The sequence below is a fragment of the Ranitomeya variabilis genome, chromosome 2, assembly GCF_051348905.1.
Source record: "Ranitomeya variabilis isolate aRanVar5 chromosome 2, aRanVar5.hap1, whole genome shotgun sequence".
Lineage (NCBI taxonomy): Eukaryota > Metazoa > Chordata > Amphibia > Anura > Dendrobatidae > Ranitomeya > Ranitomeya variabilis.
In genome coordinates, this window is record NC_135233.1 from 361,016,798 (window position 1) to 361,088,886 (window position 72,089).

Sequence of the window (72,089 nt, forward strand, 5' to 3'; positions counted from 1 at the left end):
ACTACTGGAACCTGCAGAGCTGAATCCTGACATCGCAGCTTCTGAATTCTCACAACTAATTGACTGCACACTTTTAGGATTCTCCCTTGCCTGTGGACAGTCATGTCAGCACAAGCATGTGATTTGTATACTTCTGACCACATTCCGACTAGACATGCCCGGCCTCGCTCAGTTCATTTTCATTGACTGAGGTCACACATATCTAGTCAGCATGTGACCACATTAATGTAAATCGCCAGGGCGAGAGAATCCTGACAGTGTGCAGGGCGCACTGTGAGAAGTCAGAAGTCTGGAGCCACAAAGAATGACTGCAGACTCATCACAACCTGGACATCCCCTTTAATGCTCCTAACATAAATAAAAACATGAAAATTAGTTAGTATCACAAATAACATTTACATCCAGGTACCTTATAGATGACGTCGTCTCTGGAGTCATTCTCCACATGATGCCCTTAAAGATACAAGTGTCATTATAATGCTCCTGAATAAAAAATTGCCCCTCACTATATTGTCTGCACAAAATATGACCCCCACACTGTCCCTCTTATGGTACATGCTCTTCACACTGACCTCTTCTTTCCATACCGGCCCCCTCTTCACACTGTCCTCTCACACTGTATCCCCCTATAGGGCCCAGTACACCTCGTACACACGCGGCTCCGCTCCGTACACCTCGTACACACGCTGCTCCACTCCGTACACTTCGTAGACACGCGGCTCCACTCCGTACACCTCATAGACACACACGACTCTGCTCCATACACCTTGCACACACGGCTCCACTCCGTACACCTCGTACAAACACGGCTCCGCTCTGTACACCTCGCACACACACACAACTCCGCTCCATGCACCTTGCACACACCCAGCTCTGCTCCATACACCTCACACACACATGACTCCACTCCATACACCTCGTACACACCCAGCTCTGCTCCGTACACCTCATACACACACGGCTCCGCTCTGTACACACACGGCTCTGCTCTGTACACACACGGCTCTGCTCCATACACCTTGCACACACCCAGTTCCGCTCCGTACACCTCGTACACACACGGCTCCGCTCCATGCACCTTTCACACACCCAGCTTTGCTCCATACACCTCATAGACACACATGACTCCGCTCCGTACACCTCGCACACACCCAGCTCTGCTCCGTACACCTCATACACACGGCTCCGCTCTGTACACACACTGCTCCGCTCCATACACCTTGCACACACGGCTTCCGCTCTGTACACCTCGTACACACATGGCTCTGCTACATCCACACAAACCACTCCTGACCCAACACAAAAGCTTACCCTCGTCCAGCATCATGAGAACCAGCAGAGTCCTGCACTACACGGAGGCCCTTGATCATGTGACTCCTGACTCCTCTCCTCCTGTGACCTCATCACAGGTCCTGTGCGCACAAAGCTGCGGCAGCAACAGCTGTGGTGTGCGGTTCTCTGCGGTGGAGGGGCTCTGCTGTGGGGTAGTTACGCCACTGGGATTCGATGCGCAGCACTTTCTCTGAGCCGGCTGTCAATTTGACAGCCGGCTCAGAGAACGGGACTACCTCAGTGTGGGGGCAGCAGAATGCCGCCGACGAGGAGCCTCCTTGGACCGCCGCATCATCAGGCGGCCCGCTGGCGCCCCCCTGTCGGCTGCGCCCGGGGCACATGCCCCGGCCGCCGCCCCCGGATACGCCACTGAGTAGAGGGGGAGGTGGCAGTGTTTTTCTTGGAAGCAGACAGCAGTTGTCTGCAGAGCACTCCCTGTGTGAAGCAACACAGGGGCAAGAGGAACCAAAGAGACTGACACCCTGTGTCTTGGGCTGTCTTATGTTTACTCGGCTGCAATCCAGAGGAAAAAGAGTGCTGTGCACTGAGTGAGTACAGAGACTTGGTCCCGGCGTGCGGTCGCCCAGGGAAACTGGACAAAGGGAAGTCCGGCCTGTGTATTGACTGCAAACTAAAGCTGTGTATTATGTATTTCTAAATGGACTGTGTGAAGTAACACATTAAAGGAACGTTTTGTTTGAACTTGCTTGGGTCACTGCCATTTCACTGCATACGGTGCTACCGCTGCATCACAAAACATATAGATATAGAAGAAAAAAATCTTATCCCTAAAATTCCTTTCTTAATATCGTTCTTTTTTATTCTTTATTGTCTTATATAATAATAATGATAATTAAAGTGTGTTGTGTCTTTGAGACGCTGTGCACCAGATGGGCAAAGTGTAGTGACTGAGACTACAGTATGTAAGATACTACTACAGCATGATTCATCAAAGCTTTTATGTAAAAAACTTTGAAAAGTTGCATATATCTGATGCAATTGACAATTGCACTAATAATTATGCGCCTCTTGGTGTTCTCACACCATTTTTGCATTTGTCTGGGAAAGTGGATGGAACTGGAGTTAGCATGTAGGCGTGACAACCGCCGCTCATCAAATTCATGACAAGTGGTAGTGTTTACTACGCCCCATCAATTCAGTTCAAATTTTAAAATACATTACTTGCTTCTTGCACGACGTAATAGGGTCAACAACTCCTTTATTTTTTAAACCTCCCTCACTAATGAGTGGCATTCTATGGACAACTTACACTCAACGAAGTGTCAGTAGTGCAGCTGGCTTGCTGTGACATTAAGCCAACGGCCTGAGTCTTCATCTTGGCAAGCTCCTCTTGCTGATGGAACGCCCGCCAGGGCAGTGGGGATACTCGGTACTCACAGGAGGATGTCACGGTAGCAGCGATCCAGTCCGTGACAATGGGCACCCATTTTAAAGGGACGGTCTTTAGAGGGGTTTCGAGAATAAAGTTTCTTTGTGACGCCACCTGTGGTATTCAGGCAGTAGGAACTGACGCTGCTTAAAGGGGTCCTATGGGGTGATGTTATGGCAGCTAGATGGTATAACTTCCCATAGGTGAAGTAGGTCCCGAGGGCTCTTGGTTTATAGGTGAAAATGGTGAGTAGTGCGGTAAGAAACGGAGGACACAAATTTGCAGTCTCTTTACCTGGTTTACTGTAGACTTCAGGCAACTGCAGTCCAGGGCACCAGATAACAGGTACAGCAGGATCTGGGTGGCTTGGACGTGAATCCAGAGTCCCCTTTACCAGGTGGAGATGAAATCCTTCCTCAAAGCGTGGTGGTGTTGTAGTCCCTTACTGCCTATGGCTTCTAATAAGGTCCTCACAGTTCCATTCTGTCCCCCATAAAGGTTAGGACACAAACCCGTATGACAGGTAGCTCAAGCCTTTTTATAGGGTCTCTATCATGACCTGGGCTCTATATGCCACTGTGCCTCCTGGGTATTAGGGCGGACAGGTTACTTAAAGTCCAGCTGTCCTGCCGGTTTCTGCTATGTCCCTTAGAGTCCAACACCCTCGGTCTTCTGGCTACCGGTGTCTGCGCTCAGCCAAGGGAGGTAGCCCAAATCACTGCTCTGCTCCCCTGGTGTCACTCTCCTGTGCTCCATACTCCTACACGTCCACTAACAGTGTTCTTTCCTTCAGTATATCTCAATCTTGGAGCTGCAGCAACTCTGGCTGCATGGCCCCATGCACATCTCTTTGCCTCAGATTGCTCCAGTCTGCTTCCTGGCACTTAATAACTCTCTTTCCCTCCAAGCCAGAATCTATATCAGGGAAGTTCACCCTTAATCCGGGTTCAGAGCTCCCCCTTCTGGCCTGGAGTATGAACATGTTGTGTGCATTGTGATTATCTGATAAAAGAGATCTTTCATCACTTCCTAGCCTGACATCACTCTCCCCGCTAGGAAAGCAATGCCACTGTGACAACCGGGACCCTGGGGCATCACACTCACACCGTTCTTCATTCTCTACCTCTGATGTTGTTTCTCCCACTCTTCTGTATAATATATCAGTGTTGGTATAATCATATTTAGTAATAAATAGTCCTAAAAATTTATTGATGCCTTGGAACTTTGAGAAACTTTGATGAATGTCTATGATGAAGGTCAAGAAGAAGAATCAATCACTCTCAAGAGATACCGTTACAAGTGTTTTAGTTTTATGGTGAATAATGCAAATTAAAGGTTGGAAAAGTGAAAGAATTTTTAACGTTTCGAACCATTCCAGGTCTTTATCGTAGAGTCACTGAATCTGAAAACCAGGATGGGAAGAATGTGGCATGCATAAATGGCACTGTGGTCAAAACGGGATCCAATAGTGCTCGTTGTATGGGTGTAGCAAGTGCTACAGGTCTCTTCTAGTGATGAGCGAGTGTGCTCATTACTCGAGTTTCCGAGCATGCTCGAGTGATCTCCGAGTATCTTGGGCGTGCCCGTAGATTATGTTTGTGTCCCCACAGCTGCATGATTTGCGGATGTTAGACAACCTGAACACATGCAGAGATTGCCTGTTTGTTAGGGAATCCCCACATGTATTCAGGCTGTCTAGCAGCCACAAATTATGCATCTGTGGGGACACAAACATAATCTACGAGCATGCCAAAGATACTCAGAGAACACCCGAGCATGCTCGGAAAACTCAAGTAATAAGCACACTCGCTCATCACTAGTCTCTTCTTCTTTTTTGACTTGTTGGGACAATCCACTCTCCCAGCACCTCCTAGCAATAATCCGAGTGCAGACCAATACCTATTATATGATGGAGACCAGCAGAGGAAATGTTCTTTTATGGATGCAGCATTTTATAGACCTGACTTCTTGGATCATCTCTGATGATGCGTCAAGGATCGGTCTATTATTTTGGCCACGTTCAGTATTTGTTCAGTATATTTAATCAGTATTTGTAAGCCAAAACCAGGAGTGGGTGATAATACGAAAGTGGTGACGTGTTTCTATTATACATATATTACCGTATATACTCGAGTATAAGCCGAGATTTTCAGCCCAAATTTTTGGGCTGAAAGTGCCCCTCTCGGCTTATACTCGAGTCACGGTCGGCGGGTGAGGGGGAGAGAGCGTGTCGCATACTCACCTAGTCCCGGCGCTCCTGGCGCTCCCCCTGCCCGTCCCACGGTCTTCGGTGCCGCAGCTCGTCCCCTGTTCAGCGGTCACATGGTACCGCTCATTAGAGAAATAAATATGGACTCCACTCCCATAGGGGTGGAGCCGCAAATTCATTCCTCTAATCAGCGGTAACGGTGACCGCAGACAGAGGAAGAGGCTGCGGCACCCCCGAAGACCAGCTGTCCGGGGGAAGGAGCGGGACGCCGGGAGCAGGTAAGTATTACATATTCACCTGTCCGCGTTCCACACGCCGAGCGCCGCTCTGTCTTCTCGTCCTCTAGCTCTGACTGTTCAGGTCAGAGGGCGCGATGACGACTAGTGTGCGCGCCGCCCTCTGCCTGAACAGTCAGTGCGGAGAGACGCCGGGACGGGACGCTGAGGAGCTGCATGCAAGAGAGGTGAGTATGTGTTGTTTTTTTTTTATTGCAGCAGCAGCAGCATTGTATATTGCACAGATTTATGTGGAGTATCTATGGGGCAACGGTGCAGAGCATTATATATATGGCACAGCTTTATGTGGAGCATCTATGGGGCCATAATCAAAGGTGCAGAGCATTATATATGGCACAGCTATCTATGGGGCCATAATCAAAGGTGCAGAGCATTATATGTGGCACAGCTATCTATGGGGCCATAATCAAAGGTGCAGAGCATTGTATATGGCACAGCTATCTATGGGGCCATAATCAAAGGTGCAGAGCATTGTATATGGCACAGCTATCTATGGGGCCATAATCAAAGGTGCAGAGCATTGTATATGGCACAGCTTTCTATGGAGCATCTATGGGGCCATAATCAAAGGTGCAGAGCATTGTATATGGCACAGCTTTCTATGGGGCCATAATCAAAGGTGCAGAGCATTGTATATGGCACAGCTATCTATGGGGCCATAATCAAAGGTGCAGAGCATTGTATATGGCACAGCTATCTATGGGGCCATAATCAAAGGTGCAGAGCATTGTATATGGCACAGCTATCTATGGGGCATCTATGGGGCCATAATCAAAGGTGCAGAGCATTGTATATGGCACAGCTTTATGTGGAGCATCTATGGGGCCATAATCAAAGGTGCAGAGCATTGTATATGGCACAGCTTTCTATGGGGCTATAATCAAAGGTGCAGAGCATTGTATATGGCACAGCTTTCTATGGGGCCATAATCAAAGGTGCAGAGCATTTTATATGGCACAGCTTTCTATGGAGCATCTAAGGGGCCATAATCAAAGGTGCAGAGCATTGTATATGGCACAGCTTTCTATGGAGCATCTATGGGGCCATAATGAACGGTGCAGAGCATTATATATGGGGCAGCTTTATGTGGAGCGTCTATGAGGCTATAATGAACGGTGCAGAGCATTATATGTGGCACAGCTTTATGTGGAGCATCTATGGGGCCATAATGAACGGTGCAGAGCATTATATGTGGCACAGCTTTATGTGGAGCATCTATGGGGCCATAATGAACAGTGCAGAGCATTATATGTGACACAGCTTTATGTGGAGCATCTATGGGGCCATAATGAACGGTGCAGAGCATTATATGTGGCACAGCTTTATGTGGAGCATCTATGGGGCTATAATGAACGGTGCAGAGCATTATATGTGGCACAGCTTTATGTGGAGCATCTATGGGGCCATAATGAACGGTGCAGAGCATTATATGTGGCACAGCTTTATGTGGAGCATCTATGGGGCCATAATGAACAGTGCAGAGCATTATATGTGACACAGCTTTATGTGGAGCATCTATGGGGCCATAATGAACAGTATGGAGCATCTATTTTTAATTTTGAAATTCACCGGTAGCTGCTGCATTTTCCACCCTAGGCTTATACTCGAGTCAATACGTTTTCCCAGTTTTTTGTGGCAAAATTAGGGGGTCGGCTTATACTCGGGTCGGCTTGTACTCGAGTGTATACGATATGTATATATATTTTCCTCTGATTGTTCCACTCCTGGTTTTGGCTTACAAATACTGAGGTAAAATACTGACCAAATACAGAGCGTGTGAATGAGGTCTTTAGTTAAAAATCCAAACATATAAACAATAATGCACCCGGCATATCTAGGCTGAAGATACAATTCTCATGTACAGTAATTTCCATTTTAATCTGATTCTTTTTTTTGTTTTGTTTTGCTGCTTTTTTGCTGAATCTATTTCAAACTGATGAAAAACTCATGCACTTTAAATTGGATCCATTCACAATGACTTCGGTAATTTAAGAAATGGATCCAGCAGAAATCAGTTGTTTTTTTTTTTACCTGGAACAAAGACTATGTCTGCACAACTTAGGCTATGTTCACATGTTCAGTAATCATCTGTCAGAATGGATCCAGCAGCAATTTCTTGCCAAAACTAAATAGCCATCTGTTTTCTTCCATTTGAAACTGATCTAGTGAGCAAAAAAACTAATCCTTTTCAAATGAAAGAAAAACTGATGACTATTTAACAGATCCATTTTCCATAGACGTCAATGTTAAAAAAAAACAAAAACAAATCCAGTTGAAATCAGTTTTTTTAGCTGGACAAAAAAGTTGCGCATGATTAACTTTTACGGATTGCTGCTGGATCCTTTATAAGAAATCACTATTGGACATTGCTACTGAATTCGTATTTTTTAAAGAATTTAAATCAATGTGAACAGATCCGTTTTAAAGTGCATCAGTTTTTCATCAGCTAGAAATAGATTCAGCAAAAAAATAAAATACTGGAACAGATTTAGATGGATGATCACTAGACAGGTGAACAAGATCCTGTTTTTAACATATAAGCTTATTAGAAACAGTTCCAAACAAATGGTCACTAGTTACGTCATCTGTTACTAGAAGTGTTTTTCTGAATCCTACAAGGCCTTCAGGGTCAAATACTGAAATAACATGGATGGAGTTCAAATGAACTGCTCATTTCTTTGGTTTTTCTTTAGTTTCTTGAAAGTTCTACGAACAGGGGCATGGCTACCACTTTTTTAACTTCTCATAGGCAGGTGTCAACAGTCGGGCCTCGGTCCTGCTCTGCCCCATCTATATTGAGTAATAAAAAACAGAGCAAGGGGGCGCTCCTAGGATTACACCTGATGGTCAAGAGGAACGTACAATAAATCGGAGATCCACGCACCAAGCTGTGGGGCGTGGAATCCAAGCTGACATGTGACTAGACCACATGACCACAGGTCCTGCAGATCTCCAAATGGTAATGTCTGTGCTGCTCCATCCGCAACTCACAACGGAGTGCAGGTGAATGAAGGAAAGAATGTGTGGTCAGGCGGAGCGCTGTGCATATGGATAAGGACAGAAGTTCACCTGATGAAGGCGGCATTCAGCCGCCGAAACGCGTTGTGTGTTCAGCATTTTAATAAAGGTTTGTACATTTTATAACCTTCTGTCCTTATCCATATGCCCAGCGCTCCACCTGACCGCACATTCTTTCCCCCATCTATATTGAGGTCAGTTGACACAAGGTAAGGTTTTAATATCCCAATTCAGTACACATTGTCACGTTGAGATGTCATTTACGCTTTTTTGATCAAAATAGTATCAACTAAATACACTAATTATTTACATGTACTATTACTATTTACATATTTACTACAGGCATATGCTCATTTTGTTTTTTTTCCCTGGGTTTTGACACTCTAATGTGCATAGGGAACCAGCCAACTAATGGTAGAGAGAGATATCAATCGGACATGTTCGATTTCGAACTGCCAATATCTTTGTTATCCTGGAGATAAGCCAATGGCAGGGATGTCTGTCGACGGCTTTCTTATAGAAAACACAGGCGTACTCGGCCGAATGAGCATTCATGTGTATGAGAGAGAAAGCCAAGATGGCTGTCGGCCATTTGGTTGGGTGAAGCATCACTCAGCTGAAAGCCATCTAATGTGTATGGAGGGTGTAAAGCAGCAGTTAGACAAGATAGTTGCCAATTGGATTTGCAATTTAGCAAGACAGTAACCTACTAGTTATTCACACAGGGGGCGGTGATCTTGCTTTACCATCTTTTCAGGACCCATTTAGCAGTATTGAGTTAAATAAGTTGTGGGTTTTCTTCTTGCTTCTGGAAATGTAAAAGTATGGTCCGACATTGATCACAGAAAAAAGACAAAGGATGCTGGCTCCATGAAAATGCTTATTAAGGCTCTAATTATACTCAAAAGACAAGTGGCTTATTTTATATCTAAGTATATACACTGTGTTCCAAATTATTATGCACATAGAGTTTAGGAGTGATAAGGTTAGAATATTTTTGTTTGTCATTTAAACTCATTGATGGTGATGTGTGTCAGGGCTCTTTATATCACTGAAAGCAATTGCAGATACCTGTGCAAATTAGTTTGGCAGGTATGTCCAAATAAAGGCAAGACTACTTAAGAAGGCTGTTCCACATTATTAAGCAGCCTACATTTTTTGCCAAAATGGGAAAGTAAAAGGATATGTCGGCTGCTGAGAAGCAACAAATTGTGGAGTATTTAGGTCAAGGCATGACTACAATCAACATTGCCAAGACACTTCATCATGATCATCGCACAATCAAGAAGTATGTAGCTGATTCCCAGCACACACGTGTGCGTGCTGATAAGGAAAAATTGAGAACTCTTTCCAACAGGCAATTTCGTAAGGTTAAAAGAGCAGCTGCAAAAATGCCTTGTCATAACAGCAGACAAGTTTTTGAAGCTGCTGGTGCCTCCAATGTCCCCAGAACAACAAGATGCAGGGTCCTTCAGAGGTGCGTAAGTCATCCTGTCGACCACCTCTATCCACTGCACACAAGCAGAAACGGCTCCAGTGGTCCAAACGATACATGAAAACTGACTTCCAAACTGTTTTGTTCACCGATGAGTGCCGTGCAACGCTTGATGGTCCAGATGGATGGAGTGGAGGATGGCTGTTTGATGGACACCCCATGAAAACACGGCTAAGGCGCCAACAAGGAGGAGGTGGAGTAATGTTGTGGGCTGAAATCATGGGGAGAGAGATTGTCGGCCCCTTTATGATCCCTGAAAGGGTAAAGATGAACTCCATAATCTATGTGGAGTTTCTAAAACAACACTTCCTGCCATGGTTCAAGAGGAAGAACCGTGCTTTCCGCAGCAAGATCATTTTCATGCATGATAATGCACCGTCTCATGCTGCAAAAAACACATCTGCATCTCTGGCTGCTATGGACATAAAAGAGGACAAACTTATGGTGTGGCCACCATCTTCCCCTGACCCCAACCCCATTGAGAACCTCTGGAGCATCATCAAAAGGAGTGTCTATGATGGCGGGAGGCAGTTCACATCTAAGCAACAGCTCTGGGAGGGTATTGTGAACACATGCAAAACAATTGAAGCAGAAACCATCCAATAACTGACAAATTCAATGGACGAGAGAGTTCAGAAGCTTCTTTCGAACAAGGGGTCCTATGTGCAAATGTAACATCACCTAGAATAAAGTTTTCACTTGAAAACTGTTTGATTTCATTTTGTAATAAGCTGATAATGCTTATAACGTCACAATTGACAATTTTTTTGTTCAAAATAAAAAAAAAGGTTGAAAACTCTGCTGTGCATAATAATTTGGAACATGCATTTTGAGTGTTTATGTTTTTAAAAAAGATACTGTTTTCATAGGCAGTTTGTTCCAAAACATTGCAATTATACTAGAATAGTAGATGACTGGAAAACAACAATGACTGCAATTCAGATAGGTAATTTAGAGAAAATATGAGGAAATATTATTTGCATAATAATTTGGAACACAGTGTAGTAGTCGCATTCAGGAATTTAAATAATCAAATCAATTATTTGTATTTTTTTAATTCATTCTTTTAAAGTATTGGTTATTTCTTATGAGATTCTATCCCATAGTCACTAGTTAATTTAGATTATAATCTCTGCGGAAACAGATAAATATATTCCTACATATTTCCCTAAGTAGTTTACCAATTATGAAAAGTAAAGAGAGAATGCAGGGTGGAGACTTTCAGGACAATGAGATTGTTGAGGAGGGAGACACGTCTACACTAGATAATCTCCTTATACTGTGATAATTTCCTTAGGGTACTGTCACACAGTGCAACTTTCCAACGATCACGACCAGCGATACGACCTGGCCGTGATCGTTGGAAAGTCGTTGTGTGGTTGCTGGGGAGCTGTCACACAGACCGCTCTCCAGCGACCAACGATGCCGAGGGCCCGGGTAACCAGGGTAAACATCGGGTTACTAAGCGCAGGGCCGCGCTTAGTAACCCGATGTTTACCCTGGTTACCAGCGTAAAAGTAAAAAAAAACAAAACGTACATACTCACATTCCGGTGTCCTTCAGGTCCTTGCCGTCTGCTTCCGCTCTGACTGAGTGCCGCCGTAAAGTGAAAGCAGATCACAGCGGTGACGTCACCGCTGTGCTCTGCTCCGGCCGGCAGTCAGTCAGAGCGGGAAGCAGACGGCAAGGGACCTGAAGGACACCGGAATGTGAGTATGTACGGTTTTTTTTTTTTTTTACTTTTACGCTGGTAACCAGGGTAAACATCGGGTTACTAAGCGCGGCCCTGCGCTTAGTAACCCGATGTTTACCCTGGTTACAAGCGAACGTATCGCTGGATCGCTGTCACACACAACGATCCAGCGATGACAGCGGGAGATCCAGCGACGAAAGAAAGTTCCAAACGATCTGCTACGACGTACGATTCTCAGCAGGGTCCCTGATCGCTGCTGCGTGTCAGACACAGCGATATCGTATGGATATCGCTGGAACGTCACGGATCGTACCGTCGTAGCGATCAAAGTGCCACTGTGTGACAGTACCCTTAGACCGTGTTGTCTGTGACCTATGATGTTTGCTTTGTATGTTTGATTTTATTAATGAGTTTGCAGAGTCCAAATTTTGACACATCATTATCATTAGATGTCATTAGATATATTGAATAATAGAATTCGAATATGAAATGTAGGATAAATTATTTTGACCAATTTTGTCATCAAGAAACTAAAGCATATAGAAGTAAACTAAAGGGGTATTTGACCTAATGGAGAATCACAACCCTTCCCAATCAGTGGAACGCAGGTGGCTTCTAAGATGGGTTCAGTGATGATCAGCAAATCATTGGGTCAAGTTCAGTCTTCACAAGAAACCAATTTGAAATACGAAATGAGAACCTAATTTACTAGGACCTAATATAAATCATAATATGGCATCAAAGGCTGCCAAACTCTACATTTATTTTTGTAGTCTTTTGTTACAGATTATGTGTTAATCAGTGAGATAAAAAAAATTGTAGCATATTCTAGGCTGTTCCGAAGTATGGATGCATTCTACCTTAGAAACTAAAAGAAACTAAACTAAAAGAAACAACTAGATCCTGTTGTATAGAAATGGGATCCATCAAGTTCGGCTGGTGTCCATTGGGTGATAAAACTGGAACAGGCAGCAGCAGCTTGATTTTTTATTTTTGTCACTATGATATGTTGAGTTCTCAAGACAACATAACAAAGTTAGCAAGCTACCACTACCCGGAAACCAAAGTAATGGGTTCCTTATTGAATGTTGCAAGAAAATTGCAAACTCTAAAGACATACTGATGGGAAATATAAATTTTTAGCCCCATTGGGACAACGATAATGATGTTTGTTGAGTGCTGTAGAAATTATTAGCTATATAACAAAGTAAAATAAAAATCAATATTGAAACTGTAGATCCAGAAACTAACCTTTACTAGAAATTCAGCTTGGATTCTATTCCTTTACATTTGTCACCTTGAACTTGTACTTTGACCTCCTAGTTTTGACTTTGGACCTAAATTCTGATTACATCATGGTCCAATCCTCAGGCTTATCTTGACTTCACATCTGTCTCTGGACACACCGTCAACTAGAATCTAAGTGAAAATCTAACTTTCATGGGCTAAAGGTTAAAGACCTTTGGATTCCTTAGACTTAAATTTAGGATTTACTTTTGAAAATCATTACAATTGCAGTTTTCCAGAATAAAAGGACATTTAAAATGAAATACATATTTGTTGATTATTAAGTAGATATCCATATTGTATGTAATGTTTCTTCCCACTTATTTACAGCCCAAACGTTCATCAAAAGTAACATGATTATTTACTTTATTACACATATGATGATGCCAAGTGGGAGGGTCAGAGTATGCACATCGGTGTGTATATATAGTGGCTCAGCACAGCCTGGTGGTATAGAAGACAATAAGGAAACCATGTTCACCTTCCTCATTTTACTTCTTGGCATCTGCCAGAATCTTGCAGCCAGTTTGGTAAGTTCTATTGGAAATTTGACTATTTGCTATGATTTACGACTCTGTACAATGGACTTTAGAAAGCCTATTATCATTTACTAAATATAAAAAATAAAAAAACTATCCCACAAAAAATAGCAAAGAGAATTAAACTATTTTAGAGAAGTATAGTATAAATTAAATTTTAGCTGAAAACCTAGACACACAGTATATAAAAACCTTTTCAATAAGCAATTATATCCACCCAAGGGACTCTAACTGAAAGTCGGGGGCCCCATATGCATTAGTATATACAAAGTTGTGTCAACCTCATGCCTTTCCTTTTACTTACATTTTTGCAACTCTTGATCAAAGTTCTAGATATTGATAGGTCAGAAGATCTTTATTTTTGTGCAACAGATATGTAATTCATGTTTGCTATCATTATCCATGAGATGGATGGTGAAGCCAGAAGTGACATTCTTCCGAGAGATGCAGATGTGCTCACGAAGCAAAAGAATCTGAAGTTTGAATATGAAGTCTACAATACCGCATTTTTTTTACATTTCATATTTTTTCAATACTGCATATTTCACCTCCATCCTCTACCCAGACAATGGGTACAGCGATGGGGGTGAAATTAATCCCATTCTCTTAAACTATTTTCAAGATGATATGGGAGAAGCTTTTTATCTCCAGTAATCCACCTGATAATTGAAATGATGAAAATTGAACTTATGGGTAAAAGTCAATTATTTTCTTAATATACTGTATTCTCTGTAATAGAGAAACTGAAATTTTAAATTGAGGGAACATTTTTTAAATCTGAAATAGTTGCTAAAACTGGTTAACAATATTAAAAGAAAACAGATGAGTAGGAAGAAATGGGATTGTATATTGCAAAAACATTTTGAACACTATGGAAAATAGCGTAAAAGTCTGATTCAAAGATTTTAACAGAGTCATTATTATAGTGGTTTTACAATTCCATATGAGGTAAAATAAATGGGTATAAATTAATTGGTCAAAAATGGAAGTGTTAATGCTAATTATTATAAGGAAGAAAGTGGTATTATTTATTATGAGGTACATGCCCTCACCATCTCCAGTCTTGACTATTGCAACATCATCCTCTGTGGTCTTCCAAATACCACTCTCACACACTTCCAATCTATCTTTAATTCTTCTGCCTAAATAATCCGCTTCTACACTGACTACTCCTCAGCCCTCTGTCAATCCTTGCGCTGGCTTCCAGTCATCCAATGAATTCAGTTTAATATACTAACTGATATGATATGAGACTTTATTTCACTTGGAAACACGCCCCCGTAACACGCTGACTCGAAACATGCGTTGGCGTAATCTTCTTCACTGCTACCACATTGTATTTCAGGAGAATATGTTTGATATATCTATCTATTACTATTTTTGAGAACCTACTAGACCACTGGTAACTATTCATTATTATCTTTCTGTGATTATCTTTCTCCCTACATTCAGACTGTGTATTTTCATCCTGTATCTCCATTCATATACAGGTTTCTAAAAAAAACACCATAAGAGGAAAGACCTCCACTATTCTAGACAAAAAACACCAGTACACAAGCAGAGATGCTTACCTGTCCAAGGCCTCCAACAATTGCACTAACCAAGGTGCAGCGGACCCAAGTTAAGATGGCAGATACACAGGTGCAATATAACCGATAAGGCAGCCACCCTACAATCAGGAATTGGCCGCTTGGTGCACCTATGCAAACAAATAGTCTATATGTGGCGTGTTCACACAGAAATGCAAAGCAAATGGCTCAAAGCCTATTAGTGACGCCATATAGCGGGCTGACCATAATGCATCCTGTGTGAACAGAGGCCACAGTATACAGAGCCATCTAGGGCCCAGCCACACCCTGAGAAAATATACAGTGCACAGGTGCACCAAGCGGCCAATTCCTGATTGTAGGGTGGCTGCCTTATCGGTATTACTGCACCTGTGTATCTGCCATCTTAACTTGAGTCCGCTGCACTTTGGTTAGTGCAATTGTTGGAGGCCTTGGACAGGTAAGCATCTCTGCCTGTGTACTGGTTTTTTTATATACAGGTTTCTACCTTCACATTTTTTTCATTTACAGACACAGTGTTTATAATTATGTTCTTTTGAGACAGCCATTGTCTTCATATTTTCTAATGTGATTCTCTGCTGTTTGTACCTACCAAAGACACACTGTATTTGGTTATTGCTGCACTTTACACTTCCTGCCCACTAATGTATTGTATACAGAAGTCTCAGTTTCTTCTATGTAATGTATACAGCAGTCTATGTCTCCTATGTGATGTAGACAGCAGTTTCAGTGTCTCTTTTGTGATGTATACACTACTCTCAAGATCTATGTGATGAATACAGCAGTCTCAGTGGCTCCTATGTAATGTATACAGCAATCTCAGTTTCACCTATGTGATGTATATACAACAGTCTCAGTGTCTCCTATGTAATGCATATAGCAGTCTCAATGCATCCTATGTAATGTATACAGTGTTTCATATGTGATGTATACAGTGAGGATAATATGTAATATAAGTTTTAGTTTCTCTTGCCTGTTAGTGCCATGCTGTGGGCTAAAACCCCCCTTCTGTTTGTGTTCCTGAAATGTGTGTGTAGAAGAGGTTTTATTGCTTCTAGCTCTCGAGAGCAAAGGAATTTTTACGATCGGTATAGCTGCATAGACAATGGTACCAGCTGAAACTGGTCTGATCTCTCTTTTAAAACATGAGGCTCTTTGTCCTAATTTTGTTAGATTCTGGGCCACCGATTTGGGCTAGGAAAATAATAAGTACATATTGCTAAAGTCCATCGGTGGATCTATCAGCCACTGTAAGCGCGAGCCTCTAATTTCAACAGGTAAAAAGTACAGATTTCTCCGGAACTGTGTGTCCCAACTAGGACAAATTTGGTCTCATTAGAAAGCCAATTGTAAAATAAGAAGAATGCTGGGTGTGTAATGATTCTGACATGTTTGGGAATGAAAATACAAGACGATAAGTATTAAAGTTAAATTTGGTAACTAAGTCTGAAGAGAGAGGACGGACTAAGAAAACCAGCCCTTTTTAGTGAAGTCACCAGGCTGAGCTATAAGTTTCTGCAAGGCACCCCAGCCTTGAGTCTTACCAGAGGAGCCCTCTGTTATGACCTGGTGGGTACGGAGCGGTACTGAGATGACCTGGTAGGCAAAACCAATCATGAACTCGCTAAGGAGCAGCACTGAAATGACCTGGTGGGTAAAACAAAAATAGGACTAGCTCTGAGGAGGTGGTAACTTTACTGACCGCAATCCCTACTCCTAACACCAACACTAGAAATAGCCGTGGAGCATTCCTATCTCTGCCTAGACGCCTCTGCACAGCCTAAGAACTAGCTACCCCTGAAGATGGAAACGGAAAGCTATCTCGCCTCAGAGAAACCCCCAAAGGAAGATAGCCCCCCACAAATATTGACGGTGAGTGGAGAGGGAAAATGACAAACTCAGAAATGAAACTAGATTTTTTAGCAAGGAGGCCAATACTACCTAAATAGACAGAGATAGAAAAGGCTACTGTGCGGTCAGTATAAAAACTAAAAGTCCACGCAGAGTTTACAAAAATAACCACCACACCGACTCACGGTGTGGAGGGGCAAATCTGCGACCCCAGAGCTTCCAACTAGCCGGAATATTTCATAATGACAAGCTGGACAAAGAGACATAAATTGAACTGAACAGAAGGTCATAAGCAGGGAAACACCCAAAAAGTAGTAGACTTATCTTAAGCTGAAAATGGACTGGCCAACAGAGAACTTCCAGGAAAGGACTGAATCCACAGGAAATACATTGACAGCTGGCATCCACTAAAGCCAAAAGCCCAGTTAAATAACAAGGCCAGGAAACCGATTAGTGAACGCAGCTGCTAAGTTCCACTTGAAACCACCAGAGGGAGCCCAAGAGCAGAACTCCCAAAAATACCATTCGCAACCACAGGATGGAGCCCAAGAACGGAATTCACAACACCCTCACTGCCAGACCTGATGCATTGGGACAATTAGAAGCTCCGCCCACTAGCCTGGTTCTGCCTGCAATGATCTGAACACATGTAAGTGTTGATTTCTCATTTAACCCCTGTTATTTTTATAATTACCTTTGTACATATTTCCAATTGTCTCTTATTGTAACATCCTTGTAATATTTTATAAACACTGCCTTATCTTTCAGAGTAAAATATTTAAAGTACTAGTTCTTTCTTCCTGCTCTAAAACGTACCCTAAGTCTTCTGAAGGGAATTACGCTACTGTTTTGGGTTAGCTTCGGACCCATTTAATCGAAGCTGGTGGCAGCATACCTTGTTCTGTGCCTTTAGGAGACGTTGTAGCGACGGCGGCATTGTTAATTATTGTTCCTGCCTGAGTGGGAGTAGTTATATCGCCTCGCCGCGCGTGCCCAATAGCCAGTACAAAGCAGGCAGCCTTTCTGACGACTAATTACCCTAGGTGCAGGACCTAGTCTGACCTGAGGGTAAGGGGGGCGCCAGAGAGCTGCAAGTTCTCAAGTGGAACTGTAAAGTGGGATATACATAAATCCCTGCAGTTCATGGTATATTGTAGAGCAGTGGGATAACTAAAATAAGCCCCTGCTGTATATCGATAGGTCAATAACCTTGTGTGTGTTTCATCACAGGGTAGCAGTGGAGGGATACCTAAGATAAGCCCCCCTGCACATGTGATAGCCGTCGGTTGGCCTAAGGTCACCCCGATCCGTGACGTAGGGGTGACGGTCACGGTGTGAATCGTGACACAGAGCTTCAGTGTATATTATGTGATATACACAGCAGACCTCCCTGGCTGTTTAAGCTATATAAATGTTATGTGAGCAGTGATGAATTTCCCACTTTAAGGAGACATGCATTCAATTATGTTTGTGTGTTTGGAACATCTTATTGCTGTGAGCCGTTGGTTTAAAAACTTTTGAGTAGCAATATAATCAATACCACTTAACATCGCACCCTTCACCGAACAGAAGCAGTTCCATACATCACATTAGGGATGAGTTAACTGAAAGTTTGACCAAATATTGCAGGCTATGGCCTGTAAATGAGAAAAGTTCTACCGTCCCTACAGAGACTATGTGGTTGCTTTAGGATGAGCTGTTGTGGCATAAGAAACCCATATACTGTCTTTTGCATTGGAACCCACTGCTGTCCGTGATCACCTCTGCAACTAATAATGCAACACAATGCACAAGTAATAACTCTACTGTATATTATATCTAGAACTATGCTCAAATGATCGCACTGTATTATGTCCACCATGCCCAAACAATGGCACTATATTATATCTAGTACTAATACAATACTAAGTCCAATGAAAAACACTATCCTGCAAGACAAGACTGTTTACAGCTTGTTTATCAAGCTGTGGAACGTAGAGTATACACCGAGTTGCATATTGTAACTGTAATAAAAGAAGGATACTTTTTTGGTGAATCCCACTTCATAGAAAAGCAAGGTAGAACATGCTATTCTATATATTAAGAAAAACGGATAGCAATCCATAAACATCAAGGTTTTGTCAAACAACATTTTTGTCTCCCTTTCAATTTCTATTGTGAAATCGATTAAATGTTTCCCAGTTTTGTATATGATGCCATGTAATCATATTTGTCAAATTTGCTGTTTCAAGTGCTCAATAGTTGCATTAGAAAATTTGTATCAGTAGTTAAAATGCTATTGAAGAAACATGCTAGAAAATAATTTTCACAATGAAACATTGACATTGCAATTTTTCAACAGGTTCAAAATTTTAATGGTTCTGTGGATGATCTGGGGGTCTGTCAATGCTCCGTTGGTCTCCCAGATTCTACATTCCCAGCAGATCGTTTGGAAATCCTGAAAATATCCAACCAGAACCTGAGTCTCACCGTCCAGCAGGAAATCACAAAGGTATAGCGAGGATTTTTGGTACATCTACCATTCTCAACCCCTTGTAATAGATGAAGACCAGACATAGGCAAACTGCAGGCCACGGGCCACATCCATTCTTTTGACTGTTCATGTCTGGCCTGCAGATCAGAACAGCCAAAGGTCTGTAAACAATGGCATACCAGTTGCAAGTTAAGGAAGCCTGGGACCAAACAACACTGCGATACCCTACTTGGCATCTCAATATCAGCAATGGAGGAATAGGGAGCCGTTTGGTGCCCAGCTCCACCATTCAGCTTGTGCGTTTGAGTCTCACCACAGCAGGCATGATGGCATCACTAGATCATACCTGCTGCATGGAGTCTTAGTCTGCACAAAGGAAAGACCCAATCAGTTTTTTGGTGAAAAGGGACAAGGTAAGTAGTATTTATGTTTTGGGGGGTTTTTTTTGTTTTTTTTTTCATTGACCATAAATTCTTTTGGAGAGACAAGTGTGGGGACATCATACTGTGCTGGGGTAATGTGAGGGATTTTTTTTTTGGGAGAGATGTGGAGACATCATACTGTGTGTGGGGGGGCTGTGGGGTCATAGTCTTTTAGAGCACTATTGGGGCCATCATACTGTGTGAGGGAGAACTATAAGACATCATAATGTTTGGGGGCCTATGGGAGATGATACCATTTGGGGGTATGTAGTGGCCATCATACTGTGTATGAGAGAGCTGTGGGACATCATAATGTGTGGGGGCTTGTAGGAGATCATACCATTTGAGGGTCTGTGGCGGCCATCATACTGTGTGTGAGCGTGGATGTGGGGGACATAATTCTGTATTAAGAGCTTTGGGAACATCCTACTGTGTAGAAGGAGCTGATGATAAAGGTGCAAGGGCTGAATAACAGGAGCAGTATTATTTATTAACTTTGTAAAAAGCAGTGAATTATATGGGTTTGGTTGGCTGGTATTGTAAGAATACATGCTACAATAAGCGCTATTGAGCATACAGTATATTATTAGTAGCAGTGAGTCAGTATATTTAATACTGCTCAATATTACATGATACAAGTAATAATAACATTAATAATACTGTTATCCTTATTATTATTTAGAATTCAATTCAGTTTATTAGTTCTGCCCTCCACAAGAGTATTCATCGCTCACATGGACTCATGGGAAAATTATTTGTCCTCCCGTGATGTAGACTACTATTGCCAGGTACTAAATTGTAAGATTTGATCATCCTTCCAAAGATGTGGGGTGTTTTCCTTTTTAATTAAAAATGGTCCATAAATAGGGGAGGATCACCTAATCTGGACCTCTCTTTTAGCCAGAATGGCCAGTCATTAACAAAGATAATCTCCATTTCTCAGACAAGGACCACTTATGTAAGACTGATTCTAAAAACATATAGTCCACCATAGGTTTGGAAGTCAGACCAAAAGCAATCAGCTCATCATACACCCATTATTAATCTATTAAATCGGTGCTAAAATGAGACAATCAGTTTAAATAAATATATCCCTATTGTTCACCATTATGGAGACATTGGCACCAGAGATAAAGTGAGACATAAAATTCTACAGGAATACAATTATTTTTAAATTCATAGAGTTTCTCCATTTCACCTATGGTACACCTAAAATCTAGCCCTACATAGCTTTCCAGTGACGCTATTTTTGATTGACCGATTTAATCCATAGTTTTCATTTCTTTCATTTTCATAAAATGTTCCTACTTTAGGATTTCACTTTTGACTAAATCCATAAACTTAAACCAGAGAGTAACTTTGCTCCCAATGAGTATACATGAAACAATGTCATATTATTCTCCCAGATCCACCACTATGAGAGTACACTGATTATGTACATGGAGCGGCTGGTAAACCTGACTGAACGTGTGGAGGTGATGGAGATTGGAGGTCTATCATACTCTAAGCTGGACTTTGAGCTGGTGAAATTGGAGATTAAAGAAATGGAAGCTCTGATACTGCAACTTAAAACGTCTATGAATGGTTCTAATGCTCTAGTAGAAGCTCTGTACCTGGAGGTAAGAAATGTGGATGGGAGCAAGAACATGACTAGAAACTCTTAGACCATACTGTGAAATCTGTAACATGGACCACATCTACCATGTGCCAGTAGACACTACACCAACTCATATGTTTATGTGATTCAGATTACGGCTGGTGAGATCAGAAGAAATGCACAGACATGTGATTTCCAGTAATCTCCACTGATTTCCTAGAGTATTCATATATTTATACCCTTCATGAATATTTGAATTCCATACATAAAGTTAGCCATTTCACACGATAGCAAATAGCAGAATTCATAGCTGTGTAAAAATGAAAAGACAATATCTGTATCCTCACAATTTATTCATCCCATTCATAAGATTTTTTGTTCTAGTCCTCTTGTGATAGCTACCACTTCCTAAATATGAGATTTGGTAGGCCTGAAGACATTAACTAGTTCATTACTCTAACATATTCCCTACTTTTATTCATGTCTGTCAAATGACTCTATCTCTTCCTGATAAATGAAGGTGGCTATCCCACCCATTTTATCACATAGTACAAGCATAAAGCTTTTCAATATAGGGAATAAACCATCCAGGGTTGGGTTCAGTCGTTGACATCCCAAGGATTTGTTAGGCCACAGCTGTGACATTTGTTGGTCAAATGAGGTTGTGGTTTCCAGGCAATGCTGGTCTGTGGAGCATGATGCATGAGGAGAGGAGTGTTTTAGCCATTTTCTGAAATAGAGAATATAGTATTAGGTCTTTGAAAGCAGTCAGCCATCTTGCACAAGCAGGCACACAGATCATTCCAAAGTATATCACTGCATATATAATTAATCCTTTAGCAAGCTCTTTTATTACCATTTGTAATGGAGCGCCCCCACGTATAGGGCAATGGGGTACTCGGTACTGGGTCCTTCGGTTCAGGGGATGTCACAGTGGCCTGACCCAGTCCGTGGCCCTTTGAGGGGTGTCCAATAAAGGGAGAGTTTGTATAATGATCGTGACGCCACCTGTGGAATTCGGTCAGGGTGACCGACGCTGCTTAGGGGTCCGCTGGTTTGATGTTATGGCAGCTAGATGGTATACCTTCCCACAGGTGAAGTGTATCCCCAGGGCTTCCCAGAAGTATAGATGGTGATGGTGAGTGATGTGAGGCGCAGTGAATAACGAGGACACAAGGTTTCAGTCTCTTTACCTTGTTTACTGAAGACTTCAGCATCCACAGTCCAGGGTACGGACCACAGGGCAGGCAGAGTCCGGCCGGTCTGAAGGCAAATCCAGAGTCCCCTTATCCAGGTGGAAATCAGTAGCCTTCCTACTAGCGCCTGTGTGTTGTAGTACCTCCCTGCTGAGCACCACGGGATAGTCCTTACAACTTTCGTGGATGTTCTAGATGTCTTCCTCTCTGTCCCCCAGATGGTATGGATAGGACAAACCCATATGACTGATGGCCTGAGGCTTGTTGATAGGGACCCTAGAGACGCCCTGACCCCCACAATTTGCCACCGTGTCTTTTTAGGTATTAAGGTCGGGCAGCCAACTTAGAATTGACTGTCCTGCCGGTCTCTGAAGTAATGCGTAGAGTCAATTACTCCCTCGGTGTTCCGGCCACCGGCTACGCGCCTCAGAAGGAGGCAGCCTTTACAGGGCAGAACTCCTCCTGGTGTTTTCTCCTTGTGCTGTGACTTCGTTTCTCACCCTCTACAACACAGTTCTCTTCGTGTCCTTTCTTAGGATGCTGCCACATGTGGGGCAGTCGCAGCTCCGTAGCTTTTTATCCCACTAGGCCTCTGTCAGGATCCCACCCCTGACAGGGACCCTCTGTCTGCAGCTCAGATGTTCCTCCTTCCCCCCCGTCTGCCTGACAGGTACTCTCTGGGTCAAACCCAGGCAGCGTCTGACTCACTTTCTATCCAAACCACCAGTTTTACCCTTCTGTGAGGAGTGCCCTACTAGATAGGAGCGTAGCTCCCCCTGGTGGATTGGAGTGTGAAGTGTGGTGTATGGTTTGTGATACCTGGAAAGATGAATGCCTTTATTACCTTCAAACATAATATCACTCCCCCTGGTGGAAGAATAATATTACTGCAGCAACCAGGACTCTGGGGCGCTGCAGTAATGTTCCTGAAAAGCAATCATCTAGGCATTTAAACCAGTTGGCTGGATTTAGCCTGGATAGCCAACTGGGCTATTCAAGATTCCAATCTTCTTGTGAGTTTGTCTTTCTGAACTTTATATGATTTTTTTACCTGCAGAACCCAAAATTGGCCAAATGGGTCAATATAGGGGCACTGGTTATTCATCATCTGTCCTGCAAGAGTAAAAAATATATTGAAAATCTCTAATACATAATCAGTAACATAAAAAAATTCCAAAAGTTTCTATATTGCATTCTTAACAGCTAAATCTACAATTGTGAATGCTAACTCAAATTTTTGTTCCCGTGGTACATGGACTAGGGTCTGGGCCTTAGGTTTCCCTGCCTCTTGTTTCACTAACATGTGTATTTATATGTTCCCATGATACAAGCCTTTATTTCCAGACCCAGTTATTCCAAGCTCATTCATTATATGGTGAAAAAGTAAATACATTTTTTCTTTTGTTAAAGAGTTTGTCCACTACTTTTACGTGTATCTGCAGAATCCCGCCACGGCCACTATACAATTGATGAAGTTGTGCTGTTTCTTTCCACAACTGATAATATTCATCCACCACCCGCTCTGGCAACAGCTCATTGGTGGGGATGTCGGGTATTGCCATTCCACTGATCTGATATTGATAGGAGGAAACCAATATGGCTAAATAGAGCTGTAAGGGGTGCAATAAGTGACAAAAAGAAAGCATTTAGAGAATTAAAGGAAGTAGGTAGTGATGAGGCATTAAATAAATACAAAAAATTAAATAAATTCTGTAAAAAGCAAATCAAGGCAGCAAAGATTGAGAGAGATAGAGAGACTCATTGCTAGAGAGAGCAAAAATAACCCCAAAATATTCTTTTACTACGTAAATAGTAGGAAACTAAAAAATGATAGTGTTGGCCCCCTTAAAAATAGTCTGGGTAAAATGGTGGATGAGGATGAGGAAAAAGCCAATATGCTAAATGACTTTTTTTCATTAGTATTTACAAAAGAAAATCCCATGGCAGACAATATGATCAGTGATAACAAAAATTCCCCATTAAGTGTCACCTTCTTAACCCAGCAGGAAGTACGGCGGCGTCTAAAAATCACTAAAATTGACAAATCTCTGGGCCCGGATGGGATACACCCCCGAGTACTGCAGGAATTAAGTACAGTCATTGATAGACCATTATTTTTAATCTTTAAAGAGTCCATAATAACAAGGTCTGTACCACAGGACTGGCGTATAGCAAATGTGGTGCCAATATTCAAAAAGGGGACAAAAACTGAACTCGGTAATTATAGGACAGTAAGCTTAACCTCTACTGGGGGTAAAATCCTGGAGGGCATTCTAAGGGATGCTATACTGGAGTATCTGAAGAGGAATAACCTCATGACCCAATATCAACATGGGTTTACTAGGGACCGTTCCTGTCAGACTAATCTGATCAATTTCTATGAAGAGGTAAGTTCCGGACTGGACCAAGGGAACCCAGTGGACGTAGTGTATATGGACTTTTCAAAAGCTTTTGATACGGTGCCACACAAAAGGTTGATACATTAAATGAGAATAATGGGGATAGGGGAAAATATGTGTAAGTGGGTTGAGAGCTGGCTCAGGGATAGGAAACAAAGGGTGGTTATTAATGGAGCACACTCGGACTGGGTCGCGGTTAGCAGTGGGGTACCACAGGGGTCAGTATTGGGCCCTCTTCTTTTCAGCATATTTATTAATGACCTTGTAGGGGCATACAGAGTAGAATTTCAATATTTGCAGATGACACTAAACTCTGCAGGGTAATCAATACAGAGGAGGGCAATTTTATATTACAGGATGATTTATGTAAGGTCATGCACTTGGGTAGAAGTAATAAGATGTATAACTATGTGCTTAATTCTAAAACTCTGGGCAAAACCGTCAATGAAAAAGACCTGGGAGTATGGATGGATGACAAACTCACATTTAGTGGCCAGTGTCAGGCAGCTGCTACAAAGGCAAATAAAATAATGGGATGCATTAAAAGAGGCATAGATGCTCATGAGGAGAACATTACTTTACCTCTATACAAGTCACTAGTTCGACCACACTTAGAATACTGTGCACAGTTCTGGTCTCCGGTGTATAAGAAAGACATAGCTGAACTGGAGCGGGTGCAGAGAAGAGCGACCAAGGTTATTAGAGGACTGTGGGGTCTGCCATACCAAGATAGGTTATTACACTTGGGGCTATTTAGTTTGGAATAACGAAGGCTAAGGGGTGATCTTATGTTAATGTATAAATATATGAGGGGACAGTACAAAGACCTTTCTGATGATCTTTTTAATCATAGACCTGAGACAGGGACAAGGGGGCATCCTCTACGTTTGGAGGAAAGAAGGTTTAAGCATAATAACAGACGCGGATTCTTTACTTTGAGAGCAGTGAGACTATGGAACTCTCTGCCGTATGATGTTGTAATGAGTGATTCATTACTTAAATTTAAGAGGGGACTGGATGCCTTTCTTGAAAAGTATAATGTTACAGGGTATATACACTAGATTCCTTGATAGGGTGTTGATCCAGGGAACTAGTCTGATTGCCGTATGTGGAGTCGGGAAGGAATTTTTTTCCCCAATGTGGAGCTTCCTCTTTGCCACATGGGTTTTTTTGCCTTCCCCTGGATCAACATGTTAGGGCATGTTAGGTTAGGCTATGGGTTGGACTAGATGGACTTAAAGTCTTCCTTCAACCTTAATAACTATGTTACTATGTTACTTAACCCAATGAAAGGTCATCAGTATAAAAATAGTGCACAACCCTTTTAAAGATCTGATTGCTCTGATCACATAGGAAACCTCTTTGTCATTTGATGATGCACCTTGCACTTGTAATGAGACAAGCACTTTTGTGATTCATATGACAAGGCATGATTCTTATCCTATTGAAGCAATCTATAACGTTTACGCATCCTAAGTGGGCTTAGTGGCAAAAGCAGAGTTGTCACCATTGCTACAAAACAATAGAGGCAATGATAAGTGCTACAGTTCTATTAATTGCCTTACTTGGCAAAATTGTACTGTTTTGCTGCCATTTTGCAAAAAAAATGTCATTTTGCCATGATTTTGTGGTAATTTGACAATAAACTATTTTTTGACTACATCATACCCTTTCACAGGGAAAGTTACTCTGACATTTGTAATTCATTTGAATATCTGGTTTGGAACTTTTGTCTAAATTATTATTAGTTAGAAAATATCTTTGCAATATCTGAAGTTCATTTGTCAACAAGATGACTTCTTGACATGATCGTATGTTTAAGTGTAATGAGTTATCTGTTGCAGATACATAACATCTCCGTCATGGTAAACCAGCTGGAAGTCTATGACAAGAACAATGTTCTGGCAATTAGAAGAGAAATTGCAGCCTTACAAAAGAGGTTGGAGGATTGTGAAAAGAACCAAACAAGACTAAATCCTAACCCTCTACTTGCTCCAGTGAATTATGGTGAGTCAGAAAATCCTTAGTCAAAATATCAAAAGGGTAAAATGTTAGAAAAGCTTAAGTTTCTTTACAGCAGTGCTTAATCACATGCAATATTTTACCTTAAAGCTTACCCCAATTTTGTGGTAGTTGCTCAAGGAGACTCTACAAAGCCCCAAATTTAGCACATAATCATGCAGGCTAATATCAACTCACTCCCTGTCAACTGAGGAGGCCCACTGGGTTTGTAGCCCCCATGTCTTTTTGGCTAACTGTACTTTGTCAAGCCCAAGGTTTGGATAGACATTGGATCTAACTCTCTCACCAAAGAGACCCCTTACACCTAGAGCTGGGTTTTCTAGTTACACCAAGTTAAGCTCATTTGTTGTATCGTGAAAAGTAAATAAACTTTAAAAAAAAATGTAAGGATCACTAATTTCTTCTATTATATGGGAACCGTCTTGGTCTTGGTCATGTGACTCAGCTTGCACTTGTCAGGAGGCAAGCACTTGTGTGATTCACATGATCAGGGCTGACTTTTATCCTCTGGAAACAATCTACAAAATTTCCCATGTAATTATTTTACTGGTATCTAAAGTAGTATCTCAATCATTATGAGATAGCAGAAGAGCAGGACAGAACATCTACTCTTGTACTGTAGAGAGGAGATATTACTGTAGACATTCTATACATGATAGCCCTAGTAAAGGAAACAATTAGGGAATCCAGACTTTAGAAGAAAAGACCAGAAATCAAATGGTCACTTTGAAAAGTCTCTTCTATTTCATAGTGGACACTATATTGCCTACCGAAAAGACAGTTATGTCCAACAATGCTAAGCGCATTAGGCCTAAAGGAAACTAGACAATACCAAACAAGAGAGGCCTAAAAGTAACCAATTACTAATGATCCTCATTCACCCTGGTTATGCTTTAGAGTTTTTGCACAGGTATGATGCACCGCTTGTAGTGTCATATCAATGATGACCCAATGCTGCAATGGCTGCAAAATCAAAATATGCCTCTGAACTTTTCAGATAATTCAGATTTTCATTTTTGAAATATCTGCATGCAAATAATCTGCTTTCCAATGCGAAAAAAACACATTACAACCTATTGGATGTACTGACTTAATGATTCAATATACTAATATTTAACAAGCCTTGTAATGTTACCAGAGATGTATGCAAGGCTTGTTAAATTGTTGAACGTTGACTTACATTGGGTTCGTTTTGCTGAATAAAACTATAACAAAATGTGAAAATATAATATTTCTGGACTAAAATAAGTAATGAAGAAAGACAAGACTCCAGCTAGCATAGTAACCTAAGGAATTATGAAGTAACGACATCCATATAATGAATAAAAAATACATTAAAAACATGGTGTAAAGTCTCCACTCACTTGGCAGCGCTTGAGGTATACATGGAAAGCAATTTCTTAGAGAACAGTCCGGCAGCTGTATTCAAGCCTCATAAACCATGCAGTAAATAAATCATAAAATGGTCCTTGGGCGTAAGGAAAAGCAAAAATTGTTCAAGTACATTGGCTCAAACGTGGTCCGAGTTCTTAATATATTTTCAGTAAAAAATAATATTTTATTCATTGTCTGGAGGTTGTGACTTAATATTTCCTTGGGTTACAATGTCACTAAATGTGTAAAAATCTAAAGAGGTCTGAAGAATGTTGCAGTTTTCAACATTTTATTCATGGATTTTTGTTATATGAAAATTTTCCATGCAATTCTGTTCCAATTTGCAGGCAAATGTGACCATGGAGGAATAGTGAATATCAGCAAACCTTCTGTAGTACAACTGAACTGGCTAGGATTCAACAACAAATATGGAGGTTGGGGAAGTGACTCATTTCTTGGTGTGGACGAAGGTATCCAATTTGTGGCACCTCTCAATGCAGACAGCAGGAGAATGGACACCCTATGATTCTACAACACCTTCAATGATCTTTTGATCTACAAACATAAAGTAGAAAAAGTCCTTCCAGTAAGGTATGATTACAGTAAATGTGGACAAGGAGGTGGGATGATCATGTACAACAAATCATTGTACTATAACTGCTATGACACCCAGAATCTCTGCAAACTGAACCTACAGACCAATGCTGTGGAGCGCAAGGCTCTCACTAATGCTGCCTACAACAATAGGTTTTCATATTCATCCTCTGCTTGGCAGGACATAGACTTGGCAGGTGATGAGGACGGGCTCTGGGTCATTTATGCAACTGAAGCCGATGGTGGTAACATTCTCATTGGTAAACTTAATTCCACCAATCTTGAGTTGATGCAGACATGGTCCACTACCCAGTACAAACGTGGTGTCACCAATGCTTTCATGACGTGTGGTGCCTTATATGCCACCAGAACCCTCAGTACAAAGCAAGAGGAGATCTACTACATGTACGACACTAAAACCAACAAAGAAGCCTACCTGAGCATAACATTCGATAAGATGATGGAGAACATGCACAGTCTTTCCTACAACCCCAACAATCACAAGCTCTACATGCTCAATGATGGTTATCTTGTTAATTATGATCTTACTTTCAAGGAGCTTAAATAATGAGATTCTCAAATTTCAATATTTAAAAATTATCAAAAATAATCCATAATCAAAAGTCTTAAGATCTGTTGATGATTCATACTTAAAAAGGTTGTCTGAAAAGTCTGCTTTTTTTACAGAAATAGTACCAATACTGTTAACAAGCTGTGTCTGGATAGGCTATTGATCCCTAGTCACAGCTTTTCTGGGAAAACCAGACTCTATTAATAATATTGATATGCCAAAGACCTTATTGATATGTTATTGATAGATTTACCGGTGTTCTTTTATCTAAATCAGAGTTTAGATGTTATAAGTTGAAAAATGGAGAATTCTAAAAATGTTGTATTTGATACATGTTTATTGATTTAATTTCATACCAATAAAGCTGAATGACATTTCAATCTGTTTAGTCAAATAAATTATATTTTTTTCATTCATATGAACTAAAAATAATAATTAGATCAAGTGAGTAATTGAAAAACTGATACTTGGGAATGATCATATGAACAGATAAAGAAGTATAGTAGTTTGAAGCAGGTCCAATTCTGTAAACTTAAAAGCAATCCACTATTTCTGCCATTTTTTTTTAGCTAAAATGTCATAACTCCTTCTCACCAGTTTTGGTGTTCATGGCCAAGACCCATTTTACAAGTCTGATGTAAGTCACTTTATTTGGTAATCATTTTGGAGTGTTTCTCCATATCCCAGTGATTCTGAGTTTGTTTTTACTTTAGGCTAGTGAGTGACAAATGTAGTCATACCACACAAAATAATTCTTAACTAACATTTACCATATGTTTACTTTGCTTGTGCATCATTTTCAAATGTCCTTTTATTTTTTTTAGAATGTCAAAAAACTTTAAAGATTTAGCAGTAAGTTTTTTTTATTTTCAAGGAAATTTCAAAAACCTATTTTTGTTTGCGGCTAATTCACTTTTGAAGTGACTTTAATCAGCCTATGTACTGTATTAATAAATCCCAAAACGTGATGCCATTTCAAAAACTAAATTACCCAAAATGTTCAAAACCACATTCAGGAACATTGTTAATCACTCAGATGTCTCACAGTAATTAACACAATGTTCAATGAAACCATGAATAATTACACTTTTTCGAATTGGAGCTAAATCAACTTTTAATTTGATTTAGCCCAAAACTTTTCAATTCACTATGGATAAAAAGAGAAATCAGACCCACAATCCATTATGCTATTTCTCCCAAATGCAAATAAATATTATATATGGTCAGAAACTACTATTTGGTCACATGACTAGGGTTGCAAAGGAAGTCACAGACCTAGTTGATCTTTGGACAAAAAATTTGGCTGGAATGGACTGACACCATTTACAGAGATGTAAGTAAAAAAAAACAGTTGGGAAAGTAAAAAAAAATGCAAGGACACAGCACTATTTTTAAATTCAATCACTTATATTCTTTATGTTAATGAACACAAGCTTATATAAACCTAAAGAAAAAGAAGATGCCAATAAAATGTCTCTAGAGCACATAATTTTCATTAATATAAAAAATATATAAATAAATGAGTAACTTGCTGAAAGTCTAAAGAGACACCACTGGATGACAATATAACATAATATGATGCAAGAGATACTGTACCTATTCTCTATATAAAGGTGTCCAGGAAAACATTTATAGGACACGTGTTTTAAACTACTATTCTAAGGGGCAAGCAACAGTAAATTGCACAGAAAACTCAGTAATGATTAAAGACCATTTAAGCTTACATAGTGTAAATTCAATACCCTGCAATTGTGTAGCCCTTGACAACGTACGTTTCACCCAGCTTCATCAGGGGGTGTGAACTCAAACTTGTATGACAGATGATAAAGCATATATATATGTACTTATGTTACACAAGTTTCCAGTGCATACAGACAAGCAATGTCCTTTTCCAAATGCAGGTGTGTAGGGCTTCATGGAAACGCTTGTTGATGCATGGGAAAAGCTGGTATGAGATCATACTTGCAACTTTTTGTGGGCATTCACTCTTTACAAGCTTGCATTACATATATACTTGTAAACCAAGTGAGAAAAAACTCGTGTCTTCATAAAAAACGTATTTATTTAGTCCAGATTTAAAAGCAGCAATGATAGTCACAATTGGCACAGAAAAAACTATATGGCAGTAGGGTAACACATACAAGCCTCCAGAGAACGCATGTCTGACATATACTGTATGGTCCTTTGTCCAAGCCTTACTTGTCGTGAGTGCTGGCTTTTTCACTTGCTTTTCACTTGGAGTACTTCTGCTGAGCATCGGACAGGTGAGCTGATTGCTCTTTTATCTTACATATATACCGTACTTGCCGCTAGCGAGACCAGTCCAAAGGAGGAAGATATAATTCACATATTTAACCCACGTTTTAATTTTTATTTAATGATACAGATAACTTCATCATCATACAATTTATTAGTATAGAGACTCTTGATGTCAAGAGTAGCCAACAAGGCGAAATCCCTGATATCAACAGTATCCACTTTAATGAGAAATTGATTAGCGTAGGACAAACAATGACTAATGAAACAATTTGATTCCATTTTATATCACTCTCTTCAACCAAGGTGTAGCAGACAATTTAGATCGAGGCACCTTGAGTTCCACCCATTTTACTAACTACTGTAAATGTTAGTATAGTCCATGCTGATTGGACCAGAGTACTGCAAACCTTCTACTACCTCTGGCAATTCTAGCACCTCTTCTGCTAACAAACCCTCTTCAGGCTGTGTGCACACGTAGCATATTTTTCGCGGTTTTTCGCTATAAAAACGCTATAAAACCGCGAAAAAAACACTACCATTAAGCATCCTATGTAATAGAATGCATTCCGCATTTTTTGTGCACATGCTGCATTTTTTTCCTGAGCGGAATCGCATTCCAGAAAAAAACGCAGCATGTTCATTAAAATTGCGGAATCGCGGCGATTCTGCACCCATAGGAGTGCAGGAGTGCACCCATACTTCCCGCACGGGGCTGTGCACACCATGCGGGAAGCAAGCAGATCATGTGCGGTTGGTATCCAGGGTGGAGGAGAGGAAACTCTCCTCTGTTATGATCCGTAGTGGTTGAGGATCACAAATTACTCCAGCTAAGTAACAAACATAGGACAAGCTCTAGGGAGGTGGCAAACTGGACTGACCGCAAATCTGAACCTATCCAAACACACTAGAAGTAGCCGGTGAACGTGCCTAAAAATCCTAGACGTCTCGAGCCAGCCTGAGGAACTAACTACCCCTAGAGAGAAAGAAAGACCTCTCTTGCCTCCAGAGAAATAATCCCCAAAGATATAGAAGCCCCCAACAAATAATAACGGTGAAGTAAGAGGAAGGCACATACACAGGGGTGAAAGCAGATTCAGCAAATGAGGCCCACTAATACTAGATAGCAGAAAATAGAAAAGGGAATCTATGCGGTCAGTAAAAAACCCTTACAAAATATCCACTCTGAGATTTCAAGAACCCCCACACCAACTAACGGTGTGGGGGGAGAAACTCAGTCCCCTAGAGCAACCAGCAAGCGAGGAAATCACATTTTAGCGAGCTGGACTAAAAACATAATGAACGCTGATAATCAAAAAATGATCAAACAAAAACTTAGCTTGTCTTGGAGAGACTGGAAGCAAGGTAGACACAAGGAATCTGAAGAGCACTGAATACATTGATAGCAGGCAAGGAACTGAGTATCCAGGTGAGCTAAATAGGAAACCAACCAGGATAACGAACCAGCTGATGCTGCAACCTGCAGAAAGACAACACTACACAGTACCGCTTGTGACCACTAGAGGGAGCCCAAAAATAGAGTTCACAACAGTACCCCCCCTTGAGGAGGGGTCACCGAACCCTCATCAAGACCCCCAGGGCGATCAGGATGAGCCGCGTGGAAGGCACGAACCAAATCGGCCGCATGAACATCAGAGGCGACAACCCAGGAATTATCCTCCTGACCATAGCCCTTCCACTTAACCAAATACTGAAGCCTCCGTCTAGAGATACGAGAATCCAAAATCTTCTCCACCACATACTCCAATTCGCCCTCGACCAGCACCGGAGCAGGAGGCTCAACAGAAGGAACCACAGGTACCACATACCTCCGCAACAAAGACCTATGGAACACATTATGAATGGTAAACGATGCTGGGAGATCCAAACGAAAAGACACCGGGTTAAGGATTTCCAAGATCTTATAAGGACCGATGAAGCGAGGCTTGAATTTAGGAGAGGAGACCTTCATAGGAACATACCGAGAAGACAGCCACACCAAATCCCCAACACGAAGTTGGGGACCCACACCGCGGCGGCGGTTGGCAAAGCGCTGAGCCTTCTCCTGTGACAACCTCAAATTGTCCACCACATGGTTCCAAATCTGCTGCAACCTATCCACCACAGAATCCACCCCAGGACAGTCAGATGGCTCAACCTGACCCGAGGAAAAACGAGGATGGAAACCAGAATTGCAGAAAAAAGGCGAAACCAAAGTAGCAGAACTAGCCCGATTATTAAGGGCAAACTCGGCCAAAGGCAAAAAAGTCACCCAATCATCCTGATCAGCAGAAACAAAACATCTCAAATAAGTTTCCAACGTCTGATTAGTTCGCTCGGTTTGGCCATTAGTCTGAGGATGGAAGGCTGACGAAAAAGACAAATCAATGCCCATCTTAGCACAAAAAGTCCGCCAAAACCTGGACACAAACTGGGATCCTCTATCAGACACAATATTTTCAGGAATGCCGTGCAAGCGAACCACATTCTGAAAAAAATAGAGGAACCAAATCGGAGGAAGAAGGCAACTTAGGCAAGGGCACCAAATGGACCATCTTGGAAAAACGATCACACACCACCCAGATGACAGACATTTTCTGAGATACTGGAAGATCCGAAATAAAATCCATGGAAATGTGCGTCCAAGGCCTTTTCGGAACAGGCAAAGGCAAAAGCAAACCGCTGGCACGAGAACAGCAAGGCTTAGCCCGAGCACAAATCCCACAAGACTGCACAAAGGAACGCACATCCCGCGACAAGGAAGGCCACCAGAAGGACCTAGCCACCAAATCTCTGGTACCAAAAATCCCAGGATGACCCGCCAACACCGAAGAATGAACCTCGGAAATAACTCTGCTGGTCCATCTATCCGGGACAAACAGTCTCTCTGGTGGACAACGGTCAGGTCTATCCGCCTGAAATTTCTGCAGCACTCGTCGCAAATCTGGGGAAATGGCAGACAAAATCACTCCCTCTCTGAGAATACCAGCCGGCTCAGAAACTCCCGGAGAGTCAGGCACAAAACTCCTAGAAAGTGCATCAGCTTTCACGTTCTTCGAACCAGGCAGGTATGAGACCTGTCATGATCTCTGCAGGCAGAGATCATAGCAAGCCTATAGAGGGACAAGCTCTCGGAAGATGGAACTATACTGACCATGAACTAAGCCTGCCGCGCAACTAGAAATAGCCAGGTAGCATTTCCTATTTATCGCTAGATGCCCAGCTCTGGCCTAAGACCTAAATAGCTAGCAGAGGGAAATATAAGACCTGGCTCACCTCTAGAGAAATATTCCAAAGAAGACAGTAGCCCCCCACATGTAATGACGGTGAGTTCAGATGAAACAACAAACGCAGCAGGAAAATAGTCTTAGCAAATTTGAGGTCCGCTTACTAGATAGCAGAAGACAGATAGTATACTTTCATGGTCAGCAGAAAAACACTAACAAAACACCATCCAGAGATTACCTTAAACTCTGGCATTAACTCATAACGCCAGAGTAGCAATCCCTGATCAACGAGAGCTTTCCAGACACAGTAACAAAACTTCAGCTGTGAACTGGAACAAATAGGCAAAACAAAACATGGACAAAAGTCCAACTTATCTAGTAGTTGTCTAGAAGCAGGAACAAGCACTGAGAGGCATCAGATAACATTGTTGACCGGCAAGAAACCACCAGAGAAATGAGCTTAAATAGCGACACCCACTACTGATGGAACCAGGTGAAACAGGAAAGAGGATGACAAGTCCAATTCCACAAGCGGCCACCGGGGGAGCCCAGAATCCAAATTCACAACAGTACCCCCCCCTCAAGGAGGGGGCACCGAACCCTCACCAGATCCACCAGGGCGACCAGGATGAGCCCTATGGAAGGCACGAACAAGATCAGAAGCATGAACATCAGATGCATTGACCCAAGAATTATCCTCCTGGCCGTAACCCTTCCAGTTGACAAGATACTGGAGTCTCCGTCTGGAAACACGAGAGTCCAAAATTTTCTCCACAACGTACTCCAACTCACCCTCAACCAACACCGGAGCAGGAGGCTCAACCGAAGGTACAACAGGCACCTCATACCTGCGCAATAACGACCGATGAAAAACGTTATGAATGGAAAAGGACGCAGGGAGGTCCAAACGGAAAGAAACAGGATTAAGAATCTCCAATATTCTATAAGGGCCGATGAACCGAGGTTTAAACTTAGGAGAAGAGACCCTCATAGGGACAAAACGAGAAGACAACCACACCAAATCTCCAACACAAAGCCGAGAACCAACACGACGATGACGGTTGGCAAAACGCTGAGTCTTCTCCTGGGACAACTCCAAATTGTCCATAACCTGCCCCCAGATGTGATGCAATCTCTCCACCACCGCATCCACTCCAGGACAATCCGAGGATTCCACCTGACCGGAGGAAAATCGAGGGTGAAACCCCGAATTACAGAAAAACGGGGACACCAAGGTGGAAGAGCTGGCCCGATTATTGAGGGCGAACTCTGCCAATGGCAAAAAAGCAACCCAATCATCCTGGTCAGCAGAGACAAAACACCTCAGATATGTCTCCAAGGTCTGATTAGTCCGCTCGGTCTGGCCATTAGTCTGAGGGTGAAAAGCAGACGAAAAAGACAAATCTATGCCCATCCTAGCACAGAATGCCCGCCAAAATCTAGACACAAATTGGGTACCTCTGTCAGAAACAATATTCTCAGGAATACCGTGCAATCGGACAACATTCTGAAAAAACAGAGGAACCAACTCAGAAGAAGAAGGCAACTTGGGCAGAGGAACCAAATGGACCATCTTAGAGAAACGGTCACAGACCACCCAGATGACAGACATCTTCTGGGAAACAGGCAGATCTGAAATAAAATCCATCGAGATGTGTGTCCAAGGCCTCTTAGGAATAGGCAAGGGCAACAGCAGTCCGCTAGCCCGAGAACTACAAGACTTGGCCCGAGCACAAATGTCACATGACTGCACAAAGACTCGCACATCTCGTGACAGGGAAGGCCACCAGAAGGATCTTGCCACCAAATCCCTGGTACCAAAAATTCCGGGATGACCTGCCAATGCAGAAGAATGTACCTCAGAGATGACTCTGCTGGTCCAATCATCCGGAACAAACAGTCTATCAGGCGGACAACGATCCGGTCTATCCGCCTGAAACTCTTGCAAGGACCGCCGCAGATCAGGAGAAACGGCCGACAAAATTACTCCCTCCCTAAGGATACCTGTGGGTTCAGAATTACCAGGAGAGTCCGGGTCAAAACTCCTAGAAAGGGCATCTGCCTTAACATTCTTAGAACCCGGTAGGTATGACACCACAAAATTAAAGCGAGAAAAAAATAAAGACCAGCGCGCCTGTCTAGGATTCAGGCGTCTGGCAGTCTCAAGATAAATCAAATTTTTGTGGTCGGTCAATACCACCACCTGATGCCTAGCCCCCTCGAGCCAATGGCGCCACTCCTCAAACGCCCACTTCATGGCCAAAAGCTCCCGATTCCCAACATCATAATTCCGCTCTGCGGGCGAAAATTTGCGAGAAAAGAAGGCACAAGGCCTAATGACGGAGCAGTCGGAACCTTTCTGCGACAACACTGCCCCAGCTCCGATCTCCGAAGCGTCAACCTCAACCTGAAAAGGCAGATTCACATCAGGCTGACGCAACACAGGGGCAGAGGCAAAACGGTGCTTAAGCTCCTGAAAGGCCTCTACAGCATGAGGGGACCAATTAGCAACATCAGCGCCTTGTCTGGTCAAATCAGTCAGTGGTTTAACGACATCCGAAAAACCAGCAATAAATCGGCGGTAAAAGTTGGCAAAGCCCAAAAATCTCTGAAGACCCTTAAGAGAGGAGGGCTGAGTCCAGTCACAAATAGCTTGCACCTTGACGGGATCCATCTCAATGGAAGAGGGAGAAAAAATATACCCCAAAAAGGAAATTTTCTGGACCCCAAAAACGCACTTAGACCCCTTCACACATAAAGAATTAGACCGCAGAACCTGAAAAACTCTCCTGACCTGCTGGACATGAGAGTCCCAGTCATCAGAAAAAATCAGAATATCATCCAGATATATTATCATAAATTTATCCAGAAAATCGCGGAAAATATCATGCATAAAAGACTGGAAAACTGAAGGGGCATTAGAAAGACCAAAAGGCATGACCAAATACTCAAAGTGGCCCTCGGGCGTATTAAATGCGGTCTTCCACTCATCCCCCTGCCTGATCCGCACCAAATTATACGCCCCACGAAGATCAATTTTAGAGAACCACTTAGCACCCTCTATACGAGCAAACAAATCAGTAAGCAATGGCAATGGGTATTGATACTTAACAGTGATCTTATTCAGAAGCCGATAATCAATACATGGTCTCAAAGAGCCGTCTTTTTTTGAGACAAAGAAAAACCCAGCTCCCAAGGGAGAAGAAGATGGACGAATATGTCCCTTTTCCAAAGACTCCTTTATATATTCCCGCATAGCAGCATGTTCCGGCACAGACAGATTAAACAAACGACCCTTTGGATATTTACAACCCGGTATCAAATCTATGGCACAATCGCACTCACGGTGCGGAGGTAACGACCCAAGCTTGGGTTCGTCAAAGACGTCTTGATAATCAGAGAGGAACTCAGGGACTTCAGAGGGAATGGACGACGAAATAGAAACCAAAGGTAAGTCCCCATGAATACCCTTACATCCCCAGCTCAACACAGACATTGCTCTCCAGTCCAAGACTGGGTTGTGAGACTGCAACCATGGCAATCCCAGTACCAAATCGTCATGTAAATTATACAGCACCAGGAAACGAATAATCTCCTGGTGATCCGGATTGATACGCATGGTTACTTGTGTCCAGTATTGTGGTTTATTATTAGCCAATGGGGTGGAGTCAATCCCCTTCAGAGGAATAAGAGTCTCCAAAGGCTCTAAATCAAAACCACAACGATTGGCAAAGGACCAATCCATAAGACTCAGAGCGGCGCCAGAGTCAACATAGGCGTCCGTGGCAATGGATGACAAAGAGCAAATCAGGGTTACAGACAAAATAAACTTAGACTGAATGGTGCCAATGGAAACAGACTTATCAAGCTTCTTTGTACGCCTAGAGCATGCTGATATAACATGAGTAGAATCCCCACAATAGAAACACAATCCATTCTTCCGTCTAAAATTCTGTCGCTCGCTCCTGGACAGAATTCTATCACACTGCATACTTTCTGGCGTCTTTTCCATAGACACCGCCAGATGGTGCACCGGTTTGCGCTCCCGCAGACGCCTATCAATCTGAATAGCCATTGTCATGGACTCATTCAGACCTGCAGGCACAGGGAACCCCACCATAACATCCTTAACGGCATCAGAGAGACCTTCTCTGAAAGTTGCCGCCAAGGCGCACTCATTCCACTGAGTAAGCACAGACCATTTACGGAATTTTTGGCAGTAAACTTCAGCTTCGTCTTGCCCCTGAGATAGTGCCATCAAAGTTTTTTCTGCCTGAAGTTCCAAATGAGGTTCCTCATAAAGCAAGCCCAAGGCCAGAAAAAACGCATCCACATCGCGTAACGCAGGATCCCCTGCTGGCAATGAGAAGGCCCAATCTTGAGGGTCACCCCTGAGCAAGGAAATCACAATCCTAACCTGCTGAGCAGGGTCTCCAGCTGAACGAGACTTCAGGGACAAATAAAGCTTACAATTATTTCGGAAATTCTGGAAGCTAGCTCTATTCCCTGTGAAGAACTCCGGCAAAGGAATTCTCGGCTCAGATACCGGAGCATGTACCACAAAATCTTGTAAATTTTGTACTTTCGTGATGAGATTATTCAAACCCACAGTTACACTCTGAAGATCCATTATTGTCAGGTGCACACAGAGCCATACAGAGATTAGAAGGAGAGAGAAAAAAAAAGACTGCAGCAAGGCAGACTGGAGGAAAAAAAAAAAAAAAAATTCCAGCAGACTTCTTATAACTCTCCTTTCTAAACCTGGGTCTTTAACACTTTATTGGCCGGTCAAACTGTCATGATCTCTGCAGGCAGAGATCATAGCAAGCCTATAGAGGGACAAGCTCTCGGAAGATGGAACTATACTGACCATGAACTAAGCCTGCCGCGCAACTAGAAATAGCCAGGTAGCATTTCCTATTTATCGCTAGATGCCCAGCTCTGGCCTAAGACCTAAATAGCTAGCAGAGGGAAATATAAGACCTGGCTCACCTCTAGAGAAATATTCCAAAGAAGACAGTAGCCCCCCACATGTAATGACGGTGAGTTCAGATGAAACAACAAACGCAGCAGGAAAATAGTCTTAGCAAATTTGAGGTCCGCTTACTAGATAGCAGAAGACAGATAGTATACTTTCATGGTCAGCAGAAAAACACTAACAAAACACCATCCAGAGATTACCTTAAACTCTGGCATTAACTCATAACGCCAGAGTAGCAATCCCTGATCAACGAGAGCTTTCCAGACACAGTAACAAAACTTCAGCTGTGAACTGGAACAAATAGGCAAAACAAAACATGGACAAAAGTCCAACTTATCTAGTAGTTGTCTAGAAGCAGGAACAAGCACTGAGAGGCATCAGATAACATTGTTGACCGGCAAGAAACCACCAGAGAAATGAGCTTAAATAGCGACACCCACTACTGATGGAACCAGGTGAAACAGGAAAGAGGATGACAAGTCCAATTCCACAAGCGGCCACCGGGGGAGCCCAGAATCCAAATTCACAACAGAGACCACGAAGTTGAAACGGGAGAAAAACAACGACCAACGAGCCTGTCTAGGATTCAGGCGCTTGGCAGATTCAAGGTAAATCAGATTTTTGTGATCAGTCAAGACCACCACACGATGTTTAGCTCCTTCGAGCCAATGTCGCCACTCCTCAAATGCCCACTTCATAGCCAACAACTCCCGATTACCAACATCATAATTCCGCTCGGCAGGCGAAAACTTTCTTGAAAAGAAAGCACATGGCTTCATCACAGAGCCCTCAGAGCTTCTCTGCGACAAAACAGCCCCTGCTCCAATCTCAGAAGCATCAACCTCGACCTGGAAGGGGAGAGAGACATCTGGCTGACATAAGACTGGAGCTGAAGAGAACCGGAGCTTCAGCTCCCGAAAGGCCTCCACGGCCGCAGGAGACCAATTAGTCACATCCGAACCCTTCTTGGTCAAATCCGTCAAAGGTTTAACCACGCTAGAAAAATTAGCGATGAAACGACGGTAAAAATTAGCAAAACCCAAGAACTTCTGAAGACTCTTAACAGACGTGGGCTGAGTCCAGTCATGAATAGCCTGGACCTTGACTGGGTCCATCTCCGCAGTAGAAGGAGAAAAAATAAAACCCAAAAAGGAGACCTTCTGTACTCCGAAGAGGCATTTTGAGCCCTTCACAAATAAAGCATTAGCACGCATGACCTGAAACACCATCATGACCTGCTTCACATGGGACTCCCAATCATCAGAAAAGACCAAAATGTCATCCAGATAAACAATCATAAATTTATCCAGATATTCTCGGAAGATGTCATGCATGAAGGACTGAAACACAGAAGGAGCATTAGAGAGTCCAAAAGGCATCACTAAGTACTCAAAATGGCCTTCGGGCGTATTAAATGCTGTTTTCCATTCATCTCCCTGCTTAATGCGCACAAGGTTATACGCACCACGGAGATCTATCTTGGTGAACCAACTGGCACCCTTAATCCGAGCAAACAAATCAGACAATAGTGGCAAAGGATACTGAAATTTGACTGTAATTTTATTCAGAAGACGATAATCTATACAAGGTCTCAAAGAACCGTCCTTCTTGGCCACAAAAAAAAATCCTGCACCAAGAGGGGAAGAGGATGGGCGAATATGTCCCTTCTCCAAAGACTCCTTTATATAACTCCGCATCGCGGCATGCTCTGGTATAGACAAATTAAAAAGTCGTCCCTTAGGGAATTTACTACCAGGAATTAAATTTATAGCACAGTCACAATCCCTATGAGGGGGCAGGGCACTGGACCTGGGCTCATCAAATACATCCTGGTAGTCAGACAAAAACTCAGGGACCTCAAAAGGAGTGGAAGAAGCAATAGACACCAACAGAATATCGCCATGAATTCCCTGACAACCCCAACTTGACACAGACATAGCTTTCCAATCTAAAACTGGATTATGAGCTTGCAGCCATGGCAGACCCAAAACGACAACATCATGCAAATTATGCAGAACAAGAAAGCGAGTCACCTCCTGATGTACGGGAGTCATGCACATGGTCATTTGCGTCCAATACTGAAGCTTATTCTCAGCCAATGGCGTAGCATCAATTCCCCTCAGAGGAATAGGAAATTCCAAAGGCTCCAGGACAAAACCACAGCGCCTGGCAAACGACAAATCCATCAGATTCAGGGCAGCACCCGAATCCACAAAAGCCATAACCGGGTAGGACAACAAAGAACAAATCAAAGTAACAGACAAAATAAATTTAGGCTGTATAGTATCAATGGTGACAGGTTTAGCGATTTTTTTTTTTTAAGCGTTTAGAGCATGCTGAGATAACATGAGTAGAATCACCACAGTAAAAGCACCACCCATTTTGACGTCTATGACATTGTCGCTCAATTCTGGTCAGAGTTCGGTCACATTGCATAGACTCAGGTCTCTGTCCAGAAAATACCGCCAAAGGATGAGCAGATTTGCGCTCCCGCAAACGCCGATCAACCTGAATGGCTAAAGCCATAGAATCACTCAGACTTGTAGGGGTGGGAAACCCCACCATAACATTCTTAACGGCTTCAGAAAGACCTTCTCTGAAATTTGCAGCAAGGGCACACTCATTCCATTGAGTAAGCACCGACCATTTCCGAAATTTTTGACAATACACCTCTGCTTCATCCTGACCTTGAGAGATAGCCAGCAACGCTTTTTCTGCCTGATTCTCAAGATTAGGCTCCTCATAAAGCAGTCCAAGAGCCAGAAAAAATGCATCTACATTAAGCAATGCAGGATCTCCTGGCGCCAGAGAGAAAGCCCAATCTTGAGGGTCGCCACGCAACAAGGAGATAACAATTTTAACTTGCTGAGCGGAATCACCAGAGGAACGAGGTCTCAGAGATAGAAATAACTTACAATTATTCTTAAAATTTAGAAACCTAGATCTATCTCCAGAAAACAATTCAGGAATGGGTATCTTTGGTTCTGACATAGGGCTATGAATAACAAAATCCTGAATACTTTGCACCCGTGCAGTAAGATGATCCACACTAGAAGTCAGAGTCTGAACATTCATGTCTGCAGCTGAGCTCAAAACCACCCAGAGTTCAAGGGGATGAAAGAAGCTAAACAGACTGCAGCAAAGGAAAAGCGGGAGGAAAAAAAAAAAATGTACTCAGGTCTTCTTTTTATCCCACTTCTGCGATGCATTAAACACTTTTTGGCCTGCTATACTGTTATGATCCTTAGTGGTTGAGGATCACAAATTACTCCAGCTAAGTAACAAACATAGGACAAGCTCTAGGGAGGTGGCAAACTGGACTGAACGCAAATCTGAACCTATCCAAACACACTAGAAGTAGCCGGTGAACGTGCCTAAAAATCCTAGACGTCTCGAGCCAGCCTGAGGAACTAACTACCCAGGGCCGGCTCCAGGTTTTAGAGGGCCCCGGGCGAAAGAGTCTCAGTGGGCCCCCCCTTTAACACATAGCACGATTCATGATGCACAGATACAGCAGAGAAATATAGCATAGCCACATAGCATATAACAAAGCCCACATAGCATATAGCACAGCCACGTAGTGGATAACACAGCCCACGCAGTATATAGCACAGCCCACGTAGCGTATAGCACAGCCATGTAGTATATAACACAGCCACGTAGTATATAACACAGCCATGTAGTATATTGCACAGCCCACGTAGCATATTGCCCAGCCACGTAGTATATTGACCAGCCACGTAGTATATTGGCCAGCCACGTAGTATATTGGCCAGCCACGTAGTATATTGCCCAGTGCCGTAGTATATTGGCCAGCCACGTAGTATATTGCCCAGTCACGTACTATATTGCCCAGCAACATAGTATATTGCCCAGCCACGTAGTATATTGCCCAGCCACGTAGTATATTGCCCAGCCACGTAGTATATTGCCCAGTGACGGAGTATACAGCACAAAGCCACGTAGTATACAGACTTAAAATAAAAAATAAACATATACTCACCCTCTGATGAAGTTCTGGCCCTGTACCGCACGCGGCAGCTTCCGGTCCCAGGGCTGGTATGAGCGCAGGACTTGTGATGACGTTGCGGTCACATGACCGTGACGTCATGGCAGGTCCTTCTCGCATACCATCCTTGGCACCGGAAGCTGCCGCTTGCATGGAGCGGGCACCGGAGTGTTGCGAGGAGCGGGAAAGGCGACGGATGGTGAGTATAGCAGGTTTTTTGTTTTTTTATTATTTTTAACATGACATATTTTTACTATTGATGCTGCATAGGCAGCATCAATAGTAAATAGTTGGGGATGTTGAGGAGAGCCATAAGATCAAATACTTAATTAACCTCAACACATAAGGTAATTGAGAGAAATAACCCATAACATGTATTGTTTAACCTTACATAAGTTTTCCTCAGACAAAGTAAGACACTTAAGATGGCTGCCATCTCCTATACCAGAGCCATGCGGTCTGGTATCCAAGATGAACAATGAAGACACTGAAGATGGCTGCCATTTCCTGTTTTAGCAGACCATGCGGTCTGGTATCCAAGACGACGCCCACACTGATGACCTCATGGATCCACCCACAGCGACGCCCACTCTGATGACCTCACGGACCAACCCACCTTGATGACCTCATGGATCCGCCCATGGACTTGCTCATGCCCAACCCACTAACCAATGGAATACATCCGATCACTCCCATTTTAGAGCTAACCGAGCCCCCTTACAGGAGATATATAACATTGTGTTTTCACTAATAAAAGCCCTTCTTGGAGCTGTGCCATACATTGATCAAGGAGAGTTACAGCTGACTGTGTCTGGTGTATTTCTTTAGTGCACATGATCAATATCCATTAGGCCAGGAGTAGGCAACTAGAGAATTGAACATTATATTATTTGTTCAACCCTAATATTTGGCCGCCCAACCTGGGGCCAGCAGAGGAAGAGCCCTGAACCCTGAAAACCGGCGAGTGGAACGGCTGGATGCACTGAGTGCCCCGAACAATGGAGACTGATCACCTCCTTAACAGAGCACGGTAAGTCTGCTGATTTTTATAATCTGTAGTCTTTACCTGTGTCCTTCGGGGTATCCTGTGCAGATTGCCTGACCGTGTCCGGTTTTCTTGGTATCTGTAAGACGGCAGAAAGGGTATCTCCGCTGCTGGTCATTTAATTGCAAGAACCGTCACGTTTTAGTTGCCTACTGCCTGTTACATGTTGTGAAGAGGGGAGATGACTTAAAAGTTAAAAGATGCGAGTTTTTTTTCTCTACAGAGGGCTAGAGGCAAGTGATAAAACAGGAAAAACGGGTTTCTAGGAAAGAAAGAATAAGCAAGTGTTTACACTGGTAGTTAGAAGCATTGTGTTTGGAACAGGATGAGCAGGAAAAGCATGTGGAGAACGGGATTAAGCAGGTTTTTTTTATAGAGAAGGAAAGCAAGCAAGTGTAGAAAAAATAAAATAATTTTTGTCTGTGGTATGCGGTTGTCGCCTGTGATAAGATTTTCAGTTCTGTACAAGAGAGACTAGGACCTTGAGTGAATTGACTCGGCCTAGGGGGGCCCGGTAAATCTTGGAGCGAGTTGGCTCAGTTCGGGCATAATAAATTGTGTAGCGGCTCATTGAAACTTGGAGCGAGTTGGCTCAGTTCGAGCCAATTAAATTTATAGTTTTTCTTTTTTTTGCCCCGTGACATCGAGTGAGTTGACTCTGCACGGGGACCGGTAAGTTAGGGAGCAATTTGACAAAGTAGGGAACAATTGGTTTGTAAAGTACGGAGCACGGAAGTCAGACAGGGACCACAAGACAAGAAGCAATAGGAGCTGGGTACTGCAGACTCAGTTCCCTTTAGAATCTCAGGTTTGAGTCATCTCCCCCGTCTTATTGTTTGTTTGGTGTTTGTTATCTAGATAGATATATATACTGTATATCTATAGAAAGATGGAGAAATTAATGCAGTTCTGCCGTATAGGCACTAAGCCAAATTCAGATGGCAAGTTAGACTCATGCACATTAGTAGCGACTCGTGAAGGGAAGAGTCATATTAAGCAATGTAAAAAGCTTATGAAGTTGTGTGGAATGCCAGAAGGGGGAAGGTTGCAGCCCCTGGACTGGAAGCTTGTCTTAGAAAAAAAAAAAAAAAAAAAAAGAAAGAAAAGGTATCCTAGAAGATAATGGATTGTTGTCTATTGCTAGGGCAGGAGAAAGAGTCTCTGAAAGTCTGTATTTAAAAAAAATAAATAAATAAATAAATAAAAAAATTGGAAATTGGGTAGAAGAGAAAAGGAATAGAAAGAATAGAGTTTTGACTTATGTGTATTACAAAAATATATCCTGTGAGCGGCCACCACCGTATAATGGTGGCTCAGAGCCATGTGGTAAATGTAATGGTGGCCATTTTTGTTAATGGCGAATGTGTTAAATGTAAAAGCAGCCAAAATGGTGGCTCAGAGCCATGTGGTAAATGTAATGGTGGCCATTTTTGTTAATGGCGAATGTGTTAAATGTAATAGCAGCCAAAATGGTGGCCCAGAGCCATGTGCTAAATGTAATGGTGGCCATTTTATTGGTGGTAAATATAATTCTGACGGCGGCCATTTTATTGGTGGTAAATATAATTCTGACGGCGGCCATTTTATTGGTGGTAAATATAATTCTGATGGCGGCCATTTTGTTGGTGGTAAATATAATTCTGATGGCGGCCATCTTGTTGGTGGTAAATACAATTCTGACGGCAGCCATTTTGTTGGTGGTAAATATAATTCTGACGGCGGCCATGTTGTGGATGGCGAATGTGCTGCTCCTGGTGGTGAACATCTCAGATTAAGGCTACACGCCACATCACCAAATCCTTGTTAACCAGTAATGACCACTAACGGCCAATACTATATTCCTTCGGGAAGTGAACAGGCTTTACCCATGTTTCCTATCTCAGTGTTTCCAATGGGGCACCAACCCTTTCCCCTATCACTCCTGTTGTGGATCCAGCAGTCCTCCCACCTGGATCGTCCCCAGCACCTACCCTTTCTACTATCACTTCCACTGCCAATTTAGCCGCACACCCACATGAGATGCTCCAAACAGCGGCCTCTCCTCCCAATGCTTCCACAACAGCACTCTCATGCAGTCTACCTAACCCTATACCTGGTACCTCACAGGCTGTCTCACAGCCAAGCGCACACCTGTATGGGACGGTGGCGACTGTATCAAGGGGGGGCGCAATGTGGGAGGATACCAATAGCACAGGAAATACAAAGGGGAGGGAATGTTGGCAACCTATTTTTGAAAAAGAACTTCCTGAGGGACCCTTGTTAGTTGGTGGGAAAGGGTGACATGACATAACAATGGAGACAGACGCTATTGTTAATGCTGCCAATTCTCGGTTAGAGCACAATGGAGGTGTAGCTAGAGCTATAGTGGAAGCAGGAGGGGCGACTATTCAAGCTGACAGTCGAATCATTGTTGAGTCACGTGGTCAGATAGCTGTTGGGGATATAGCGGTGACTAAAGCTGGCAATCTCCTGTGTAGAATGATCATACACACTGTGACCCCTACTTATGACCCTATTCATCCAGACGTTAGTGCTCAACAACTTCGTGCAGCGATAACTCGCATTAATGAGGACAGGACTGTTAAAGCTTTTAAGACTGCTTGTGTCACCTGGACCCCACACCATGATACTGGAGCTGCCCAAATAGAGCTCCTCATTCCAAGACTCCTCCTGCTCCTCATACACAAGGGACTACATCTGCACTCCCGGTGCCATCTCTACTCCCGCCTCAGGTGCCACCGCCAACAGTGCCAATGCTCATGTCTGAGGAGCCCACCGTCTGTGTCAAGTTTACACCCCGGCACGCTGCTACTCTGTTGAACCAAGTTCTAGATCCAGAAAAACAGCCGATGCCTTTCTACAGGAGCATGACGAGACATGGGACTCTGGTGTTGAGTTCTGCCAAGAACCTAAGACAAGGGCCTTGGATGAGTTGGCTGACCTATCAATTATTATTGTCGCAAAAGGTTTCCAGATGCCTCAAAGCTGATGCAGCCATTGTACAATGACCTCAAGACGTCAGCGTTTCCACTATGTACTAAATCCGTGGAAGCTTTCTACGCTCTTAAACAGGCCATACAGTCTGCACCAGCTCTTGGAATCCCAAATTATCAACTACCTTTTTACTTGTTTGTCAGTGAAGTAGCAGGACATGCTTCCGGAGTCCTAGCACAAAAACATGGGGGAAGAACAAGACCAATCGGCTACTACTCTGCCCGCCTGGACTCTGTGTCTCAAGCTTCCCCGACTTGCCTCGGAGCTGTTCATGCTGCACATATGCTTCTGGACAAAACTTCTGATATCATCTGAGGACATCCAGTTCTCTTAATGGCTCCACACGACATAATTGCTATTGTTGGAACCTAAACATCTGTTGGTACAGCATCATATGAGACTCCTATGTTGGCTCTTGGTTCCGGATAATGTCACTCTTGTCCGCTGCAGCATCTTCAAACTGTCCACGCTGCTTCCTCTTTCCAGGGGGGATGTGGATGATACTGATGCTCTCGGAGAAGATGCCTCTACACACTCAGAGGATCATGACTGTCTTGAACAAATGCATGAAGAAGTAGCCTCCCAGAAAAGCGTGTCTGAAGACCCACTCCCACATGCTGACCTGACGTTCTTCACTGATGGTTCCAGATTTGCAGATGAAACAGGAAGATTCCATACGGGATATGCCGTGGTTACACATGACCAGATCATCTCAGCTGGATCGCTACCACCGCACATGTCTGCACAAGAAGCGGAACTTAAAGCTTTGACACTGGCTTGTCAGGAAGCGACGGAGAAGGTGGTCAACATCTACACGGATTCAAGATACGCTTTTGGAGAGGCTCATGACTTCGGCAGTATCTGGGCAGCCAGAGGATACCTAACGTCCAGTGGAACTCCTGTAAAACATGCTGCTATCATACAAGAACTTGTGGCCGCTCTAGATCTACCTTCAGAGGTTGCAGTGATCGAGATCAAAGCTCACGGGAGACTGGATTCTCCAGAAGCAAGGGGAAACTACTTATTTGCTGACAAAACAGCAAAAACCTATGCTGTGGATCCATTTGGGAAAGAGAAAGCAGCGGTGTACGTGTCACAAGACACTGAAGAAGGGACTAAAGCCTCTCTTATGAGGATTATCCATCTACATCAAGACAAGACATCAGATGATGAAAAGAAGTCATGGCAAGAAGGAGGAGCTAAAAAAGGATGAAGATGGAGTCTGGAGGGTGAACAAAAAGGTCTACCCCGTAATCTGTACCCCTCAGTGACAGAATGGGCACACGGTATCACCCACAGAGGCAAGAATCAGATGAATGACCTAATTTGGAAGATTTATATGGCACCTGGGATCTCTACTGTCACCCAAAATTATTTCAAGTCCTGCCTTGTGTGTGCAACATGCAATCCAGCAACACCTCAGAAAGTTACTCAGAAACATTTGGCTAAACCACTTTATCCCTTTCAGAAAATTCAGATTGACCACATTCAAATGCCAAAAGTAGGGAAGTACGAGTATGTACTGGAAGTGACTGACATGTTCTCAGGATGGCCCGAAGCCTATCCAGTAACCAACATGACTGCCAGAGTGACTGTTAAGAGACTGGTGACTGAAGTAGTAAGCAGATATGGGGTCCCAGAGGTAATTGAGAGTGACCAAGGACCTGTGTTCACTGCAGCACTGTCTAAGGAACTATGGACATTGGTGGGAGCTGATTTGGGTTTACATACTCCATATCACCTACACAGCAGTGGGAAAGTAGAAACACTGAATGACGCCTTCAAAATTAAAATACTGAAAGCCAGTTAGGAGGTCAGACTTGGACAGACATTTTGCACGTTGCCTTATACTCAGTCAGAAACACTCCAAGGGGTTCCACTAAACTCACACCATACGAGATTCTTTTTGGGGGGCCTCCAAGATTGGGTCAATATTTTCCACAACAGCTAGCCTTAGGAAGTGATACTCTTGTAAATTATGCAATTGTTGTTACTAAAGAACTGTCAGTAACACATGTACGAGTTTTATCATCCATTCCAGGTCCAGATTCCAGTGACGGTACCCATACTTTCTAACCTGGTGACTACATGCTGGTAAAGAAGTGCATCAGAAAAGACATTCCTGGAGTCGAGATTTAAGGGTCCCTACCAAGTGCTCCTGACTACTCCTACTTCGGTCAGGGTTGCTGAGCGCCTCCTGGATCCATCTCTCACATTGTAAACTTGTTAGACAGTTAGGGACAGAGTAGGATCTGACCTGCTTGTCAAAGTCCAGCTACAAAGGGAGGTTTTCCACAAGGGAAAACTTGTCTCAAACTGGTGAAAACTCCAATTCCCCCTCCCGGGCAAGACGGTCAGATCTAGGATGTGTACATCAGGGTTAGTCACATGTGTATTTTACTGTAAGTAACCATGGAGATGGGAGATTGGAGAGTAATAGATCCAGCAGGTTGGGAAGTCCCGAGGACACTGGTAACACGCTCCGATATACCTCCTCAGTATACCCATAATTAGTCACACATTCTCTGGTGTCTATAGCATCCATATTGTCATGAAGCCTCTGATGTCATAATAACACTTAACATCGGTGGGTTAGGGAACCACGGTGGGATCAAGATAAAAGAAAAGGTTAATAAAGTATTTAGGGGGGACTGTTGAGGAGAGCCATAAGATCAAATACTTAATTAACCTCAACACATAAGGTAATTGAGAGAAATAACCCATAACATGTATTGTTTAACCTTACATAAGTTTTCCTCAGACAAAGTAAGACACTTAAGATGGCTGCCATCTCCTATACCAGAGCCATGCGGTCTGGTATCCAAGATGAACAATGAAGACACTGAAGATGGCTGCCATTTCCTGTTTTAGCAGACCATGCGGTCTGGTATCCAAGACGACGCCCACACTGATGACCTCATGGATCCACCCACAGCGACGCCCACTCTGATGACCTCACGGACCAACCCACCTTGATGACCTCATGGATCCGCCCATGGACTTGCTCATGCCCAACCCACTAACCAATGGAATACATCCGATCACTCCCATTTTAGAGCTAACCGAGCCCCCTTACAGGAGATATATAACATTGTGTTTTCACTAATAAAAGCCCTTCTTGGAGCTGTGCCATACATTGATCAAGGAGAGTTACAGCTGACTGTGTCTGGTGTATTTCTTTAGTGCACATGATCAATATCCATTAGGCCAGGAGTAGGCAACTAGAGAATTGAACATTATATTATTTGTTCAACCCTAATAGGGACACACAGGGTTAATAGCAGCGGTAACGGAGTGCGTTACACCGCGGCCCGTTACCGCTGCCATTAACCCTGTGTGAGTGGTGACTGGAGGGGATTATGGAGCGGGCACTGATTGTGGGGAGGAAGGACTGGGCGCCGGGCACTGACTGCAGGGGAGGGACTAATCGGACTGTGCCCGTCGCTGATTGGTCGCGGCAGCCATGACAGGCAGCTGCCGAGACCAATCAGCGACGACAGAGGCCGCGACCAATGAATATCTGTGACAGAAAGAAAGACAGAAGGACAGACAGAAAGACAGAAGTGTGACCCTTAGACAATTATATAGTATATATATACATACATATATATATATATATATATATATATATATATATGTAAACTTCTCACCTGTGTCTTGCCTCTCTGTTGTGTTTTCTGTCTCTCTTCTTACATCTTTTCTGTCTCCCGCTCTGATTTTTATATTTCCTTAATCCTTTCTGCCTTCTTCTCCCTGCTTGTCTGTGGCTCCACCCCTGACATTTAGTCCCGCCCCTCCATGGCTCTTCACAGTGTGAGAGCTGTGACGCTGCTGGAGGGGAGGGATCCGATGCTTCTGCTGCTGACTGCAGGTGCGGTGAGTAGTGTCACAGCGTGTGTGACTGTGTGCCCCTGCTACACTGCAGCCAGCAACTCTCTGCACGGCCGCGCGCACTGCCAGCACTCTGCTCCAGTCCTCACTCTGCAGAGAGGAAGGAGCAGAGAATGAGTGCGCGCAGATGCGCTGATACTCGGTGTTCCAGCATGCCGGCTGTACCAGGAGTGGAGAGCAGAAGTGAGGGGCCGCTCGGGCCCCTCTCTGCTCACCGGGCAGGCTGTTATGACCCCAATGGCAGAGGGTCTCAGGAATAATGCTAAGTCAGTAAATACAGAAAACCAGCTCATAGGGCAGTGGTAACTGGGCTGACCATATAACTAATCCTAGCACCACAAATACCAGCAGCCGGGGAACGTTCCTACGTTGATCCTAGACGTCTCGCGCCAGCCGGAGAGCTAACTACCCCTAGAAGGGAAAAGAAAGACCTTTCTTGCCTCCAGAGGAAATACCCCAAAAAGTTGGATAGAAGCCCCCCACAAATAATAACGGTGAGGTAAGAGGAAAAGACAAACATAAGAATGAGCTAGGAATTTAGCAAAGAGAGGCCCACTAGCTAATAGCAGAATATAGAAAGATAACTTATATGGTCAGCAAAAAATCCTATCAAAAATATCCACACTGGAAATTCAAGAACCCCCGAACCGTCTAACGGCCCGGGGGGAGAACACCAGCCCCCTAGAGCTTCCAGCAAGGTCAGGAATCACATTAAGTACAAGCTGGACAAAAATGATAGCAAACAAATAACCCAAAAAACAAAGAAGCAAGACTTAGCTTAATTTAGCACGAACCAGGACCAGCAAACAGGAGCAAACAGAATGTGTCTGATAACACCGATGCCAGGCACTGGACTAAGGTTCCAGGAGGTTTATATAGCAACACCCCTGAAGTAACGACCCAGCTGGGTGCAAACAGAGGGAAGGAAATCCCAGAGTCATATCACTAGTAACCACTAGAGGGAGCCAAAAAAGTCTAATTCACAACAGCAGGCACCATACGCCAGTAAGGGTAGGGCTGTAATGCCCTGATGGCGGCCCTGCAGGGAGGGATGAAGTCCGGCTTCGGGGCCCCCCCAGGAGTGCATGATGCACATTAGTGTCGGCAGCAGTGTCTTACCGTTATGGGCCCCCTCCGTCTCGTCAGGGCCCCGGCACTTGCCCGGGTACGCCGGGTGCTGACGCCGGCCCTGTAACTACCCCTAGAGAGAAAGAAAGATCTCTCTTGCCTCCAGAGAAATAATCCCCAAAGATATAGAAGCCCCCAACAAATAATAACGGTGAAGTAAGAGGAAGGCACATACACAGGGGTGAAAGCAGATTCAGCAAATGAGGACCACTATTACTAGATAGCAGAAAATAGAAAAGGGAATCTATGCGGTCAGTAAAAAACCCTTACAAAATATCCACTCTGAGATTTCAAGAACCCCCACACCAACTAACGGTGTGGGGGGAGAAACTCAGTCCCCTAGAGCAACCAGCAAGCGAGGAAATCACATTTTAGCGAGCTGGACTAAAAACATAATGAACGCTGATAATCAAAAAATGATCAAACAAAAACTTAGCTTGTCTTGGAGAGACTGGGAGCAAGGTAGACACAAGGAATCTGAAGAGCACTGAATACATTGATAGCAGGCAAGGAACTGAGTATCCAGGTGAGCTAAATAGGAAACCAACCAGGATAACGAACCAGCTGATGCTGCAACCTGCAGAAAGACAACACTACACAGTACCGCTTGTGACCACTAGAGGGAGCCCAAAAATAGAATTCACAACACTCCTCCACGGACTGGGCACCATATAATTGGTAAAAAATAAAGAATTAAAATAAAAAATAGTCCTATACTCACCCTCTGATGGCCCCCGAAGTGTTCCCGCCTCTCCGGTGCATGATCTCTCTTCCGTTTCCTATAGATGATGTGGTTCAGGACCTGTGATGACGTCACTGTCTTGTGATTGGTCGCGTGACCGCTCATGTGACTCACGCGACCAATCACAAGACAGTGACGTCATCGCAGGCCCTTCACTGCACTCCAGCTATAGGAACGGACGCCGCTGAGGTCTGCAGGTGAGTATAACCATGTTTTTTATTTTTTTTATTTTTTTTAAACATTCGATCTTTTACTATAGATGCTGCATAGGCAGCATCTATAGTAAAAAGTTGGTCACACTTGTCAAACACTATGTTTGACAAGTGTGACCAACCTGTCAGTCAGTTTTCCAAGCGATGCTACAGATCGCTTGGAAAACTCTAGCATTCTGCAAGCTAATTATGCTTGCAAAACACTAGTTTTCTGCGGGTATATGCATGCTAATTCTGCATGCGATATACCCGCGGCAGGAGGCGCAGAATTGCCGCGGAAATTTTCGCGGCAATTCTGCAACGTGTGAACTTAGCCTCAATGTCATGAGTATATCAAGCTGCAAGGTAATGATGTTGCCCCTGGACCAGGTTCATGTGAATATTTTGGATTAACTCTTCTCCTAACTCTTCTTCTTCAACTTTTTTGGTGATTAAGGTGCAGATATCTGTGAACCTAGAGCCTTAATAAAGATTGTAGACATGAACTGTGTTAATGGGGTACTGTTATCTACCAATACCATAATGATGAATGGCACATCCATTAAAAATCATGCATTAGCTGTGGTCAGGGAGATTCTGAAAACAATAAATAGTCTAATAGTTACAGATAGTCTCAGAGGTGCAAGGGCATCATTAGTCAGGTGACTATAGCAATACTGTGAAAGAACATGTAGGCACATGGGTTCAGGCAAGATCCATTTGGTACCTTTTGGTGCAGTCCAGTTGTTCTGATCAAGAGATTGTGCTCCCCTAGTGCAAAAGGCATTAGACAGCTGTCTGGTCAAATGATCATTCGGCCAACAGCTAACTCTCCTGACTCTCCTTTATACATGAATGTTCTTTTCGGCCAAGTATACCTGTGGTCTCTATGAGAAATGCACTGTCAGAGCCCTTAGGCAGTGGCTTACCTCCCAGAGAACAAAAGTATTACCCAGTGGAAATGCAACATGTCAGATCTATCTCTACCTCAATATTATATAGAGCTCATAGATATCAGACTATAGGCCAATCCCATTGATATCAATAGGTTCGCTCTACTTTAGCCTGTTTCACCTAGACTGTAACCATTATGCTTGAATACCACTTATAATAATGCTAGTATATCTGTGCCTGTTTGTCAGAGAATTTTTTATTTGAACCAATTAGTCCAGAGCCTACCACCCATTTGAAGAACCCAGAGAAACCTACTGTTTCATTCTTGTAATTTAGTCTGCAGAGGATCTTATAAGGAAGATATCATCAGAAAATGACTTATTGTTCAAAACAGGTTTTTGTGTTAAATGTACTTTTAAAAACAAATATTTTTTGTTTCTTATTGAATATCACAAACTTTATTAGAGATAAAAAATAGAAATCTTGCAACGTTCGCACTGGCCACTGGAGCTGTTTTTGAACTCATACTTAGAGATGATCGAACTTGTTTGGAAAACCTTCGCCAATCCCAAATTTGGCACGAACGTAGCACATTCGGATTTGGTTTTGGTTTCACGAGCATTCTTACTCAAAGTCGGGAAAATTCGGTCACAGTTCGGCAAATCATTGCATTTCCACTAATGCTTTTGTTCTTACTTTGGCTAGGATAGTGGTGTTGTATGATGAAAGGGAGAATTGGGGGGACGTGTTTGATGAGGGGAAGAGGTGGAGAGGTTAGAGGAGCAGGGTGCTCTTTTTTTCCCCCTTTAACTTTATTTGTGTTGATTCCGGCAGCCAATCAGGGCGCAGAAACCATCCACAATATCATGGCACAAGGTCTTCTGTAATTGGCTACCAAAGTCACGTCCTTGGCCATATAAAAAGCGGACATCTTGTTTTGCTGGTGCCATTTTCTTAGTGTCACAGTGCAGAGAATCGTTCTTCCAGCATCTCACTAGATTGTGCAAAAACTGCAGTCTCATGAGGCCCCATGTGCTAATCCAAATCATTTTTTATAAACTGTGTTTCAGTGAGAAATCAGAAGGCCAGATTTCCACTTGAAAATCATTAGACCTAATATAAGGGTGCAGCCAGGAGGCCCAATTAGCTAATCCAAATAGTTTGTGATAAAACTGTGTTTCAGTGAGAAATCAGAAGGCCAGATTTCCACTTAAAAATGAATGATCATTCATTTAGTAACAGGTGGCTGACAGGTGTGGGCCTAAGGCTGTGAAACAACAGGTTACAAGAGGGGAAGGCTACATGTAACAAAAGTGGGAAAAAGTGAGGTCGTGGTGGAAGGGGGAATAGGCATGGTGTTCGATGTGTACTGGGTTTAGGTGTTAATGTTAATGAAAGCTCAACTGAACAAACAACATTTCGTCCTAACTATAGATCAATGACAACATCTATTTATGGATGGGCTACTCCACTACCTTTCTTTGGAAGACGCACAGCGGTATGCCTTGTTGATGAGGCCCAGAAAGGGTCTGGATGACGTTGGGTCGGGGAAGCATCAATACCCTCATTACCAGATGTTAACCACTGGGGGTGGAGGTGATCCTGATAAGACTCAGATACCAGAGGCACACACGGACTGTACTGTGGTGTCAGGGCAGGAAGAGGAGGAGGGTCTCATAGGGTGAGGAGTGTGAGAACAGAGAGGATGATGATGAGGTTGTAGATCCCATTTGGTGTGAACCCAGAGATACGCAGCTGAGTAGCTCAGTAGAGGAGGAAGAGGAGGAGGAAGATGAGGAGGTTATGTTGCGGTTTCCCACACAGACACAAAGAGATGCAACGATGACAGGCACTACATTCTCAGCCCCAACTCGGGCTGTGGCCAGCACCGTTCACGAGTGTGCAGTTTGCAGGGGTAGTAAGGGCTGCCTAGCCTGGGCCTGTTTTAGGACCGCAAAGTATGAACCAACACACATTATCTGCCAAATTTGCAAAAAAAATTGCAATAATTTGACAACTACATACATGAACTGGCACATGCACGATCAACATGCCTTAGTGTGAGAATCTCACTGAGATAAAATGCAGATTAGCGGGCCTTGCCAACCACCGGCTGTCCTATCAACCACATCTGCTGCTTCTTCCTCCTCCATCACCGTGCCAAATCTTCTCACACAGGTCTCCGGCCACAGAAACTCCACTTGTTTACCCCTTGCAGTCAGGGTGAGTGAGAGCTTGCCAGCTGTTACGGAAGAGGACATGACTGCTGTTTTTGTGTCACTAGCACAACACATCTTTCTCAATCCACCATAACATCTCCGCCGGCACCTCACTCACAGTCCAGCAGTTTCTCCTGTTCTCCGTACTCCACTCTCATTCAGCACAGCAGCCAGACCTCGGTTATGCAGTTATGGTGACATAAAAGAATGTTTCCTCCTACACAAGCCAAAGCTACTATGTTGATCTCCACCATCTCCAATCTGTTGGCCATGGAAATGCTGCCTTTCTGCCTGGTTGATACTGACAGTTTTAGAAAGCTGATGGCCCTTGCAGTCCCCCAGTACCAGTTACCCAGTTGCCACTACTTTGCTAAGAAAGCTGTGCCTGCACTACACCAGCATGTTACAGATATAACCAGCTCCCTGAAAAAATCAATGTCTGCCAGGGTGCATTTCACAACTGACACCTGGACAAGCAAACATGGGCAGGGGTGTTACATCTCACTGACTGGAAAAACGAGGAATGTATCACTAATGCGCTGCTGAGACGGAATATCCTTAAAAGTAAAACTTTTATTTAACAGGTTTATAAGTCTACGCATATCAACGTTTGTCCTGATGAAGAAGTCCGGCGTGACTTTGAAATGCGTAGACTTATAAACCTGTTAAATAAAAGTTTTACTTTTAAGGATATTCCGTCTAAGCAGCTCATTAGTGATACCTTCCTCATTTTTCCTTTCACCAAGTGTCATCCTCCCGACCGGTATCTGTGCAGCAGCTATGCTATGCTATTTATGTGCTGCCATCAAGCAACTCAGCAAGGTGAGTATATCTCTCCTTTACCTGACACTCGTGTGTTTTGAGATAAGACCCTATTGTGCTTTGTTCCTTCCTAGCTCTTTTCCACATTTCATCTCACTGACTGGGCACTGGGTGAGTCTGGTGGCTGTGGCGCAGGCGATCAAGGGGCTGCTCCACAAGTCTTTGAATCCCCAAGGCTTGCGGGACAAACTTCTGTATGTAACAGTTCATCCACTGCTTCTGGCTCTTCCACCTCTTCTAAGGCCTCCGCCTGAGCCCACAACCTGTCCCTTAATCAGACACACGTTCCAACAGTGCAGATAGAATCCCCCCCATCTCCGTACTGTGCAGCCAATGGCTCACCACAATCAGGTAGTGTTCAAGTTAATATGCCTTGGAGATCGCAGTCACATAGCTCAGGAGTTCTGGACAGCTATCCAGGCCGAGTTAGAGTAATTGCTGTCTCCACTGAACCTGGAGCCAGGAAAGGCCGTGTGCGATAATGGTGCTAAACTGGTGGCAGCCCTACGCAACCTCAGACATGTGCCTTGCATGACTAATGTCCTCACCCGGGTGGTACAGCAATTTCTCCACCACTTTCCCAGCCTGGATGCACTGATGCTGAAAGCATGGGCGCTATGTGCTCACTTCCAATGATCGCACCCTGCAGGTCATTGACTTGCATCGCTACAGAGGTCTTTCGGCCTTCCGGCTAACCGTTTGATTTGCAATGTCCCGGCATGGTGGAATTCCACTCTGCACATGTTGCAGGAACTGTGGACGCAGTGACAAGCCCTGGTGCAATATGTCCTTTTGCATAGCCTGGGGCAGTGCAGTGTGGCTGTGGTGCATATCATGCTTGCGGAGTGAGCACAGATGAAGGATCTACGCACCCTTCTGCACCATTTTGAAATGGCTACTAAGATGGTTAGCATTGATGATGCCTTCATCAGCATCACTATTCCAGTCATCTACATGCTGGAGCACACTTTGAATAGTCTGCGTGAGGAGGTGGTGGTCCCACAGGAAGAGGTGAAAGCAGAGAAGGATGCAGAAGGGATAACAATATCTCAAATTTCCAGACTGTCGTTGCACAGTGTGCCATGTGAGAGTGGCTTACAGTGACCAAGAGAGGCTTATGGTACCAGACAAACTGTTAGTGAAGGTGCAGGAGCCGAGGAACAAATGAAGGAGGATGAGGTGACGGACACGCAACAGTCAGCAGATGAAGAGGATAATGATTCCCTCTCTGTTGTCTTTGGTTGACGGGAGGGAATGGAGGGAATGGAGGAAGCAACCTTGAATGTTAACTCGCCACCTACACACCATCGACTTGGACCTCACGGAAGCGCCCAACACATGAGCACCTTCTTGCTGCACTATATTCAACATGATGCCTTTATTCTTCAGGCTAGAAATAGTGCTGCTGACTACTGGGTTGCCACTCTGTTATATCCATGGTACAAGAGAAAATTTCTCCACATGCTTCCCCGCCCTGGCAAGGAACGCGCACATGCTGGAGTATCAAAACACACTTGCAAATAATCTTAAGAGTGGTTTTCCCCAAGACAGCAGTGAGGCACAAAGTGTACATCCCTGATCTAGAAGTCCAACCCTGTGAATGTCAAGACGTCATCGCAAAAACATTAGCAGCAGCAGCAACAATGTATGTGGCATAAGCAATTTCTGCCAGTCGTTTCACACATTTTTTACACCTGCCCGTTCACCAGCAGAACAGAGTACAAGACTGATACATTGTGAACGACTGGAGAGAATGGTGCAGGTGTATCTAGAGGAGCTCAATATCAATGCCATCAGGGAGGGTCTGGGCCCTTTGCATTTTGGTCTTCAAAAATTGCAGAGTGGCCTGAGCTTGCCTGTCATGCATTGGAAGTTTTGTCATGCCTGGCAGCCAGTGTTTTCTCAGAACGTGTCTTCAGCGCTGCTGGTGATGTCCTGATTGAAAAGCGCATCTGACTCTCTCCTGACAGTGTAGACCACCTAACTTTCATCAAAATGAACAAGTCATGGATCTCAAATGACTTTTGCACCCCAGACTAGGAGGTGGTGTTGTTCTTAGTGTCATGCAGTGATCTTGTGATAATGCAGTCTGTGACACCTTTGTCGTGGCTTCCCGGCCTACTGTTGCTACTGCTGCTGATGTTACTAACAATCTTTTCAAATGTGGAGACTCGAAGTTGGGTCTCCATCTGGTGGGTTGGCTGTAGTGGTAGGTGTGTTTAAGGCCTACTATACTATTTCTACTCTGTGGAAATTGATGCCACTTTAGTGGTGTGTGACATTTATTTTTTTAAATCACTTACTTTCAGTCAACTACCTGTGTTACTATTCTTACATTTTTCTACCAACAGTACTGTATGAGACTGATGTTTGTGCCATCTGAGTGTGGCTGGAAAAACAAAATTGGACGAGTTTCATGAGGTAAGTGCAGCGCCCCAGAGTTCTGGTCGTTGCAGTACTGTGGCTCCGCCACTATGGGGAGCTATGGTACGTCTGATGGCACTGAAGGAGTTCATCTGATCAGGTATCACAGACACCAATACATTTCACAGCCGGGCCTCCGGGGGGAGCTAAGGGTTCTATTCACTAGGCCACTCCCCACCATAGTGGGTAAACTGGGGGTCAGGCAGGAAGTTAGTCAGAAGCTGACTGGGTTGGAACCAGGCAACACCTTGTGGCAGAGGGTGTTGTGGGGGAAGATACAGTAGGGTCTCTGTCAGGGGTGGGATCCTGACAGAGGCTTGGCAACTTGAACGAACGTAACGGGACCGTGCCTGCTCAGGATAGCGGCGGTGCCCAAGGAAGGATAAGAAGCGAGATAGATTGTGCTGAGTGAGAAACGAGATCATAGCAATAGGAGAATACCAGTAGGAGTCGTGCTGTAAGACCGAGGCAACATCCTACTGAGGCGCACAACCGGTGGCCGGAACGCCGAGAGAGTATTATAACATACAGCTTCAAGCAATACTCTAAACAGCGGCAGGACAGTCAGTCTGAGGCGGGCTGTCTAACTCAAATCACCTATGAAGTCTTGGGGGGCAACTTGTGGAGAGGGGCGTCTCTAGGGTCCCGGAAGAGCTCCGAGCCTACCCGTCAAAGGGGTGCCGTTCCTACCCGAACCTCAGGGAGGGACGGAGGATTAGCAGAACATCATCTAGTCGAGTTGTGAGGGAACTTAAGAAACAGACACAACAGTTGTGGGGACTTTCCGTAAGCACAGCAGGGAAGGACCACAACACATAGCGCAAGCAGGAAGGCACAGATTTCCACCTGTAAAGGGAACTCTGGAGGTGCCATTGGACCGGCCGGACTTGCGCAGCCTGGTGAACCGTATTCCGGACTGAGGACCAAGAGATCTTCAGTAAAGAGGTAAAGAGACTGCAACCTGGTGTCCTCGTTATTTACCGCGACCTGCACCCCACAACTGCACCGCTACACCACCACTTATTGCACCGGACGTCCCCCACTGACAGACAGGGCCACGGACCGGGTCTAGCCACCGTGACAACCCCAGGACTGAGACCCAGAGGCCCGGCTCCGGGTACCCCTCGGCCCTGCGGCGGTGTGGGGGCGCTCCAAACTTGGCGTCACGAACAGGATCTACTTAAGCCTGAAGAGTCAGGTCATGTGTGCCTTGGAACTGTGATTTATTGTGCTTGGACTGTACTTTATTGCAAAGACTGTGGATTGTCACTTGCCGCCAAAAGTTCGCGCCAAAAGCCGCCGCCATTGCTACGCCAGAGAAGAAGGAGGGCGTGCCATGGGAGGAGACTACCAGGGTGGCGCGAGAAACGGCTGCCGCCCCCTGCGCTTCTGGCTGCAATGTGAGGACCTGCCTTCAAGCAGAGGACGACCCCCTGATTTGCAACGGCGGGAAGCAGGAGATGGAGAAGCTCGGCCCCGGAGAAATGGCAGTGTCAGATGCATGCCTTGCCCTCGAATGCCGGACAGCGACAAATCGGACCCGGAGTGGCGCCGCCCGCCAAATCGGACCCAGAATGGCGCCGCCCGCCAAATCGGACCCAGAGTGGCGCCGCCCGCCAAATCGGACCCAGAGTGGCGCAGCCCGCCAAATCGGACCCAGAGTGGCGCCGCCCGCCAAATCGGACCCAGAGTGGCGCCGCCCGCCAAATCGGACCCAGAGTGGCGCCGCCCACCAAATCGGACCCAGAGTGGCGCCGCCCGCCAAATCAGGCCCAGAGTGGCGCCGCCCGCCAAATCGGACCCGGAGTGGCTCCGCCCGCCAAATCGGACCCGGAGTGGCGCCGCCCGCCAAATCGGACCCGGAGTGGCGCCGCCCGCCAAATCGGACCCGGAGTGGCGCCGCCCGCCAAATCGGACCCGGAGTGGCGCCGCCCGCCAAATCGGACCCGGAGTGGCGCCGCCCGCCAAATCGGACCCAGAGTGGCGCCGCCCGCCAAATCGGACCCAGAGTGGCGCCGCCCGCCAAATCGGACCCAGAGTGGCGCCGCCCGCCAAATCGGACCCAGAGTGGCGCCGTCCGCCAAATCGGACCCAGAGTGGCGCCGCCCGCCAAATCGGACCCAGAGTGGCGCCGCCCGCCAAATCGGACCCAGAGTGGCGCCGGCCGCCAAATCGGACCCAGAGTGGCTCCGGCCGCCAAATCGGACCCAGAGTGGCGCCGCCCGCCAAATCGGACCCAGTGTGGCGCCGCCCGCCAAATCGGACCCAGAGTGGCGCCGCCCGCCAATTCGGACCCAGTGTGGCGCCGCCCACCAAATCGGACCCAGAGTGGCGCCGCCCGCCAAATCGGACCCAGAGTGGCGCCGCCCGCCAAATCGGACCCAGAGTGGCGCCGCCCGCCAAATCGGACCCAGAGTGGCGCCGCCCGCCAAATCGGACCCAGAGTGGCGCCGCCCGCCAAATCGGACCCAGAGTGGCGCCGCCCGCCAAATCGGACCCAAAGTGGCGCCGCCCGCCAAATCGGACCCAGAGTGGCGCCGCCCGCCAAATCGGACCCAGAGTGGCGCCGCCCGCCAAATCGGACCCAGAGTGACCCCGCCCGCCAAATCGGACCCAGAGTGACCCCGCCCACCAAATCGGACCCAAAGTGACCCCGCCCACCAAATCTGACCCAGATTGACCCAACCCACCAAATCAGACCCAAAGTGACTCCACCTACCAAATCGGACCGCCTGAGGGGCACCCAAGTGTGAAAGTCTTGCAGGGGCAGCCCTGACACCATTCCAAAGCACTATCTGTAGTTCCTTCAGGAAATACCCATCTAGTTCCCTGTGTCCCTGCTGCGGAAACTCTCCTAAAGGGCTTCTCTAAGATCTGGGAGGACACCGAGACCTCTTTAAATGAGTTTTCCAGTCAAAACTGATAAGTCGGCAGTCACTCTGTGTGAGTGCAGACTTATTAATCCCCCCAGTGCACTCTATAGCTTTCAAGCTCAAACTCTCGGCCTCTCTATTAATCCCCAATTAAATCCCCTGCTCTTTTAAAGGGACAGTGCATGCCAACCTAAAGTGTCCAATGACTAAGAGACACTTATTATTATTTAAGCCACCTCCACCTGTTTGGAGGGGCCTGAGCAAAGTGTTATGTCAGTAGTCTGCACACTTGCTAAATCTCAGGTCTCATGTACTTGCCAGCCGCCAGTATAACTGCCTGTACTTGTCTGCCTGAGCCTGACATGTATTCCTATATTCCAGTTGTGCCCACCAGCACCTGCCTGCCTGTATCCCAACCGTGCTAGCCAGCAGCTGCCTGTATACAAGCCATGCCTGCCAGCATCTGCCTGTATACCAGCTGTGTGTGCCTGCATACCAACTGTGCATGCCAGCACCTAACTGTCTGGATACAAGCCGTGCCTGCCAGCACCTGCCTGCAAATCTGTATACCAGCTGTACCTGCCTTTGCAAGTCTGCATACCAGCCATACCTGCCTCCACCTGCCATGTCAGTCTGTATACCAGTCATACCTCTTGGACCTGCCTCTACCAGCCTAATCTATCCTTTCCTGATCATTCCAACTACCTTCCCCTTTATGGGTCAGCTGCCGTGTGTCCAAGATCCAAGATCTGTCCTGGAGTAGCACCTGGTGTCCATCCAGAGCCAAGTCTAACCCCACCATCAGGGGCTCTAGCGGAGAGCCAGGTGATCGCCAAGTCACACCCCTCCAGGCTCACCTCGGTCCATGGCACAGTGGTTCCACCACTTTCGTTACAGGATACATATACCAGGATGGGGGTATCATGCATCTGGGGTTGAACCTTTGTACCTCATAGGTCCAAGCTACCATAGTTTAGTCTGTTGTTAGGACTATTCCAGGCCACGCAGGAACCACTATGAACGGCGAAGTCAGAATCTCTAGTATGTCCAGGAACCGGCTGGGGAAGTTGCAGTTTATAGTGTTTTAGCTATTTTCCCATGTTACATAGTTACATAGTTATTAAGGTTGAAGGAAGACTTTAAGTCCATCTAGTTCAACCCATAGCCTAACCTAACATGCCCTAACATGTTGATCCAGAGGATGGCAAAAAAAACCCATGTGGCAAAGAGTAAGCTCCGCATTGGGGGAAAAAATTCCTTCCCGACTCCACATACGGCAGTCAGACTAGTTCCCTGGATCAACGCCCTATCAAGGAACTTAGTGTATATACCCTGTAACATTATACTTTTCAAGAAAGGCATCCAGTCCCCTCTTAAATTTAAGTAATTAATCACTCATTACAACATCATACGGCAGAGAGTTCCATAGTCTCACTGCTCTTACAGTAAAGAATCCGCGTCTGTTATTATTATTCCTCCAGACGTAGAGGATGCCCCCCTGTCCCTGTCTCAGGTCTATGATTAAAAAGATCATCAGAAAGGTCTTTGTACTGTCCCCTCATATATTTATACATTAACATAAGATCACCCCTTAGTCTTCGTTTTTCCAAACTAAATAGCCCCAAGTGTAATAACCTCTCTTGGTATTGCAGACCCCCCAGTCCTCTAATAACCTTGGTCGCTCTTCTCTGCACCCGCTCCAGTTCAGCTATGTCTTTCTTATACATCGGAGACCAGAACTGTGCACAGTATTCTAAGTGTGGTCGAACTAGTGACTTGTATAGAGGTAAAATTATGTTCTCCTCATGAGCATCTATGCCTCTTTTAATGCATCCCATTATTTTATTTGCCTTTGTAGCAGCTGCCTGACACTGGCCACTGAATATGAGTTTGTCATCCACCCATACACCCAGGTCTTTTTCATTGATGGTTTTGCCCAGAGTTTTAGAATTAAGCACATAGTTATACATCTTATTACTTCTACCCAAGTGCATGACCTTACATTTATCCCCATTAAAGCTCATTTGCCATTTATCAGCCCAAGCTTCTAGTTTACATAAATCATCCTGTAATATAAAATTGTCCTCCTCTGTATTGATTACCCTGCAGAGTTTAGTGTTGTAGAGATCAGACTGAACCAAAGAATCCATTTTGTCTTCCTCCTGAGAAATCTGATAGATACAGCAAGAAGTATATTTCTGCAAACTTGACATCTTCTTTGTTTTGTTAGTAATCACGCGCGCATTCCTCCTTGAAATTGTAGCTTTTTTATCCACATACCAAATAATTGTAACTCTACACTAGAATAGACTTGCTTTGTAAGTGATTATGAAATATGAGCGCTTATGCGCATGTCTGAAAAATGTCTAAACTTTTTATCTATATAAAGAAGGGATCGTGCCCAGTGAGGAGAGGCGTGCTCTGAGGCCATCCCTATGTATGAACACACAACCTTTGTGCTGCGTGTCATTTATTTGGATCCCATCCAGGAAGCCAGGGACGGAGAGGACTCAACATTCTTTGGCGCCCGAACAGGGACCCGAGGCGAGAGTATCTACTCAAGATTCACCTGTGGATACGGACAACGGAGATCTGGGATAATGGACGGCAAATGAACTGAAAAACCTGGCCAGGTAAGAGACATTATTAGTTCTCTTTTATCTGCCCTGTATTATCCGAAAGATCTCTATGAGCCGTGTCACGCTGGGTTAGTCTAGTAGTGAGTAGATACCTATAAAACTCGGGTTACCATATTGTATAGATTTATAAGTCCTGTCCCTGGCAGTGTGTGAACAGTGTGAAGGTTGTGGCATGTTGTGAAAGAAGAGCAAAAGTACGTAGAAAATAAGCCGAAATAGTTGGGGTATAAGCCTTATACACGGAAGTCAGCCTAACTGGGTCATGTGCTTGCGTCCTTTCGAGGAGACCTCCGCCCATGCTTGACTATTCATTAAGTGCTTAACCTCCTTCATTTCTGGATAAGGTTTGATAGAATGAGCCCAGGACGCGGTTTCATGAGCCTGGGACAAGTATGCTAACTGAGACAGAAAGTTTTGTGATCTGTATGGTGTTGCTGAGTCTGTTTGTGTGCATAATAGCACTTAAGTACGTCCTGCATATTAGAAGAAACGGAGCAGACGAGCCTTTCAATATTTTAGCTCCCTAGGAGAGAAGGCAACGAGACATCACCACAGTGATTGTCCAAACGTCACCTGGGGTAGAAATAGCAAATATTAAAAGGATATTTTAGCTCCCTAGGAGAGAAGGCAACGAGACATCACCACAGAGTAAGTGGTTGTCCAAATGTCACCTAGGGTAGTCATAGCTAATATTGAAAAGAAAAATGGGAAATAAACAGACAAAAACTGTCTTAGGACAAGTGGAAGCAGCAGATATCATACAGGAAAGATGTGGGAAGACAGTCAGAAGACAGATTAGAAGGGTAAGAGAAAAATTGGGAATTTCAGAAGCACTTGTGTTCAGCACAGAATGGGAAAGAATGAGCAAGGAACGAGGTAATAGATGGATTTTTGTAAGTTTGATTGTCTAGACAAAGGAAATTGTTAAGTTGCTGGAAGATTATTTCTTTTTGGCGCAAAGCCAATTTTTTAGAAATCCTTATAACTTTTTGTCTGAACATAATTTTGAAGTTCTGTTTTTATCAAAGTGATATGTTTTGATTGATAATTCTTCGTGCAAAAAATTAGCATTTGGCATTTTGCCAAGTTTTTGTTACAATGTTTGAGAAACAAAAGGAAAAGTTCAAAGCCGCTACTCCAGACTGGAGGACGTTAGAACAACCAAATATTGTGAAACAACGATGTTTAGGAATAGCCATGGATATAAAAGAAAATCATAAGCCTGTCAGAATAGCTGAGGGTTATGATGGGGTAATTCGAACACTGCCATATACTGTGCCCCTAGAGGTCTCATTAGGACCTAAATGTTTTGCATCCAGATTTTTGTATGCCAGAGGTGCCCCAACATGTTTGTTGGGAACTGATGTCCTAAAGAAATTAGAAGCTAATATCAATTTTAGGAAAGATGGCACAGTTATGTTGACTATCCCTGATGATGCAGAATCATTAGAACAATATGTCAGAATTCAGGCTTTTGAGGATTTTACGGAAGAGAAAGAATACACCACAGATCTAGACCTCTCAATGATCCCAGAAACACTGTGGGCACAGGGTGACACTGATGTGGGATTATTGCATATCTCTCCTGTAAAATTATCTGTGCAACCAGGAACTGTTCTCCCACAGCTCAGACAATACCCTGTGAGTGCCCAACAGGAACTAGCGATTACAAAACAGATAGAGGAATACAGAGAGAAAGGAGTTTTGGTAGAGATACAATCACCTGCTAACACTCCTCTGTATCCAGTCAAGAAGAGAACTCTTGATAAGAGTTCTACACCCAAATATCGTATGGTACATGATCTAAGAGAAATAAACAAGGTTCTAGATCCAATCACCCCAGTTGTACCCAATCCTCATACGTTATTATCACAGATACCAGTCAGTTCTCAAGTATTTACTGTAATAGATCTTTCAAATGCATTTTTCTCGGTTCCTTTACACCAAGATAGTTGGCATTTGTTTGCATTTACATTTAAGGGCAAACAGTTGGCGTGGACACGCCTTCCACAGGGAATGATACACTCCCCTACTCTTTATTCAAATGCCCTACAAACAGTCCTTCAGAGGTTTGAACCTGAACCACAGGTAGTAATTTTGCAGTATGTGGATGACATACTACTTTGCTGCCCAGATCTAGAAACCGCAGAAAGGTCCACTGTAAGTTTACTATGTTTTCTAGAAAAAGAAGGGTGTAAAGTGAATAGACAAAAGCTACAAGTTTGTCGGATCAAAGTGGTCTTTCTAGGTCATTGCATTTCTCAAGGTAAAAAGCATCTTACACCTCAAAGAACTGAAGCAATAAGACAGATGAATGAGCCTAGAAATCATAAACAGCTACGAGCATTTTTAGGAATAGTGTCTCATTGTAGACAATGTCAGTCAACTAATGCAACCACTGTATGACTGTGTAAAAAGTGAACCTTATTTGTTGACAAAAGAAGGTCAGATTTCGTTCCAACAATTAAAAGATGCCCTTGTTTCAGCTCCAGCGTTAGGGCTACCAGACTACACCAAACCATTTCAGCTTATGGCTGCAGAAGTTGATTCTCATGCTACAGGAGTTCTTACTCAGAAGCATGCAGGGAAACAAAGACCAATTGCATATATTTCAGCAAGGTTAGATCCAGTAGCTAGGGCAGCGCCAACCTGTGTACGTGTAGTTGTTGCTGTCTCACTATTGTTGGACAAAGCATCAGAAATTGTCCTAGAGTATCCACTCACAGTTCAAACTACACATGATGTTTATGGGATATTAAACCAGGTCCAACCAAAACACATTTCCATGGCCAGACATTTGCGGCTACAGTGTTCTTTGCTGCTCCCCTCTACTATCACATTTGCAAGGCTTCAGACTCTTAATTTAGCAACACTGCTACCTCTCGAGTCTGAAGGGGGGAATAAGGACACTGATCCACACGCAAATTTTTTCCCTACAGACACACATGATTGTACAGAGCTCATTTTACAAGAAACGGTAGGCTTACCCAATGTATCCGAAACACCACTTCAAAATCCAGATTTAGAGCTGTTTATAGATGGTAGTAGGTTTGCAGATGACACAGGTAACTTCCATACAGGGTATGCAGTTGTGTCAGAATCTGAAACTCTCAAAGCAGAACCGCTTCCACCGAAACAGTCTGCACAAGAAGCAGAACTAACAGCATTGATTGAAGCACTAAAAATAGCTGAGAATCAGACAGCTAATATATACACTGATTCTAGGTATGCACATGGTATTGTGTTTGATTTTGGAGTAATCTGGAGAGCTAGAGGTTACATGACAGCGTCAGGACAACCTGTAAAACATGCTTCTCTGATCAAACAGATCTTAGAGGCTGCACAAGAAACAAAAGAAGTAGCAGTAATTAAGGTAGCTGCACATGTGAGACTCGACACTAGGGAATCTAGGGGAAATGATAGGGCTGACAAAGCAGCCAAAGCAGCGGCAGTTAAACCCTTACAACAGGTCCATACTGTAAACCCCACAGAAAATACTGAAGATAGACTAAGACAAGCACAGGAAGATGCAGGAGAAGAGGAGAGGGACAGGTGGAAAAAGGAAGGGGCAGAAGAACAAGCAGGAATTTGGAAGAAAGATGGACTAATATGTCTACCTAGAGCCTGGTACCCGATTGTAGTTGGTGGACTGCACCACCCTACTCATGTGTCTGCAAATGCAATGACACTGCTGGCAAAGCAAGTCTGGTTGGCTCCAGGTTTTGGCAACTATGCAAGAGACTATTGTGCTGCATGCGCTATATGCCTGGCACATAATCCCGGACAGACAACAAAGACCCCTATGAAGCACCACGTCCGACCTCTCTACCCGTTCCAGCGATTACAGATAGACTTTATCCAGCTGCCAAAAAGTAATGGGTATGAGTATGTGCTGGTGTGTGTGGACATGTTCTCAGGGTGGCCAGAGGCCTATCCAGTTCGGAAGGCTTCAGCTAAAAACACTGCTGTAAAGCTAGTTGCCGAACTGATACCCCGTTACGGTCTCCCTGAAGTGATCGAGTCAGATAGGGGTACTCATTTTACTGGAGAAATATTTCAAAATGTACTGAAAATGTTGGGTGTTGAAAGTCAGTTACACACTCCGTATCATCCTCAAAGTTCTGGTAAGGTGGAACGCATGAATGGAACTTTAAAATTAAAAATACAGAAAGCCATGGCTGAAACAGGAAAGCCTTGGACAGAATGCCTTCCACTGGCCCTGTACTCAATACGCAATACCCCAAGGGGTAAGACTAAACTGTCTCCATATGAAATTTTATTTGGCAGGACTGCCAATTTAGGATGTTATTTTCCACAACAACTTGTATTAAATATTGAGTCATTGACTTCTTATGTACAAAATCTTCAGAAACAATTAACTAAGGTGCATGCACAAGTTTTTGCTTCCCTTCCAGATCCTGACAACACTGAAGGAAGTCACAAGTTGGAACCAGGTGATCAAGTCTATGTAAAAAGACACACCAGAAAGGCTCTTGAACCAAGATTTGACGGACCCTTCCAAGTCCTGTTGACAACACCTACATCAGTCAAGCTTGAAGGAAAGGCATCATGGATACATGCAAGCCATTGCAAAAGAGCAGTATAAAACTCATGATATTGATGTTAATAGTATTAACCACAACGAAGGCATGGGAAAGACTAAATTCTCTAACCCCTTTGAACAATAGATTCGTACAACATCATAGAAAATTAGTGCATGATTTGTTAAATAATATGCAACCTTTGGCAGATTGTTGGATCTGTACCCATTCACCAGTATCAGCTACAAGTATACCTTTTCTAGCAGTTCCCGTGTCAGCAGAAGAAATATTCGCTTGGCCTGATTGTTCAGACAAACTGGCCAACAACCAAACTGGTAATACTAGGCTGTGGAATACTACAATCGCCATACCAATTGTGGGATGGGTAGAATTTCCTTGGTGGCAGGGTAATCTCTCAGGGAGTAATACACATCTACAATATTTAGCATTCAGGGGAGGAAAATGGGTACCTAGAGATAAGACTAGATTAACTGATTTAGGACAGGTCCCCACAGAAAATCTACAGCTCAGTTTCAGTACAACCGTCCCTTCCTCTGATGCTTTTAAACCTGTAGTATTGGAAAGATACATACATAATAGAAAATGGGAACATTCTGAGTTGTTCCCCCAAGGTGATGCAAACAGTTGTACAAGTAAGCCAGGGAACCTGATTTGTAATGAATCCGATGAGTATGTCAAAGGAATGCCTGTATGTGGGAATCCCGCAGCCGGGTACTGTAGTCCTTTGGGACAAAAACCCTCTTGGTGTATGCTTCAGAATGTATCTAGTTTTGTGGATTTGGCTCATAGATTGGTATGTGTCAAATCATTGGACCCACCTGCTGTCATTATATAGACCCGAATAGTATTATGAGTATGACATTTAAATTAAAAGACGTACAACGGCTCAGAGATCAGTATGACAAAGACAATGACCAGAACAAGGATAGCTGGTGGTCTGATACCTTCTCATTTCTTAACCCAGCCAACTGGTTCAGAGGGATCAGTGGGTGGATTGCTGGGATTATGCAGAGCATAATACATATAGCTATAATTATTGTAATTATATATGTATTATTCAAGATTGTGCTCAAGGGTATCTCAGTATGCACAGATAAATTTTGTGTAATAGATGCAAGAGTATAAATTTTCTTCTTTATTCTTATGTTATCCTCTAGTGATTCTAATTAATATTACCGTACTAATTTTTGTTTTTATATTTTAGTATACTGCTAAAGAAGAAAATAATTTGCGATAGAAGAATTACTACTAGATTTGATTCTCTTATTAAAATATAAGCGTATATATGTGTAATACCAAAAATAAAGGCTTTGTCTTTGGCCCTGTGGTAATATATATAAAAAGAATATGTCAAAGGGGGGAATTGTAGAGATCAGACTGAACCAAAGAATCCATTTTGTCTTCCTCCTGAGAAATCTGATAGATACAGCAAGAAGTATATTTCTGCAAACTTGACATCTTCTTTGTTTTGTTAGTAATCACGCGCGCATTCCTCCTTGAAATTGTAGCTTTTTTATCCACATACCAAATAATTGTAACTCTACACTAGAATAGACTTGCTTTGTAAGTGATTATGAAATATGAGCGCTTATGCGCATGTCTGAAAAATGTCTAAACTTTTTATCTATATAAAGAAGGGATCGTGCCCAGTGAGGAGAGGCGTGCTCTGAGGCCATCCCTATGTATGAACACACAACCTTTGTGCTGCGTGTCATTTATTTGGATCCCATCCAGGAAGCCAGGGACGGAGAGGACTCAACAGTGTCATCTGCAAATATTGAAATTCTACTCTGAATGCCCCCTACAAGGTCATTAATAAATATGTTAAAAAGAAGAGGGCCCAATACTGACCCCTGTTGTACCCCA

The 72,089-nt window shown here is 43.9% G+C and overlaps 1 pseudogene across 1 annotated transcript; it reads left to right on the top strand.

Moving 5' to 3' along the window:
- The first annotated feature begins 13,193 nt into the window (after window positions 1–13,193).
- LOC143803763 (olfactomedin-4-like) lies at window positions 13,194–29,323 on the top strand (annotated as a pseudogene). Its single transcript, XR_013220958.1, has 5 exons — window positions 13,194–13,250; window positions 19,020–19,169; window positions 20,980–21,192; window positions 26,610–26,772; window positions 28,509–29,323. The product of XR_013220958.1 is annotated as an olfactomedin-4-like (transcript).
- The last annotated feature ends 42,766 nt before the right edge of the window (window positions 29,324–72,089 follow it).